Raw genomic sequence first — 72,089 nt, forward strand, 5'->3', positions numbered from 1 at the left:
ATACTCAGATCTTTAACCATGCTATTTTCAGTTTTGTCATGACACTTACAAAATGAAGATTTTCAAGAAGACTCATAAAAAGAACTTGTAAAACAAACATAAGTTTCTGATGGCCTTTAGATAATACCACTGTACTATGTAACAAATGACAGAAAACCTGATTACTTCATCCAAAACAACAGGAATCAATTACATGGGACTGAATGAACTGATGAATAAGATTTATAACTCTATGACTTTGGGAAATATACTAGCTTTAATCTTTGTTTTTCAGAAAAACCTTTTATCTTATGCTATGACCTACAAGTTGATAAAGTATGCACTTGTAAACAAAGATAAAGCATTTATCTTTTTCACTCTACCTGATCCTGCCAGAATGTGGCTTCTCCAGCTGGCTCTCCTATGGACTTGATGGTTTATTGCAACTGGATTACAACTAGTTATACTAATTATTTTAATTTGTTCTTTGTTTCCAAATTGTTTAAGATTGTGTCTCCCTGCTGCATTATGACTTTGTCAATATTACTAGCTACATTACTTACCCTATTTCATAAGATCATTGTCTCTTACAGTACTCAATGATAGTAACCAGGCTTAGCCTACTGAATTCTTAGGTCTCTATGATGAGAAAAGCAGTGCTGCAAAACTGCGTGGCCCTTGACATCCTTACAGCATCTCAGGGGGGTACCTGTGCCACAATTCAAACTGAATGTTGTGTTTTCACACCTGATGAATCCTCTAATATAACACGTTTAATTAACCATATGAAAAATCCTAATTCTGCCTTAAGTGATGCACTCCCAAGTCTGACAACCTCTTAGAAAACTGGTTTGGCCTGGGAAGCTCTTGGCTTAAATATTTACTTATAACTCTATTAACGTTATTAGCGATATTATTTGTATTTTGCCTGTCTTACAGATTATTGTTCTTTGTATTACTAAATGTGTGACTGAGCCTCCAACAAAAATAATGATGACCTGGCGACTTGCAGCAGTTGATCAAATATACACTTCTGTATGTGATCACTGATTGTAATAGTGCAACTCTAAATATGGGAAGATGCAACAGGGAAAACATTTCCTGTATCATAATAGACTAGTAAGACAGAGGATCCAGAGAATTTTTAATCTGATTATTAAACAAGGGCCTAATCTGAAAATTAACACCTGAAGTGGCGTATCAACAAGAAATTTCGCCTGATCTGGGATGAGCCTCCCAGTGCCGTGGGACAAAATTTGGTCATGAAATGTCCCCCTAACATTGGTCGAATTTCCGACCAAGAGGAGGGACTGATAAATGGAATATTTAGAAATGGAATGGAATATTTATAAATGGAGTATTTCCTGCCATATCAATAAACAAAGGATGTCACAGTCACCAGATTGCAGCCCTCCAGCATGAGCTGGTGAGCCCTGAGGAAACTCAGGATGTGAAAATACAGGGCCCAGATAGCTAAGGTGCATATCAGAAGAATGATTTCAGTGAGCCCAGACCCTTGCATCTTCCCATATATAGAAAAGTGCTAAATTCCTTAACTTGAGATATCTGGTTTTCTTTATTTAACAATAATCTTTGACGTTCCCAATTACCTGCTCTTTGTTGCAAAACTCCTATATATCCTGGCCCCTCCCCTCCCCTCCTCGGAGCAGTTTCTCAGAGTTATCTGAAACGCTGTCTTCCAGGCTGCTGTCCTCATTTTGCCCCAAATGAAACTTAACTCACAAAAAAATAAATAAATAAAATAATGATGTCCCAACATGGAAAGAACTAAAGAGAGATTATTAGATCGTTAATGGTACAGTTGTCCCTTGGTATCCATGGGGTGATTGGTTCCTTGACCCTCCATGGATACTAAAATCTGTAGATGCTGAAGTCGCATGCTGGGCCCTCCATATCCGTGGTTCCACATTCACAGATTCAGCCAACTATGGATTGTGTACTGTTGTTTGCATTTATTGAAAAACAATCCACCTATAAGTGGGCCCGCACAGTTCAAACTTGTGTAGTTCGAGTCAACTGTATATTCTGTTGTATACGTAAGTATCAATAGTTAGGTAGGTAGGTAGGTAAATAGACTGATAGATAAATATTGATAGAAGAAATGAAGGGAGAAAGAAAGAAAGAGCAAGAAAGACAAGTTGGGTTTACCATTTAATTCTTCCTACCACCAAGCTGAGTGGATTGAATTGTTGGGCCCTGTGCTAGAATCCTAGGTTTATCTGCCATTGTGTCCAACATATTAGGAAAATGTAGAAATAGATGTGTGATGCTTTGCTAGAAATAATCAGTCTTTTAAAAATTAGAAAGATTATATGATGTAAGGGATAAATTTAGATAGCAAGTTCAGTGGAAGTAGCACTGAAGTAGCTTGAAAACCAGAAAACATAAGTTTTAGTCATGTCTTTGATGCTTATTTACTCTAAGAACTTGGCAGATTACATGTTTTTTATTATTTAGTTTTGTTAATAATAAGCTGTATTTCTGAGACTATTACTTGAGCCACAGTTGCTTAATAGATGAAATAAGGATATTAATACCTGTTCCATCTTTTGATACTCCATAGTTTGATACCATGAAGATCAAATCAGATAAAGAAAACAAAATACCCCGACAACTGTAAAATACTATGGAAACTTATTTTCTCCACTCATTAGCTGTTTAATAGATAAATTTAAAAGTACTTATTTAATAAATTAACAAATAGTATTCCACAGAGCTTAGAAGTTTCAGATATATCTATGGCAATCTAGAAATTTGCTTTTTATAATGCTTTTCTGGGAATTTTATTATAAGGAAACTAATTGTCAAACATTTATTCCTTCTCAGCCTTCTCTCTAGGGGAGAGATGTGATAAAGGTGATGTTGAAGTATATTGAAATTTACCATTTAAAAAGTGGAATACTTTGAATCCACATGAAGTAAAAATCATTCAAAAACTTTTTTTTGTTAAACGTTTTATTGCTAGGTTCCTATCAAACAATACCTCTCTTCAGATTTAATGTTTTACTTTGAGAACAGATTACACTTATGCATTTGATTACATTTGTTTTATTCTGAATATCTTTGAAGAGTGTATATAAAAATAAAACTTGTAAATTCTCCTTCACTTGGAGAATGTAATACATGGTGAAGAGTGGTGAACTACATATCTTCCTAAATGTGTTCTAGCCCCTACTTGCTCTACTTTAATATGTATTTCTCTCTCATAGTCACTTAGATTATTGCATTCTGACCTACGTATATTTTATGGGAAATAATGGGTTAAATCACAGCTGTTAACCGAGTCCCCTTTTGAAATCCACAGACCTGAGATGTGTATCTCCTTGATTTATTACACACAAATTGAAAATAACAAGTGGTTTTTCAGTTTCTCACAGTTTTATGAACAATCCAAAGTGCGCTGGTATTTCCTGTAAGGTCCTAAGTAGCAGAACAGGAGTTATTATTCCCATTTCACAGATGGCTGTTCCTGGAGAGTTTAATACCCTTGTCTGACTGATTCTCACAACAGCTCAAGGAACCTTCAAAAGGAAATGAATTAGATTTCCCAAAGTCTTTTTGGTAAACAACATTGGTATTTACCGGCTGTGTGACCTTGAGTTACCCGCCAGTCCCTGTGGACATTAGCATTCACATCTTTAAAACTAGAGGATTAGAAGATGATTGCTAAGGTCTCATCCGACTTTAAAATTTTACCAACTTAATTTAAGTGTAAATCCGAATTTATATAGTGAATTGAATACGCTCGCATGGTTAAAAGTGTTTAACTGAAAATTTTGGGTAAAGAAACTCAATTTCACGGCAGTCAATATTTTTATAGCACTTTAAAATGCTTTCTTCATTCATGGCTCTCTTTTCTGCTTGCCATTTGAAAATTTATCTTCTCATACTACAGAGAATATATTGAGTGAAGAGAATTTCAAATTAGACGGTCATTTACTACAACCACCATTAAATTTTTTAATTTTTTTTTTTGCGGTACGCGGGCCTCTCACTGCTGTGGCCTCTCCCGTTGCGGAGCACAGGCTCCGGACGCGCAGGCTCAGCGGCCATGGCTCACGGGCCTAGCCGCTCAGCAGCATGTGGGATCTTCCCGGACCGAGGCACGAACCCGTGTCCCCTGCATCGGCAGGTGGACTCTCAACCACTGCGCCACCAGGGAAGCCCAACCACCATTAAATTTTAAAGTCACCTTTCGTATTTATTTGTTGGTTTTATTTTACATTTTATTATGAAAATTTTCAAAGATATAAGAAAGTTGACTTAAACACAACCTAGGTTCTAAAGTAAACATTTTGCCCTATTTGTTTTATCACATATCTATCCAACCATCCTTTTCTCTGTCCATCCATCAATCTATCTCATTTTTGATACATTTTAAAGTAAGTCACAGATATCTGTACTCTTCACCCGTGAACACTTAAGGATGAATATTTTTAATTAGAATCAATATTAGTTTGTAGATCTCTTTTTTTGTTTTTAAAGTTTAAATTGACATACAGTGAATTGCCCAAATCTTAAGTACACAATGTGATGAACTTTGGTAAATATAAATATCTATGTAACCCAAAGCTTTGTCAAGATAAAGATATTGCCATCTCTCCAGAAAGTTTTCTTGTGTTCCTTCCCATTCAATCGCTATATTTTCCCCCAGAGGCAACTACTGTTTTGATTTTTTTCATACCAGGGATTAATTTTACCTATTATGGAATTTCATATAAATAGAATCATACAGTATGTATATTTCTAGATAACATTTCTTATGGACAAAAATTTTCAGATTCATTTATGTTGTGTTTATCAGTGGTTCATTCCTTTTTTGTTGTTGAATAGTATTCCACTGTCTGAATACACCATATATATATATATTTTTTTTTTTTCATGGACTCTGAGCTGCTTCCAGTTTTCCAGTTTTCATCTAATATAAATAAACTGCAATGAACATTTGTTTTAGGTCTTTATGTGGACATATATTTTAACTTCTATTTGGTGACTACCTAGGAGCTGGATTGCAGGGTTATAGGGTAAGGTATATGTCTAGTTTTATGAGAATCTACCAGAACTTTTTCTAAGATGTTTGTAACATTTTACACTCCAACCAACAGGGCCTGACATTCCAGTTGCTTAATATACTCACAGACATTTTAGAATTTTAGAATCAGATAATCAGTTTCTACCAAAACATCCTAATGAGATTATGATTGGGATTTTATCAAATCTATAGATTAGTTTGAGGAAAATTGATATCTTAAAAATATTGTTTTCTGGTCTATGGACATAGTATATTTATTTCAGGATTTTTGAGGAAAGTGATTGGAAGCTACATCTATTTTTAGAAACTAATGAGTAATGCAAATGAAAGCATAGTAGAAAGTTGGGAAAAGAGGAAGCAAGAGGGAAGGTTGGAAAATGTGGGTGTGGCTTATATTCAGACCATATACTTATAATATGAGTACTTTGGATACACTATAAAGCCAAACCTGCAAAGCAGTAAACATCTCATTGTGCAAATGGCATAGCAACTTTATGCAGTTATTTTGTAAGAAAAAGTAATGAGGAGTAAAATACAATTTCTGGAAACTAATTTTAATCTTATCCTAAAAAAATTAAGAGACATATGCACCCCAATGTTCATTGCTGCACTATTTACAATAGTCAGGACATGGAAGCAACCTAAATGCCCATCGACAGACGAATGGATAAAGATGTGGTACATATATACAATGGAATATTAACCATAAAAAGGAACGAAATTGGGTCATTTGTAGAGACGTGGATGGACATAGAGACTGTCATGCAGAGTGAAGTATGTCAGAAGGAGAAAAACAAATATCATATATTAAAGCATATATGTGGGGCTTCCCTGGTGGCGCAGTGGTTGAGAGTCCGCCTGCTGATGCAGGGGACTCGGGTTCGTGCCCCGGTCCGGGAAGATCCCACATGCCGCGGAGCAGCTGGGCCCGTGAGCCATGGCTGCTGAGCCGGTGCGTCCGGAGCCTGTCCTCCGCAACGGGAGAGGCCACAACAGTGAGAGGCCCGCGTACCAAAAAAAAAAAAAAAGAAAAGAAAAGAAAAGAAAAAAGCATATATGTGGAATCTAGAAAAATGGTATAGATGAACCGGTTTGCAAGGCAGAAATAGCGACACAGATGTAGAGAACAAACGTATGGACACCAAGCGGGGGAAGCGTGACGGGGGTGGGGGTGGGATGAACTGGGAGATTGGGATTGGCATATATACACTAATATGTATCAAATAGATAACTAATAAGAACCTGCTGTATAAACAAAATAAATAAAAATTTAAAAAAACCCCAAATGATAAGATTATGCATATAATTAGGTTTCCATTTTGAAGTTAATATGATTATCTCATACTCACAGCGATTATGGCAAAACCAGATCTATTGCTGGCTTGACTAATGAGAAACAATGGATAGTCAGTTAAGGTTCTGAGCTGGATTCCCCTCCTGATGTTTCCGTTCCATAAACATACTAAGTCATGAAGATACATAGAGTTATTAATGTTATGTATCAGATGAAATTTTTATCAGCTCCAATAAGCTTGATAATAATAGTTTATTAAGGAAACTCTTTAAAGAAAATTAAAATTTTTGAAGTGGAAAAATGACTTCATAGTGGTTTCAAATTTTCTACAAGATAGTCTATGACTAATAAACTAAAATGAGGTAAAGAAGTAACAACTGACATATCAGTAATGGCTACTGTTCTCTGAGTTCCACCATGACGCACACAAATACACACACACACACACACATACACACACACACACACACACACACAAAATCTCTATTTTTTAACAAACGAATTTAACAGAATACTCGTTCAGCAAGTTAAGTAGCTTTCCAGACTTACAAAGCAAATGTAATTGGTATGAGGACTTTCTGGCTCTGATAAGGCATATTTCCATATGCCCCTCAGCTTCCTGAGTAACCTCAGAAGGTGGCTGAAAGGAGCTGTGTGAATGACGTATCAACCATCCTCTTCAGTATTGGTATATCAACTGGATTTACAAAATTTTACTACTACAGAGACCATCTCTCAGCCAGACCCAGAAAAACTCTATTAGATTTTATTGGCTTAAGATTTTTTTAACTGAGCATTCTAAAATTATAGCTGAGCAGTAGAATGCTAAAATATTAAAACTTTTTGTAAATTGCTTTGAAGCAGATTCCATAAATCAAATGGAACTTCCATCCTTCGCATGAATGCTTCATTTCAATTCTAAAGCATAAGTTCTTTCTGTTTCTATCAATGTTCCTTTTTAATCCATTTCGTCTCTATAATAGAAGCACAACACACTTTAAATTGTAGAGGTATCCCAAATGGTATCGGTCTTAATATGCTCTTTTGCTTCTATTTGGTGAATTTGTCTTTTATTGATCATTCCTCACATCCCATAATAGGTGAGCAGTGAGTTGTTCCCTTTACCATACTCCAAGAGTGAAAAACATAAGGTTTTATGTTTTCTTCTCTAGACTGCAGTTGGCGCTCCATATCTGCAGGTTCTCATCTGTGGATTCAACCAACAGCAGATGGTAAACGTAGTACATGATCCATAGTTGGTTGAATCCGTGGATGCAAAACCAGGGAGTACGGAGGGCCAACCCAGAGACTTGAACTTCCACGGATTTTGGTATGGGGGGATCCTGGCACCAATTCCCCGCTGATACCAAGGGACAACTGTATGAATGAAATGCTACATTTTTTATAAGTGTGAAACCTGTGGCTTCTTTTAAGTGTCATGTTTATAATATCTGTTCTTTTTTTTTCCTTTTATAATAGTAATGCTGAAAAAGAACTTAGATATCAACTGTTTGGCCTCCTCATTTCATACGTAGGAAACTGAGAACCAGAGATATGTAGTAATCCATATAGATAATAAATGCTGAGCTCAAATTAGAATTCACCTGGGTCTTCTGGCGTCTAAAGCAATGCTGTTTCCATGATAAGAGAGGGAACAACAATGCACTTGTCCATTTACTGTCAAAATGGGGTGAGCAACAATCAAGAAGATCCCAAGCATAGCATCTGGTCCCAGACATATTCCTCCCTGGCCCCACTGTATGACCACAGCCTTACCAGTATCAATTACCCAAGGCAAAATGGTAAATTTCTTCTGCCTGCTGGTCCAGCACATCAATCAAATTTAGCAAGAGTCGCCTAATTCCACAGTCCTCATAAGATACTATTTCCTGTATATTTCTCAAGAGCCTGATATATGACACCATCTAACGAATTCTCTTCCACCGCTATTTCATCCCAGTTCACCAGTGGAAGTTTTAACTATTACACCACCACCTTCTCCCAGGGACCATCTGTGTTTCACATACCACCAGCGATTGTGATCTCACTGCCAGCCAAGTAGCAAATTCCATCCCACTGTCTGCTTTCTCAGACCACTTGTGGTGTGAAATTCTACCGAGTTGGTTCCTCAGAAGCAGATACTAACACAGTAATTAACATATAGATATAAGGGAGTATTCTTGAGGTTAACAACTGTGGAAGGAAAAATAAAAAAGCGGGAGGGAGAAGCAGCAGAAATTGACCTGCAGTAGTCTCAATGAGGGCCTCAGACTAACTTTATGGGGAAATCTGAAGTCAGGATAAGTGAACTGTCATTTATACCCTGACATCAATTAGTCAGTAGGTGTGGCGACCCTGGCACGGCAGCATGTCCTTGAGTGATGTGTCTCTCTTCAGCTGAGTCTCTCCTGTAGGGGCTGCCGCCCGAAGTTTTTCTTTCAGCAGTGGGGGAATAGATCTTTCATTCCTAAAGGGGATACACATGGTACATCACAGTGTCCACCATACTTCCTTGGACGATTCACAATTTATTGTTTGCTTTTCTTCTCATATCATGGTAATCTATTTATTTATATCATCTTGCTTACTAGATGGAAGACACCTTGAAGATAGGATGGTGACTTTTTCAAGTTTGATCTGCCTGGTAATGTCAGCTACTCAACTTATATTTGCATTATTACGCTTCCTGAATGCATGCCCTTTTTTCTTTCATAAAATCACTATACTAAATTACTTTTGCTTAGCTAAAGTCAAACCTGCCCAATAATTGCTCCATGTGACCCTTTCTTTCTTCTTCTTTTGCTGGTACCTTTTACTCTGTCTTAAAGATACAATTATGTTGTATATTTCTTCTTCCATCTTTACTTAGCTCTGGCTTTATCCAGAATCCCTCCCTTGTCTTCTATTCTGCTTCCAATTTTTCCGTACCGAGTATCTTGCAAGAAGCTAGTCTTGCTGTTCATCACATTACTCAAAATATTATACATAGCATAGAGTCTTCCAGATAGAACATAGTTAATAAATCTATGTTGAATTTGAATGAATCCTATCAGAGGCAGTTTATAAATTCTTAAATATTTGACTTTTAATAGATGTCTATAGTTTCTGTTAATTTATTTTATTATGACATTGTGTGTGTGTGTGTGTGTGTGTGTGTGTGTGTTGCGATCATGGAAAAGATAAAATCCAAATGAACATGAGATCATTGGGAATTTATCGTTAATTACTTCTTCTCAGCATAAAGCTTGTTGCTATTGGATATTCAGAATTTCTCTCTATTGACTCCACATGTCAGAATGCCCAATGCTTTGGAGACTGTATTCAACACTGATGGATTAAGTACTCAGCTCACTAAGTGACGAGCTTCCTAGCAATGAGAAGTACAAACTAACCTCATATGTACCTATAGTTCCCTCAGGACAATCTGCTCAAAGTATGAGAACAATGGAAGGAAAGGGAAGCATTTGCAATGTCAAGCTTATATTTGTAAACAATTCTAGTTGAACCAGAACTAACTGAACATTTGTCTAAGACTTCAAGGAGAAGAAAGTTTGAAAGAAAACTCTACATATAGACATGCCATAAGGAGTTCTAGCACCTTTTCAGCTTTGGCAAAGTAGTAGACAGGTTCCCATAAGAATTCCCTTTCTGTTGAGGCAGAGATATTATCTGCTCTACACTGCTTCTTTAAAACGGTGTTCTTTTGGGGCTTCCCTGGTGGCGCACTGGTTGAGAGTCCGCCTGCCGATGCAGGAGACACGGGTTCGTGCCCCGGTCCAGGAAGATCCCACATGCCGCGGAGCGGCTGGTCCCGTGAGCCATGGCCGCTGACCCTGCGTGTCTGGAGCCTGTGCTCCGCAACGGGAGAGGCCACGAGAGTGAGAGGCCCGCGTACCGCAAAAAAAAAAAACAAAAACCCAAAAACCAAACAAAAAAACTGTTCTTTTGCATTTGTGTATTCTGCTAGGGGTTATCAGTCACAGCTTGGTAAGACCACAGGTCCTTAGCAACGTGCTTGCTCTCCCTCTAGAAGCCAGCTATTAGTTGATGGGATTACACTCTTGGTTAGCTGGAGGCTGACAATATTTCATTATGACATAATAGCAACATTTACAAAAATAAGGTTGAAATAAGTTCAGGAAGCAATTTTTCCCCTAGGGAAACTGAGAATAAGTATTCTTTTTCCTGTGTGGAATCAATAACCAAAAATATTTAATACTGTGCTATGACAGCATGTCTATATGCATGAGTTCCTAAGTTAATAAACAGCCAGATAATATTCTTCAAAATTCAAAGTTTATAAAGCTATGGAACTAAACAGGGGGATGTGAATCTAATCTGATTGTTGAAATGAATAAGGACATAGAAATGGTTGATGGCATCTGTTCTCTTTTTAGCTGTCTGCTTTCCTATGCAAACGGCCATTTCTATTATTTGGAAAACAGACTTGTTATTGCTTTAATGTTACATATTTAAAGAAGAAACTGCAGCAATACAGAACAATAAAGATTAGAAAATTCTCCACATTTTTCCACCTAGAACTAATCATGGTAGATATTAGGTGCACAATATTCCATGCATCTACATATTTATGGAGAGAGAGATAGAGATATGAAGAAAGCACTTCTATAAAAATAAAATTACATCTTACATGCTGTTTTTAATAAAATCATTAAACTTTATTTTTGTATTATACTTAATAGAGAGAAAAGGGAAATGAACTGAAAATGAAGGAATGGTGAAGCTCAGATTCATTTTTTTAATCTGAGAAGATAGTACTTATCCAAATTTCCCTAAAATAAGGGGAAAAATTGAAATTTTAGAAACACTATTTTTTCTTATTTCTTTTTTCTATTTGTATGTTAAGGTTTATAACATTTACATTATTATGTGACTATAGGACCCATGGTTATTTATTCTTAATTCTGTATTCAAATGCTCAACACTGATATTTTAGCAAAGAATATCTTATTAGTTAATTTATTTTTTATTTGTCTTTTCTGTCTACATGTGGTCATCAAGCAATTTTTAAAAGAAAGGATCCTGGGTGCTATATTTCCTCAATTCTTTCATGCTTGAGGAAATCTGTGATTTGAATAAGTCTGGGAATTAATAAAGAATAATGTGGCTAGGTATAAATTTCTTGTTATACTTTCTATTTCTCAGGGCTTTATAAATGTAGATGTTGCTCTACTGTTCTCTGGCATGGTACAATGGTAAAAAGATATCTAAGGCCACCGTGATATTCCTCCTTATAAGCAACTCAATTTTTTCATCTATACATCTAAGTAAACTATTATTTTCTCAGCTATGACTTAGCAGCAACATATATTTATCTCTTTTCCTATAACTATGCATGCCCTATGACCTACAGATCCATTTCAGTAAAAGTTTCAGCTATTATATCTTTGAATGGTTTTAAAAGACAACAATTATGCTTATGTTGGATGGTCTTTGTCTTCTATTTTTGTATTTTTCTGTTAATTACTTTCATCTCTTTCTATCTATTTCCTACTTCTTTACATTTATTGCAGTGATCTTTTTCCCCAAATCAGTAATAAAAATTAAGCTCTCCTAGTCCTTTAGATGCTATTTCTATTCAATTTATTGGTTTGAATAGATTTTAACTCTTTATTTTTTCTTCTATTTCTTTTAATGTTACTATGCTATTTTTAATAATCTTATCTATGAGTACTTTTTCCTCAAAATTCATGTCTTCAGAGAGACCTTCAAGATGGCAGAGGAGTAAGACATGGAGATCACCTTCCTCCCCACAAATACATCAGAAATACATCTATATGTGGAACAACTCCTACAGAACACCTACTGAATGCTGGCAGAAGACCTCAGACTTCCCAAAAGGCAAGAAACTCCCCACGTACCTGGGTACGGCAAAAGAAAAAAGAAAAAACAGAGACAAAAGAATAGGGACAGGACCTGCACCTCGGGTAGGGAGCTGTGAAGGAGGAAAAGTTTCCACACACTAGGAAGCACCTTCACTGGCGGAGACAGGGCGGGAGGGGCTTGGCACCAGGGAAGCATCAGAGACACAGATGGGAGCACAGCATTGGGGTGCAGAGGGCGAAGTGGAAAGATTCCCGCACAGAGAATTGGTGCCGACCAGCACTCACCAGCCTGAGAGGCTTCTGTGAGGGCTGGGAGCTGAGCCCAGCTCAGCTATATATATATTTATTTATTTCCTTTTTCTCACTTTGTGAGTGTGTATGTGTATGTGTATGCTTCTTTGTGTGATTTTGTCTGTATAGCTTTGCTTTTACCATTTGTCCTAGGGTTCTGTCTGTCCGTTTTTTTTTGGTGTGTTTTTTAGTATAGTTTATAGCGCTTGTTATCATTGGTGGATTTGTTCTTTAGTTTCGTTCCTCTCTTCTTTAATTCTTTTTTTTTCTTTTATTTAAATTACTTTATAATTTTTTAATTTTTATTTTAATAACCCTTCCTTTCTTTCTTTCTTCCTCCCTCTCTCTTTCCCTCCCTCCCTCCCCCCCTCCTCCCTCCCTCCCTCTCTCCCTCCCTCCCTCCCTCCCTCCCTTCCTTCCTTCCTTCCTTCCTTCCTTCCTTCCTTCCTTCCTTTCTTTCTTTCCCCATTTTCTTCTGAGCTGTGTGACTGACAGGGTCTTGGTGCACCAGCCAGGTGTCAGGCCTGTGCCTCTAAGGTGGAAGAGCCGAGTTCAGGACATTGGTCCAACAGAGACCTCCCGGCCCCATGCAATATCAAATAGCGAACACCCTCCCAGAGATCTCCATCTCAATGCTAAGACCCAGCTCCACTCAACAACCAGCAAGCTGGACACCCTATACCAAACAACTAGAAAGACAGGAACACAACCCCACTCATTAGCAGAGAGGCTGCCTAAAATCATTGTAACATCACAGGCACCCCAAAACACACCACCGAATGCAGTCCTGCCCACCAGAAAGCCAAGATCCAGCCTCATCCACCAGAACACAGGCACTAGTCCCCTCTACCAGGAAGCCTACACAACACACTGAAACAAACGTAGCCACTGGGGGCAGACACCAAAAAACAATGGGAACTTCGAATCTGCAGCCTGTGAAAAGAAGACCCCAAACACAGTAAGTTAAGCAAAATGAGAAGATAGAGAAACACACAGCAGATGAAGGAGCAAGGTAAAAACCCATCAGACCAAACAAATGAAGAGGAAATAGGCAGACTACCTGAGAAAGACTTCAGAGTAATGATAGTAAAGATGATCCAAAATCATGGAAATAGAATGGAGAAAATACAAGAAACGTTTAACAAGGACCTAGAAGAACTAAAGACCAGACAAACAATGATGAACAACACAATAAATGAAACTAAAAATTCTCTAAAAGGAATCAATAGCAGAATAACTGAGGCAGAAGAACAGATAAGTGACCTGGAAGATAAATCAGTGGAAATAACTACCACAGAGCAGAATGAAGAAAAAAGAATGAAAATAATTGAGGACTGTCTCAGAGACCTCTGGGACAACATTATACACACCAACATTCGAATTATAGAGATCCAAGAAGAAGAAGAGAAAAAGAAAGGGACTGAGAAAATATTTGACGAGATTATAGTTGAAAAAATCCCTCATATTGCAAGGAAATAGTCAACCAAGTCCAGGAAGCGCAGAGAGTCCCACACAGGATAAATCCAAGGAGAAACACGCCAAGACACATATTAATCAAACTAACAAAAATTAAATACAAAGAAAAAATATTAAAAGCAGCAAGGGAAAAACAACAAATAACATAAAAAGGAATCCCCATAAGGTTAACAGCTGATATTTCAGCAGAAACTTTGCAAGCCAGAAGGGTGTGGCAGGACATATTTAAAGTGATGAAAGGGAAAAATCTAAAACCAAGATTACTCTACCCAACAAGGATCTCATTCAGATTCAACAGAGAAATTAAAAGCTTTACAGACAAACAAAAATTAAGAGAATTCAGCACCACCAAACTAGCTTTACAAAATTGCTGAAGTAACTTCCCTAGGCAGGGAACACAAGAGAAGGAAAAGACCTATAATAACAAAACAAAAATGATTAAGAAAATGGTAATAGGAACATACATATTGATAATTACCTTAAATATAAAGGGATTAAATGCTCCAACCAAAAGACATAGACTGGCTGAATAGATACAAAAACAAGAACTGCATATATGCTGTCTACAAGAGACCCACTTCAGACCTAGGGACACATACAGACTGAAAGTGAGGGGATGGAAAAAGATATTCTGTGCATAGGGAAATCAAAAGAAAGCTGGAGTAGCAACTCTCATATCAGACAAAATAGACTTTAAAATAAAGACTATTACAAGAGACAAAGACGGACACTACATAATGATCAAGGGATCAATCCAAGGAGAAGATACAACAATGGTAAATATTTATTCACCCAGCATAGGAGTACCTCAATACATAAGGTAAAGGCTAACAGCCATAAAAAGGGAAATCGACAGTAACAAAATAAGAGTATTGTGGATTTATACTGTGTTAAACTCAGGATTTTAACACCCCACTTACACCAATAGACAGATCATCCGAAAATGAAAATCAACAAGGAAACACAAGCTTTAAATGATACATTAAAAAAGATGGACTTAATTGATATTTATAGGACATTCCATCCAAAAACAAAACAATACACTTTCCTCTCAAGTGCTCATGGAATTTTCTCAAGGATAGATCATATTTTGGTTCACAAATCAAGCCTTGGTAAATTTAAGAAAACTGAAGTTGTATCAAGTATTTTTTTGACCACAATGCTATGAGACTAGGTATCAATTACAGGAAAAAAATCTGTAAAAAATACAAACACATTGAGGCTAAACAGCAGCTACTAAATAACCAAGAGATCACTGAAGAAATCAAAGAAGAAACCAAAAATACCTAGAAACAAATGACAATGAAAACACAATGACCCAAAACCTATGGGACCAGCAAAAACAGTTCTAAGAGGGAAGTTTATAGCAATAAAATCCTACCTCAAGAAACAAGAAACATCTCAAATAAACAATCTAACCTTACACCTAAAGCAATTAGAGAAAGAAGAACCAAAAAACACCAAAGTTAGCATATGGAAAGAAATCATAAAGATCAGATCAGAAACAAATTAAAAAGAAATGAAGGAAACAATAGCAAAGATTAATAAAACTAAAAGCTGGTTATTTGAGAAGATAAACAAAATTGATAAACCATTAGCCAAACACATCAAGAAAAAAAGGAAGAAGACTCAAATCAATAGAATTAGAAATGAATAAGGAGAAGTAACAACAGACACTGTAGAAATACAAAGGATCCTGAGAGATAACTACAATGGACGACCTGGAAGAAATAGACAAATTCTTAGGAAAGCACAACCTTCTGAGACTGAACCAGGAAGGAACAGAAAATATAAACAGACCAATCACAAGCACTGAAATTGAAATGATTAAAAATGTTCCAACAAACCAAAGCCCAGGACCGAATGGCTTCAAGACAAATTCTATCAAACATTTAGAGAAGAGCTAGCACCTATCCTTCTCAAAGTCTTCCAAAATACAGCAGAGGGAGGAACACTCCCAAACTCAGTCCATGAGTCCACCATCGCCCTGATACCAAAACCAGACAAAGATGTCACAAAAATAGAAAACTACAGGCCAATATCACTGATGAGCATAGACACAAAAATCCTCAACAAAATACTAGCAAACAGAATCCAAAAGCACATGAAAACACTCATACACCATGATCAAGTGGGATTTATCCCAGGAATGCAAGGATTCTTCAATATATGCAAACCAATCAATGGGATACACCATATTAACAAAGTGAAGGAGAAAAACCATATGATCATCTCAATAGATGCAGAAAAAGCTTTTGACAAAATTCCACACCCATTTATGATAAAAACCCTCCAGAAAGTAGTCATAGAGGAAACTTAGCTCAACATAATAAAGGTCATATATGAAAAAACCACACGCAACATTGTTCTCAATGATGAAAAAGTGAAACCATTTCCATTAAGATCAGGAACAAGACAAGGTTGTCCATTCTCACCACTATTATTCAACATAGTTTTGGAAGTTTTAGCCACAGGAATCAGAGAAGAAAAAGAAATAAAAGGAATCCAATTCAGAAAAGAAGAAGTAAAGCTGTCACTGCCGATGATATGATACTGTACATAGAGAATCCTAACGATGCTACCAAAAAAACCAGAGCTAATCAATGAATTTGGTAAAGTTGCAGGATACAAAATTAATGCACAGAAATCTCTGGCATTCCTGTACACTAATGATGAAAAATCTGAAAGAGAAATTAAGGAAACACTCCCATTTACCATTGCAACAAAAAGAATAAAATACCTAGGAATAAAGCTACGTAAGGAAACAAAAGACCTGTAATGCAGAAAACTATAAGACACTGATGAGAGAAATTAAAGATGATACAAACAGATGGAGAGATATGCCATGTTCTTGGGTTGGAAGAATCAACATTGTGAAAATAACTATACTACTCAAAGCAATCTACAGATTCAATGCAATCCCTATCAAACTACCACTGGCATTTTTCACAGGACTAGAACCAAATATTTCACAATTAATATGGAAACACAAAAGATCCCGAATAGCCAAAGCAATCTTGAGAAAGAAACACGGAGCTGGAGGAATCAGTCTCCTGGATTTCAGACTATATTACAAATCTACAGTAGTCAACACAGTATGGTACTGGCACAAAAAAAGAAATATAGATCAATGTAACAGGATAGAAAGCCCAGAGATAAACCCATGCACCTATGGTCACCTTATTTTTGATAAATGAGGCAAGAATACAGAGTGGAGAAAAGACAGCCCCTTCAATAAGTGGTGCTAGGAAAACTGGACAGCTACATATAAAAGAATGACATTAGAACACTCCCTAACGCCATACACAAAAATAAACTCAAAATGGATTAAAGACCTAAATGTAAAGCCAGACCCTATAAAACTCTTAGAGGAAAACATAGGCAGAACACTCTGTTTCATAAATCACAGCAAGATCCTTTTTGACCCACCTCCTAGAGGAATGGAAATAAAAACAAAAGTAAACAAATGGGAACTAAGGAAACTTAAAAGCTTTTGCACAGCAAAGGAAAACCTAAACAAGATGAAAAGACAATCCTCAGAATGGGAGAAAATATTTGCAAATGAAGCAACTGACCAAGGATTAATCTCCAAAATTTACAAGCAGCTCATGCAGCTCATTATCAAAAAAAAAAAAACAATCCAATCCAAAAATGGGCAGAAGACCTAAATAGACATTTCTCCAAAGAAGATACACAGATTGCCAACAAACACATGAAACGATGCTCAACATCATTAATCATTAGAGAAATGCAAATCAAAACTACAGTGAGGTATCACCTCATACCAGTCAGAATGGGCATCTTCAAAAAAAATCTACAAACAATAAATGCTGGAGAGGGTGTGTAGAAAAGGGAACCCTCTTGCACTGTTGGTGGGAATGTAAATTGATACTGCCACTATGGAGAACAGTATGGAGGTTCTTTAAAAAACTAAAAATAGAACTATCATACTACTCAGCAATCCCACTACTAGGCATATACATTGAGAAAACCATAATTCAAAAAGAGTCATGTACCACAATGTTCATTGCAGCTCTATTTACAATAGCCAGGACATGGAAGCAACCTAAGTGTCCATTGACAGATGAATGGATAAAGAAGATATGGCACATATATACAATGGAATATTACTCAGTCATTAAAAGAAAGGAAATTGAGTTATTTTAGTAAGGTGGATGGACCTAGTAGAGTCTGTCATATAGAGTGAAGTAAGTCAGAAAGATAAAAGCAAATACCGTATGCTAACACATATATATGGAATCTAAAAAACAAACAAACAAAAATGGTTCTAAAGAACCTAGGGGCAGGACAGGAATAAAGATGCAGACGTAGAGAATGGATCTGAGGAAAAGGGGAGTGTGAAGTGTAAACTGGGACGAAGTGAGAGAGTGGCATGGACATATATACACTACCAAATGTAAAATAGATAGCTAGTGGGAAGCAGCCACATAGCACAGGGAGATCAGCTGGGTGCTTTGCGACCACCTAGAGGGGTGGGATAGGGAGGGTGGGAGGGAGATGCAAGAGGGAGTGGATAAGGGGATATATGTATATGTATAGCTGATTCACTTTGTTATAAAGCAGAAACTAACACACCATTGTAAAGCAATTATACTCCAATAAAGATGTCAAATAAATAAATAAATAAATCATGTCTTCACTTAATTCTCCTTTAATATGGAGCAGTCATGAAGGTTTTCTTTTGATGTTTAATTTGTTCATCTATCTTTTGCTTAATATATTACCTATTTTTGCTGTAGAACGTTTTCATGTTTTCAGTGACAATTTTTCACTCACCCAGACTTTTTATTTACTTTTATTTAACTTTGATGATCCCTTCTTGACTCTTTTAATCCCTTTTAAGTTCTTGAACATGGAATCTGTGGAATAAATCGTTGCCTTCTAAACACACCCCACTCAAGTGTGAAGGCACAGGATTGGGAGTAGATTATCTAGAACTTTGTGCAGTTGGAGGATTGAGCTTTACTGGTTCTTTTCAGATTTTGTTGAAATCTTTCAGTTACATTCAGTCTATATAATGTTATGAGTTGAATTGTGTCTTCCAAAAGATGTTGCAATCCTTACCCCCAGTACCTGTGAATGTGACCTTATTTAGAAAAAGAATATTTCCACATGATCAAGTTAAGATAAGGTTATAAGGATGGACCCTAACCCAATGTGATTGTATCTTTACAAAAAGGGAAATTTGGACATAGTGACAGACACATATAAAGGGAGAATGCAATGGAATGATGAAAGCCGAGAGTGGGGTGATATATCTACAAGTAAAGGAATACCAAAGATTGCCACAAAACTACAGGAAACTATGGGAGAATCATCGAACAGATTCTCCCTCACAGCTCTCGGAAAGAACCAAGTCTGCCGACACTTTGATCTCAGACTTCTACTCTCCAGAACTGTAATATAATACCTTTTTGTTGTTTAAGCCATCCAGTTTGTGGTACTTTGTTATGGCAGCCCTAGGAAACTAATATATCTACTTACGAGTGTTTCATTTTCTCCTGGGAAAAAAGAAAATTCAGCTTTGGCTCAGTTTTCCAATTTAACCTAGAGTTCTGAAAGTTTAGGAAAAAGTTATTTTTAATTTATTCTCAAAAGCTCGTTAGACTTAGAAATTTTTCTAAATGTAGATTTTTACCTAAATCCTTTATCTGGATTCATGGTTTGATTTAGAATGCTCTTGAAAGAAAAGTTGTCTATGTGGTGCTGAATGTATTGTAGTAAGTCTTATGCCAAGGATCCTCTGAGCCCTGAAGTGGATCCCTAGTATGGGCCCTATGCAGATGTACCTTCTTAATTTCTTTGGTCTCTAGGTTAGTATAATTAAAGGGTGAGTAGACAAAGCATCCAATAAATTGGAAAGGAGAGAAATTGGGAAGACACTGGAATACAATAAGAACTGGAGTCCCCAAGCTTCTCAATTAGTGTCCTGATTTAAATTTATAATGTTAACATCTTTTATGCTAACTGCCGGTAAAATTAAGGATAATTATTTTTCTTAGCATTCCCCCAAAATCAAAGAAGGACTACACTCAAGCTTAGGAGAACTGCATTGTAGCAAAAACAAACAAACAGAAGGCTTAATCATTAATGAATAAAATCTCTGTGCTGCTTCATTGTAATTAATACACAACTAATTAATGCCATTCGAATAAAGTAACATTCATTCAGTACAGAACACTTTGTTAGAAGGGTATGTCTATTCCACTGTTAGGCAGAGTTGTAGTTGTCTATAGCTTCCTTTTGCACGCTGTTCTGTGGAGAACAGTGATCCTCAGTGGCTTACACTGGTCCTGGAAGTATGTATTTTGAATATGAAGGTGTAGCAGTTTGGATATGCACACAGTAAATGAAACCCAATTGATAATGGGTTAGACAAATAGAACTTAATTTTTTCCTTAATTACAGAATCTTTAATGAAGGAAGATTTCATTATATTGTTGATAGGCTGAAGGACAGAGCAGTGGTGCCAATCAGGATGGTCCCCTTCATTAAGAAAGCAAAGGAGATGGAGAAACAAGTATTTGGCTAATTCTATAAAGAAAAGCAGGAAGACAGGATTTGGGAACGCTTATTGAATCAACCATCATCAGGAAATAATATGAAAATAACATGTTCTACATGCTCTTTGTTTTCCTTTTAGCATATTTCCCACATTTGTCAGCAAGCTTCAATTCAGTAATAAATATTCATTTGTTTGATTAAATTCTTCAGATTTAAGGTATTCAAAGATCTGAAATTTTCTATTTAGAAAATAGAAACTCAAATCAAAACTGACTCGCTGGTCAACTCATTTTAGATTCTTCTAACATTTCCATTTGCAAAGGACTTTTGTGAAATATTTGCTGACTGAAAGCTGGAGTTTTACTTGCTTTAGTTAAAATAGATTTAGCAATCAAATGAAAAATATGATGGTTATAAATACTCAAATTTCTATACTGATACATTTCACATACATATTTGTGAGATGAAAACAAAACAAAACAACAACAGTAAAACCAGGATCAGTAAGCCAAACAAATGGAGAGTTTAAGAAATAATTCCAGAACTCTGAACTGATTTTAAAATTGCACAGTGCTCCTGAGGATTTGCCTCAGGGAGCCAAGTTATTGGGCTCTGTGGGTTAAACTAACAATGGGAAGCCCTAGATGTAAGGGATTAAAGTTAATATTTATGTGAGCTTTGAACTGTTGGGGCCCCTTAGGTTAACTAGTTATGTAATATTAATGGGAAAATTTGGTTCTATCTCTGTTTCCCATAGAATAGGAGTATATTAAATTTGCTTATAAATATTTAACAAAAATATTTTAAAATATCAGATTTACCTAGGAAAATGTGCATTGTGGGAGGCACTCAAGGTGCTCAGAACATCAAGCTGTTTTCAAAAATAATAATAATAAAAAGAAAGAAACAATGTTTCAACAATATCCAAAAAGCAATTAATTACCTTGAGTGGCAGGAACGAGCCTCTGAAAATCTCAAGAGTCCAGTAGAGGGTTCTCTTAACATTAAATCATAATGGAATCTATGGCTTGTGGGTGGTTGGGATAAGAAAATAAACTAAGTGCTGACTTTTTAAGATGTTTTTGGAAGCCTTAGAGCTTGGGAGTAAAGCGTTTGCTAAAGATAACAGAACACAAACACTTTGGGTGATTATGTACATATGCGTGTAAAAATATAAAAACCTTTCATTGTCAGTAAGTAGGAGCAGGAAATAGAGGAAACAACAGACGTGTGAAGGAAACAAAAAGCAAAGCCTTTTATAAAAGAAGGAAAACAACAAATTCTCCCAGATAGGATATATTATTGTGATCTAGATCTGCCCTTGCTACCCACCCCAAGCTTACTCATTTTTCCCTTTGAGAAGGTACACAAATCAGAGAAAACGTACAGTCTGATTTGTAAGTCAGAAGACCTTGCTTCCTGCCCTAAATGTGGTCACCATCCTACCAGAGCCCCGTTTCTTTATGTACGAAGTTCCTCGGTGCAATCTTGATCTACGAGTCTGTGCAGGCTGAGTAGGGCGTGGCAGAGAGTTAAAGTACTCTGGTCAATCAGCCTAGGTTTACCCTTTTCTATAAGTAAAATGGGCAGTGTTTTACTAAAATGACCTCAATAATTCATGTCCTGTTGCCCTTAAAGAATGATTTTAACCACTTGTGAAATTATTGAGGTATGTTTAAATTGTAAAAAGGCCACATGCCTTTGACCAGTAGCAAGCTGGACAAAGAGAAGGGGCAGCAGAGTGCCAGCCCTTACAGTTCCACATCTTGTGCAACCCCCAGGCAACACTGAGTCACGTATAAAGATTGTGTTCAGGGCTTCCCTGGTGGCGCAGTGGTTGAGAGTCCGCCTGCCGATGCAGGGGACACGGGTTCGTGCCCCGGTCCGGGAAGACCCCACATGCCGCGGAGCGGCTGGGCCCGTGAGCCATGGCCGCTGAGCCTGTGCGTCTGGAGCCTGTGCTCCACAACGGGAGAGGCCATAACAGTGAGAGACCCGTGTACCAAAAAAAAAAAAAAAAAAAAAAAAGATTGTGTTCAGCATCAGATCATCTCTCTTCTCAGTGTTTCTCTTAGCACTCCACCCTGTAGGTCTCAGGATATCCCCTGATTAAAGAACTCCATCTTGCCTGTTCTTTCTTCGGGTTACTCAGCTCTTGTCTGACCAACCTAGCCCCAGTTTCTCATCCCAATAACCACCACAAAAGGTATTTATTTCTGCAACAAAGACTAGTATTTACAACGGTGATATGTTGAACTGTGAATTTCTTGCATCAGTGCTATTTTGGGTTACAGGCCTTTTTAAGAACTCTTGACATTTTGCCATTTGAGTAATTCTTGCTTTGTTTTAATGGATGTTTTAGCTTGGGGTGTGCCCCCCCTCCGAAAGAGCCTGGGACAAAGGCTTGTTTGTGGGTAATTCATCAGGGAAGGAAAGAGGTAAGACAGAAAGTAGAAGAAAGAAGGAAAAAAGCCAATAGAAGAATGTGTTACCTAATTACCCATGGTAGGTGGCTGGAGCTTGATCCAAAGTGACTTTAAGAAGAGTCATACGAAATATGCCTCAGAACTGTCCACCATGGGACAAAGGAGAAAACATTCATCTATCAGCTTCCAGTTCCATTGGTTAGGAGTGGGCTCCTGGGTGTTAACTCCCCAACCTCCCTGTGTGCCTGGATGAGCGCCCAGAACACCCTTGCAGCACAAGAGAAGCCCCACGGCAGAAGCAGAGCTCTGAGATGAGTCTGAGCAAGTTGTCAGGATGCACTTGAATGAAACTTAAGCAAAGGTTCACTGAACTGGTTTTTGTAGCAGTGGCTGGAGAAGAGGTGGGACAAACAGAATGTAAAGTAGTACATAAGAGGTGTCAGATCCACTGGAGAAGGCCAGTTCTGATAACCCTAGCTTCCAGGGTAGTCTCTTCTCAAGACGCACAGTGTGGGGCTGGATAAAATACTTTCCCTAAGGGCGGTTAACCAAATAACCAAGTCACACATCTTTTTGCTCCCATTTGGCTTCATTAACAAGAGAGCCCTGGGTGACAAATGGGCCTCCCTGGCCATGAGTTACTCTCAGATGTAGGCAAGTTCTGAAATGTCACCAACTGTTCAGTAAAATGAATAAGGGTAAAAGCATTACATGGTCTCTAATAAAATCTAAATCTCGAGAGGGATTACAGAGTAAAACATTCTGATTTCTTCATTTCTCATGTTTTCTTTTTCTTTTCCAAAGGAAGGCAAGCTCTAAGAAACACTAAGAAAAGCAAAGAACTGCTTTGAAATAAACCAAGGTATTTAAGTGGGTGAACAGAGGATTCAGAAATCTAATTCCATGGAGGATTGTGTCTAAAAGTCAGGAAGTTAGGATTTCTTAGTGCCCCCATGAAGCTATATAATTCCAGGTTTCCTGCCTCTGTAGCTTTGCATGGTTACTCATCATTTCTTCTTAACCCTTCCATGCTAACCCAGTTCCACATTTCTTTCAACTTACTTCAAGACCTTTCTTCTACATTAACCTGTCCCTGAATCTGTCAGCCTGTGCAAGCCTCTACTTTTCTTCAACTTTGTTAATATCCAGTGTTTCCAAACTGCTGCTTCACACACTGAGCAGATAGAATATTTAACAACATACCTCCATTTGGTTCATGTCTCCTTCACTGATGATAGAATTCATGGCCCAATTCTTCTCATCTCTACTTCATTACCTGATGTATATTTATATGAAGCATTATATAGTTTGGAAAACATCAGGCTACCTTTTAAAAAGTAATTGTGCATTTATTCAGGTATTCATTCAACAAAAATATATTAAGCACTTACTCCAAAGCAGGTGCTTGGGCTGTGAGACATATGGAGAAGACAAACAGTGTTCCTGCTTCAAAGAACTTAAGTGGGGCAAGGAATGGGGTACACACAAAGCATGCAACCTGGTTTTAAAAATTCAAAACTTGAAAGCTGAATAATGTTCTAAGAATGAAACAGGGCTGAGGTGGAGAATGACAGAGTGGACTTCAAACCAAGTGTTCAAGGAAGTGCTCTCTGGGAAGGTGACACTTAAGCTGATCTAGCTCCAAGGAGGGCTTGAGAGGAGAGTATATTAGGAGAGGGTATAGCATAGGAAAATCCCCTGAGTTGAGTGGGCATATGAAGGAGGACAGTGCCCAAGAGAAGCCTAGAGGGATGGGCAGGGCTGTCTCATGCTGGGCCTTGTGGCATGGTAAGGATTGTGGCTTTTTTCATATGTGTAATGGCAATCCTTTGAAGGATTTTATGAAGAAGAATGGCATAATTGGATTTGCTTCAAAATGATTACTTTACGGTGTGGAAATTTGTTTGCAGAGGGCAAAGACAGAAATGCAGGAATCGGTTGAAGAGGGTGGTTCAGGCAAAAGATGACTGGTGACCTTCACTAAGAAAGAAAATGAAAGAGTCAACATGTATTTTTGAAAATAAATTGTCAGGTATTGAAGAAGAGTAAGAAAAAATCGTTTCCTTATTGTGTACTGTCTTGGGTGTGATTAAATTTTTTGGTATGCTTATCTTCTCTCATCCACCAAATTAATGGCTCTTCAGAGTAGGGTCAATTTTTTATATGTATTGTATATTTTTCTTAAATTTCTGAGAACAAGACAGATGTTCAATAAATACTTTTTTCCTTGTCCATCTTATATTAACTAGGCTACAAGATACTTTGTTGAAATTATATTAGATGCCAGAATAAAATATCTTGAGTGCTTTCAAGTCCTTCCAATGTTGTTTTTATTACTCTGTTACTTTGTGAATGGATGCTAAAAACCAGAAGGTTGACTTTTTTGTGGGTGTTTCATAAAAATGGGAAATCTCTCTGTTGGTTTAGCATTGATACTATCAAACTATTAAGCGTGGTTTCCAAAAGAACACAAACTTGGCACCTAAAATAGGGCATGGTGTGTCCCTGAAGTTGGAAAAGATCAAAGGATACTTAATCCGTGTAGACTCTGGATAACTTTTATAAAACAAAGTCAAAATCTACTCAAGATAGTTGCAAGCTGAGCCTTCTTAGAGTAGGAACACTTTCTCCAGGCACATTCTAAAGGGAAAACTCATCTACACACTTCCCTGTCATAGACCTTCCCTCTTAGGGACATCCGTTTTCTTCCCAGGTACCAACATTCACTCGCAAGTAAAAGTCCAATAAATTTACTCACAATTCTTGAAGGGTTATATTTCCCAGGAATATTTGGTGCCAAAAGTACTTCCACAGGTTAATTTTCAGATGTGGAAGAGCTAAAGGGATAGTGCTCTTCCTAAGGAAATCCTAGGGCAAAGATGACTCTGTCTGCTGCTCTGACTTAAATGAAGTTTGGGAGTGTCTGAATCCAAAACTCCTAAGTAGACCTGGCTGAGGACAAGTTGGGAGGATCTTGGCAGCCCACATATCCAGGAACTTTCCTTCAAATTCAGAGGCCCCCTGTTTTCTCTACAGCATCCCTCTATCTATAGCTTTTAAAGAATTCCAGAAAAACTATACTGCCTTCAACCATAGAGGCTCTCAGCCTCTTCTGCTTAGAACTGGAAGATCTAGATGCAGAGGGAGGTTCTTCTCTCTTGTGTTGATAAGGTTTATCATTTATGCTGTCTAACATTTGAAGAGACTAGTCAAATATTTGGAAGTATCAGATAACAGCCAACATACTCAGACTTAAAAGCTCAGCTTGGGAATCAGAGTCATCATGTTTATTAATGGTCCCACAAGAGTAAGAGTGTCTACTGGACCCAAGTTGACCTGCATGATTCTCTCCTTACTGATTAGCACGCTGCTACTATGTCCAGTGGTTCCCTGATTCTAACACTGACTCTGAATTAGAAATTTTCATGTTATGCTCTTGACATCACCTCTATGGAACATCAGTACATGACTGTAGCTTCACACCTTTTGTCACCTCTTGCACACTGACAGGCTTTCATATGTGAACAGTGATCACCTATCATGAGCCTTTTCTACACCCTCTAATGTTTCAACCATTAGTAGTCCTCTATGCTTTGCTTGTTTAACTTTAATGACATGGTAATGACCTCTAAAAGCTCTCTGCAAAGCTCTAGGTCATATGAAATTTCTCTCTATGATGAGAAATGTTCCATCTCCATGCAGACCCATTCATACTAGTTTTAACCTCTGAGCCACATGAGGGAAATATCCCTTTCTTTTATGAGAGTCTTTCAAATATTTTGAGTCAGCCATATTTCAGCCAAATATTTTGGAGTCAGTCAGTGTTCAACTATATGTCTTCTTTACACTAATAGGCCCCAATGATTTCAACCATTCCTGTTAAGAAAGGTTTTAAGATGTTTTACTGTCCTGTGTGCTCCCCAATCACTATAGCTTTTCAAACATTTCTTTCACTGACTGAAGCATAGCACAGAATACCATAACGCAAATAAGGAACAGGGAAATGACAAAACTTCCTCCTCCTTCATACTAGGTCCTATTCAGATCAAGGTGACACTTTCCTATCACCGGATCACTTCTCAGATGTTGATATTTATTTGCCATAACTCCAACTAAAAACCCTAAACAGTCTTCAAGGTATTCCTGTCATGTTCTTCTCGTGCTCTTAAACTATTGTTATTTGTTTCATGAATGTATAACTTAATTTTATTTATCCTTGTTTGATAAATATTCCTTTTTTATATTGACTTGTTTCTTACAAAAAAAATTTTTGGAGTACCTGCTATATGATATTCACTATGCTACTCAATGGGAAGATAACTTTGAACTAGATATCATAGTCCCTACTTTTCAGAGTTTATAATCTAAGGGAAACAAAAGAAGTAACTATTTTATTACAAATGACTATAATGAGCACTTGAACTAAAGGAGTAACTAAGGGTGTTATTGGAGTATATAGGAGGCAGGTCAGGGAGGTATTTCTGGAATAAGTGGCACCTGACTTAAGAAGTTAGCAATATGAAGCAGGAAAGGAGGAACAGTTCAAGCAAAGGAACGTCTTAGCAAATGTCCAGATGTGAGACTGAAGGTGGTGTTTGTTGAGACTGATAGATCAGTAGGTAGAGCTGATACTGATATATAGGCTAAGCGGAGGACACTACTGGGAGATGACTCCAGGAATAGAAGTAGTTTCCAAATTCTGAAGAACTTTGGAGTATAACCTGAAAGAAATTGGTAGCCATTAAAGCCTTTGATAGAAGGAAGTGATAGGATCACTCTCATATTTTAGAAAAATTACTTTGGCTGTTGTGTTAAAAATAAACTCATGTCAGGGAAATAAGATAGGAAATTATGGCAGCTATATGGGCAAAAGATTATGGGGACCTAAACTAGGGAGTTGGTAGAGGGTAGGCTTTAAGGACATGAGAGATATAAGGACATAGGCTATCAGGGTGTATTTCTTATATTAGATGACATTTGGCTGATAGAATTAATAGGTTTAGGTGTTTGTGTATTGGTAGACTGCTGAGGATGAGACAAGTAAGGACTAATAGCTAGCTCTCTGGCTTGGAGAAGTGTATTGGTTGCATTATCCATTGAAAAAAGAATCAGGTTTGGAAATCAATAAGAATAAGAGAAATTTGGATATACTGGGTTAAAATAAATGTATTGTTAAATTAAAAAAAAATAAGAGTAAGGGATTAGTTTTGGACATGTTGTATCTGGGTTCCTACGGGTCATTCAAATGTAGATGTTCAAAAAGCACATATATATATGGGTTTGGAGCTTAGTTACCTAACCTGGGATATAAAAAATAATAATAAATCTGTGAGTCAGTATACATGCACTGATTGGAATGAGAGACTGAGTGAGTCAAGATGGAGAACTGTAGAATGAGAAAAAAATAAGCTCTGGACAGAATGCAGATAAATTTCACCACTGTGAAAAGATGAGGGAAAGAATGGAAAATCCAAAAGGAGGATGAAAGGTATGGTCACAGAGATAATGTTAAAAAACAAACAAACAGCAGAATGTGTTATTATGGAAGCCGAAGGAAGAGAGTGTTTCAATGGAAGCAGTAAAGAGTGTCATATGGTGCAGAGACTCACGACCATTAGATTTAAAAACAGGAATTTGTTAGAGACCATGATGAGAGTAGCTTCAGTGGAGTGGTGAGGAAAAAAGCATTGGGTTAAAGAGTAGAGGGGATGATGAAATAGAATAATAATATAATATAATAATATGAGAGTGATATTACAGACAACAGGCTACAAAGGGAAGATGAGATATAGGATAGTAGCAAAAATAGGACTTTTTGAAGGCAGAAAAGATGACAGCAAATTTAAATGATAATGGGGAAAAGCCTCTAGTAGAGAAAGGAGAATGAGAGGATGCAAAATAAAACAAGGTGCCTGTGAAAGCCAGGATGTTCTTTTCTGATGCTTCTGAAAATAGTAATGTAGATTTTGCTTAAATCACTCCAGTGACTACATTGTCATCATTTCCATTTTTTTAGACAGGTTTTGTTTCTTTTGGGTTTTTTGTTTGTTTTTAACTTAAAATCATTTTATTCTGGTATAAAGTTGCACATAGGTAGGACCAATAAGTCTAATGATCTAATGTACAGCATGATGACTACAGTCAAGACTGTACTGGAACCTGGAAATGTGCCAAAAGGGTAGGTCAGGTGCTCTCACCACACACACCCAAAGGTAACCATGTGAGAAGGTGAATATGTCAATCAGCTAGACTGTAGAAATCATTTCACTGAGTATATGTGCATCAAATCATCACCTTAAATATACATTTTTAAAAATAAAAGATGAAAATGACAAAATACTCCTTATGGGATCAAAATATTCCTAGTGAACAGTTTTGTTAAAAATAATTCCTTATATTTAGGAAATTCTGTGTTTCTCTATTCATTTATTCATTACACCAACATTCACAAAGGCTAACTAAATATTACAGACACTGGGCCAAGTGCAGGAAATTGAAGAATAAGGCATATCCAAGCCTTCAAAGAAACGAGCATATATAGAAAAGAGACATTAATAATCACTCTCTTTAGTGCTCATGTTGCCTTCTGATATCTCATTGAATGAAGTTAATTCACTTTCAAAAGCTCTTCACAGCAGCTCTTCAACACTTGAAGACATATATTACGCCTCCACTTGATTACTCTGGCAACCATGCAAAATTCTAAGATATTCAATGTGGAAAACAAATCTTTCATTATTTAGATAGTCTTTTGTGTAATGAATGAGCTGTTAAAATGTGACAAGGATGGAAAACAAGGCCAATCATAATTAAGTATGAACAGATTGTTAATCTAGACACAATTGATCCTGAATCATATTAAAATGGCATTAGCTTAGGACTTCCCTGATGGCGCAGTGGTTAAGAATCCACCTCCCAAAACCGGGAACACATGTTCAAGCCCTGGTCTGCGAAGATCCCACATGACGCGGAGCAACTAAGCCTGTGAGCCACAACTACTAAGCCCGCACTGTAGAGCCCACGAGCCACAACTACTGAAGCCCACGTGCCTAGAGCCCGTGCTCCACAACAAAGGAATCCACTGCAATGAGAAGCCTGTGCACCACAACGAAGAGGAGCCCCCTCTCACTGCAACTAGAGAAAGCCTGCACGCAGCAAAGCAGACCCAAAGAAGCCAAAAATAAAATAAATAAATTTATTTTAAAAAAATGGCATTAGTTTATTTTGGCAACTGAACCTTGATCTTGGCAAATAATGAGATTTTAGTCACCTGTTCTTGAATTTTATGCACAACATTTAAGCCAATACCCTCCTGTCTTGCTCATATTCAGTTGATATTGACAGTGAAAATATATGACTTCTCAACTTTTTTTTTTGTTTTGCGGTATGCGGGCGCCTCAGTGTTGTGGCCTCTCCCGTTGCGGAGCACAGGCTCCGGACGCACAGGCTCAGCGGCCATGGCTCACCGGCCCAGCCGCTCCGCGGCATGTGGGATCTTCCCAGACCGGGGCACGAAGCCGTGTCCCCTGCATCAGCAGGCGGACTCTCAACCACTGCGCCACCAGGGAAGCCCTCAACTATTTTTTAATACATTTCATTTCAGTTCATAACATTGTTACAAATTATGTTAACCTTTAAATTTTTCATTCTATTAAATGCACTGCTTTCTTTAGAAAATTTAACTTATCTTGGTATCGATTAAAATGATCTATTAAGACATCAAATAGCACAGGACTGAATATAAATTTGAGAACTATTTAGCCTGATGTCAGTAGATAATATTCTTTAGGGCTTTTGGTTTAATTATTCAGAAAGTGGTCCAACAGAACTCATCTAAATTGCATTTTTCACCACTTATACTAAAGACTATTATGAGAGACTTTTAAAGTTTCTGATAGAAATTCCAGAAATCTGAGTCTTAGAGGAAATATGTTAACCACAGGGGAAAAATCCACCATTTTTTAGTCAAAGGTTAATTTAATGGTAGAAGGTCAGTGGGTCATAGAACTTGCATTACTTTAACCAAAGAAACCAAAACCAAAACTAAAGCAAAAGAAACAAAAACACAAAAACCATCAACATAGCAAAACAAAATATAAACAATTTTCTCCAGGCATAGCAAGGCTTGTCCTACTCAAACAGTGATTTTCCTCCTGTCTTCACTTTGAGGTTTTAAATGTCAGCTAACAACCTTCTTGGCTTCTTTTTCTGGTACCAGCTATTTCTAAAACCTCATGGAGACTGCTTCCCCATATACATATAATCAGGAGTTTTATAGCTAAAAATATTGTTTCCGTTTAATATTCTGATTACATCTGTAAAGTTCTAAGCCATATCTACCTCTACATTTTAGTCTTATTTCTGCTATAATAGAGAAATATTGCTCATCTTGATGTGTAATTTTAAATAACTATGGTAAAATTCTTTAAAAATCACAAGTTCGTTCTTATTAACATTATATATTAATGTTAATATAATATTAATATATTATTATAGAAAATGTGAAAATAGAGAAAATATAAAGATGAAAATAATGTAATTGTTTTATTTAATAATGTAATTGTTAACATTTTTATTGTTAATAATTGTTAACATTCTGGTAAAATATCTAGTGACATTTTAAATACTAAATATGTTTACAAAATATGGATCATATATTACAAATTTACTTTTTTTCACTTAGAAATATATCTTGAATTTTCAGGGTTGCTTAAATTTTTTCCTACAGAATGATATGGAGGATAATAGAATTTAATCACATGGATGCACTATAATATATTTAATCCATGTGCTTATTTATAGATTTTATGTTTATTTTTCACTATCTTTAAATATTATGTAATAAATTGCTATATGTATCTCTGATTATTTTACAAGACATATTTCTAGAAGTAGAACACTGTACCTAGGTCAAAAAATCTGCATTTTTTAATGCTTTTAATACATATTTCCAAACACCTCTACAAAGTTACCATTATCATAAACTGTATGGCTTTTAGCAATATTATTGATATTTACTTGGCTTATTTTATCATGTATCTATTCATTCATGAATCCATCTTATTTTTTGAAGTATTTCAAAGTAAACTGAAGATATCAGTACACTTTCCCCTAAATACTTCAGCATACAGAATTAGTGTTCAATGTCTGTTTATAGGTTTTTCTTTTAATATAACAATGCTCAAATCATAGGCCATTTTCGGTGAGTTTTGCCTAATGCATATGCCTGTGTAGCCCAAACTACTATCAAGATGTACAACACTACAGTATAAGTTCTGCCCTCCTATACTTTGACTGATCCTTTTTTTTTTTGGCTGCCTGGTATGTGGGATCTTAGTTCCCCGACCAGGGATCGAACCCGTGCCCCCTTCAGGGGGGGGCGTGAAGCCTTAACCACTGGACCACCAGGGAAGTCCCCATGACTGATCCTTTTTAAAACTTCTCTTTTTCTCACCTCTCACATGTACTGATAACATGATAACAAGTCTGACCAAGACTATCTCAAATTGGCTTTCATTTTCTTCTGCTGCTCCTCTCATTATCCCCTTTGCTTTGCCAGACTTCTACAAAAGCGCTCCAAACAATTTCTTTACTTCTGATCAGGTTCCACTTCAGTCCATTTTTCATATGGCAGATTGAAAGATCTTTCACAAATATAAATTGAGTTTTGTCGCTCTCCTGATTTTAGTTCGTTCAGACTTCTTACTATGGTTTCCAACTCCTGCGTGACCTATTCACAGCTTCCTTTCCACCTGCGTTCCTCGTCTAGCTCCCACTTGGTCTTTACACTTTAGCCTTACTGGTCTGCTCCCAGTACTTTCTTTTCTCAGGACTTTTCACACCTGTTTATTCCCCCGTCACCCCCCTCCTGGAACGCTGTAGCTCCCTCTCATTAAACTAACTGTTGTCTCTATCCATCTCTTTCCAATGGAGTCCTCCCTGACAACTTACTCTATCCTCCCAACTCCTCCCCTCCATTGCTGATCTCTCAGATCACCCCTTGTGTTCTGTTCTTCAAGCACTTATTGTTGTGTACAATTAGAAAATGAACTTTCTTATTTCCCGTGTTTCTCAGCCACTAGACTGTACACTCTACAAAGGTAATGCAGGTTCGTGTACCACTTTCTCATGCTTTTCTCCTCACACCACAGTGGGTGCTTAACGTATTATCAGCAAATTGTGCAACAAATGAATGAACTGAAAAATCCTTAAGTTTTGCCTTCTTAGCCACAAGCTGCTAAGGAAATCTCTATCACATGTTTATTATATATATATGTGTGTATATATACATATTATTTTATATATATATATGTAATCCATGTATTCTAAACATGACTGAAAATATACAAATGCTTCATAAGATATATGATGAAGAAAAATAATAATCTAATTTGGGGCTGACAGACAGAAGGAAGGAGTGGTTAGTCCTGATCTACACTCAGTAACATATTTTTTCCCATTACACTGTGAAGAATCTTTCTGTATCAGCCCCTGTTTCTTTTTCTTTCATCTGAAATCTATAGCTCTAACATACCCTAGCACCAATATTAACACACAATATTACTTTATCAACACTTTGCAAGTGTACAAAGGCAACAGGATACACAATTATAAAGAATCTATCATGAAACAGAAACTGTTGATGGGGAAGGTGTTAATTTTTCTTCCTGCTTCACACCAGTAGCTCAAAAATCATACCACGGCTTTAGCAACTTGTTAATTTTTTATGACATGTGGATAAAAATATGACATGTGGACAAAAATTACGTATGAAGTAGCAACAGCATTTTCAAGTAGGGAAATTCTTTCTGACAAATTTTCTTGTAAACTGTGACCATATAATTGTCAAAGTGAATGTGTTGAGATTTCAAGCACGTCATTGTGAATTACCTCCCCATGCCTAATATTCTGGCCACTGGAAAAGAAGGTGCAAGAAATGCTAAACTGCAATGTGGCAAAGGTGAGTAAAGAAATATCCATTTGCCTGCTCTATTCTGCTACAAAGAAAGGAGTAGAGAATTGAGTTCTGATTCATTTCCTTACTTTTTAGTCTCTAATGTGAGCTCCAAACTATTCTTATTTTCTAGCAACACAGCATGGTGGCAGGGAAATGGATGCAAAGCCGACATCTAACAGCTTTGTCATGTCTCCATTTCTTGAGTTTCATTCAATTTGTGAAGAAATCCCATTCATTCATTGAAGGAACTAAAAATCTGCTTTAATGCCCTCACAGGATGATATAATTAAGAAGATCTGGGGACTAGAGAGACTCAAAATACTCTTCCAACTCTACTTCTAAGAACTTTATGACTAGGAAAATTATGACTTTGCTAAATCTCAACTTTATTAGCTTTAAAACAGGGTAAAATTAGTACTCAACTCTCAGAAGTGGGTTTTGAATATTAAAAGATATGATGTATGTACATTGCTTTCCAATTTACCCAAATGTTAATTACTATTGTTTTTGGTGATATTATTTTTATTCCCATTGCTTTGGACTCAATGAGTTATAGGAATGAACTTTACATTCTTGCCTAGGATCATACCAAAGTTATAAAATTCCTTTGAATCAAAGAAGAAAACAATAAAAAGAGAAAAGAGTAGTTTGTATATTTAAATTCAAATTAATGTTGCTCCTTGGTTAGACAGAATATTAAACAGCCATATAATATAGTTAGTCATGTCATCATAAGCTGGTCTATGGTGAACAGCACAAGATTAAAGAAAATAGAAGTATTGATAGGCTAAAGATATTGTGTTTTCTGAGTCTTGTTCAGCATTATGACGTTCAGTACTAATTTGACGGCCAAAGTGGAATTCATAAAAACAGAGTTTTCAAGGTTTCAGAAATCACCCAAGCCATTTGTCTTATTTTACAGATGAGAAAACTGGGGGTTAAGAGGTACAAACAACTATATATAAAATACATAAACTACAAGGATATATTGTACAGCACAGAGAGTATAGCCAATATTTTATAATAACTGTAAATGGAGTATAACCTTTTAAAATTGTGAATCACTATGTTATACAACTGAAACTTATTTAATACTGTAAGTCAACTATACCTCAATTAAAAAAAAGAAAACTGATTGTTCAGTTAACCAAATAAAGTTACTTGAGGAGGTCATACACTTGGTTAGTCAAAAAGACAAGACTTCAACTTGATAAACTTATCTCACATTTCGGCACTGGTAACATTCACACCAATTACTGCTCTAGTCTCCCAGTTTGGAAGTCATCTTTAAACTTTCTTTTTATGCTATTTCTTATATATAGCCTAGCACCAGCCCTGGTTGTTTATTTCTTTGAAATGTCTATCAGGTTGATCTTCTCCTCTCTGTTCATACCTGAATTGCAACAAAAGCTTCCTTGCTGGTTTCTTTTCCATTGTTTTTCTTCCTCCTCAAATGTATCCTAACTATAATTACCAGTCTCTCTATAATGTAACTTCCATCATGGCTCTCCAGTGTTCAAGAATTTCCAAAGGCTTTCTACCAATCATTTTAACAAGTGTAAAGTTCTCGACCCAAATTTCCATGTCTTTAGAACATGGCTCTTCCCAGCCAGTCTTATTTCTGACATTGCTCATGCAGGCACAAATCTTGCACCCAGTTGTGCTGGTTTCCTCACTATCCCCTAAATATGCCATTTTTCATTTCCATACCTGAGTCTTTATTCGCACTATTACCATAAACCATGCCTCTGCCCCCATCCCATTCAATTTATCTAAATCTTTCTCATTCTTCGAGGCTCAGATACCTTTTTTCCTTGATGACGTTTCTAACACACAGGTTTTGTAACTCTCTAAGCATTTATTGCCTGTGTATTGGCTGCATACCTCTAAGTTCTTTGTCTTTCTGCTATTTTATTATTGGTAGTGTGCCCCTTAATAGTGACAGGGAAGGTTTCTACAGCCCATTTTCAAACAGCTTTATGGTTAGATAGTAATATCTAATTCAGAAAAATGTTCAAGATCTTTGCCTCCCTCATAGGTCCCAATCCATAGAGAGAAATGGAGGCCTCTTCTAGTCAATATAGCTTCAGGTGTCAATGTTTCAAACTGGGATTTGGTGTCATCTTCACGACAATTACTCTGTGGTCATTAACAACTGTCTGCCTTTGAGAGTTTCTCTCTTTTCTCTTTTCCCTCCATGGTTTTTGAGTAACTAGGATCTCTCTGTTTGACCCAGAAGGTGCCACTTCACCTCCTTCAGCTGTGAATTAGTTACCTCCATCTTGCTTCACCTGAGATTGGAGGTAGGAAAGCACCTGGATTTTGTATGTAGAGAGTATAAGAAATACGAAACTTCATACTACTTCTCTTTATATGGCTCCTGGCTCTTATTCTAAAAGAGTATTTTTCCCTTCCTTTGTCCTAAATATCATCATCATCTCATGTTTGCTCCCAAGTGTAACCTTGATTCAGAGAAAGGGGATGAGCATGTGCCAGACTGAAGGAAGGAAAGGGAGAGAGGAGAAAAATAATCTGACTCACCACATGCTGTAGTGTTTTCTCTTTTTAACTTGACTGTAAGCTACTTGGATGCAAAAACTTGCCTCTGAATTCTTCTGCCTAACATACTGCTCTACATAGTAAAATTTCAACGAACACCTTCCTATCAAAAACTAATATTCGAGGACTGGTTCAAGATGGTGGAGTAGAAAGACGTGTGCTTACTCCCTCTTGTGAGAGCCCTGGAATCACAACTAACTGCTGAACAATCATTGACAGGAAGACACTGGAACTCATCAAAGAAGATACCCCACATCCAAAGACAAAGGAGAAGCCACAATGAGATGGTAGGAGTGCAATCACAATAAAATCAAATCCCATAACCATTGGGTGAGTGACTCACAAACTGGAGAACAATTATACCACAAAAGTCCACCCACTGGAGTGAAGGTTCTAGGCCTCATGTCAGGTTTCCAAACCTGGGGGTCTGGCAATGGGAGAAGGAATTTCCAGAGAATCAGACTTTGAAGGCTAGCGAGATTTGATTGCAGGACTTTGACAGGACTGGGGGAAACAGAGATTCCACACTTGGAGGGCACACACAAAGTAGTGTGTGCATCAGGACCCAGGGGGAAGGAGCAGTGACCCCACAGGAGACTACCAGACCTACCTGCTAGTGTTGGAGGGTATCCTGCAGAGCTGGGGAGTGGCTGTGGCTTACTGCGGGGACAAAGACACTGGCAGCAGAAGTTCTGGGAAGTACTCCTCCCAGAGCCCTCCCAGAGTCCACCATTAGCCCCACCAAAGAGGCTACAGCCTCCAGTGCTGGCTCACCTCAGGGCACCGCACCCATCAGCAGACAAGCAGATTAAAGTTTTACTGAGCTCTGCCCACCAGAGCAACATCCAGCTCTACCCACCACCAGTCCTTCCCATCAGGAAGCTTGCACAAGCCTCTTAGATAGCCTCATCCACCAGAGGACAGACAGCACAAGCAAGAAGAACTATGATCCTGTAGCCTCTGGAAGGAAAACCACATTCACAGGAAGATAGACAAAATGAAGAGCAGAGGACTATGTACCAGATGAAGGAACAAGATAAAACCACAGAAAAACAATTAAATGAAGGGGAGATAGGCAACCTTCCAGAAAAAGAATTCAGAATAATGATAGTGAAGATGATCAAGGACTTAGAAAAAAATGGGGGCAAAGACCAAGAAGACGCAAGAAATGTTTACCAAAGACCTAGAAGAATTAGAGAACAAACAAACAGAGATGAGCAATGCAATAACTGAAATGAAAAATACACTAGAAGGAATCAATAGCAGAATAACAGAGACAGAAGAACGGATAAGTGACCTGGAAGACAGAATGGTGGAATTCACTGCCACGGAACAGAAAAAAGAAAAAAAGAATGAAAAGAAATGCAGATAGCATAAGAGACCTCTGGGACAACGTTAAACACACCAACATTTGCATTATAGGGGTCCCAGAAGGAGAAGAGAGAGAGAAAGGACCCAAGAAAATATGTGAAGAGATTATAGTTCAAAACTTCCCTAATATGGGAAAGGAAATAGTTAATAAAGTCCAGGCAGCACAGAGAAATTCATACAGGATAAATCCAAGGAGAAACATGCCAAAACACATATTAATCAAACTATCAAAAATTAAATACGAAGAAAAATTATTAAAAGCAACAAGGGAAAAATGACAAATAACATACAAGGGAACTCCCATAAGATTAACAGCTGATTTCTCAGCAGAAACTCTACAAGCCAGAAGGGTGTGGCAGGACATATTTAAAGTGATGGAAGGGAAGAACCTACAACCAAGATTACTCTACCCAGCAACAATCTCATTCAGATTCGGTAGAGAAATCAATAGCTTTACAGACAACCAGAAGCTGAGAGAATTCAGCACTACCAAACCAGCTCTACAACAAATGCTAAAGGAACTTCTCTAAGTGGGAAACACAAGAGAAGAAAAGGACATACAAATACAAACCCAACACAATTAAGAAAATGGTATGAGGAACATACATATCGATAATTACCTTAAATGTGAATGGATTAAATGCTCCAACCAAAAGAAACAGGCTCACTGAATGGATAAAAAAACAAGAACCATATATATGCTGTCTACAAGATGCAGACTTCAGAACTAGGAACACATACAGACTGAAAGTGAGGGGATGGAAAAATATTCTCCATGGAAATGGAAATCAAAAGAAAGCTGGAATAGCAATACTCATACCAGATAAAATAACTTTAAAATAAAGAATTTTGCAAGAGACAAGGAAGAACACTACATAATGATCAAGCGGTCAATCCAAGAAGAAGATATAACAATTATAAATATATATGCATCCAACATAGGAGCACCTCAATACATAAGGCAAATGCTAACAGCTATAAAAGAGGAAATCAACAGTAACACAATAATAGTGGGGGACTTTAACACCTCAATTACACCAATGGATGGATCATCCAAAGAGAAAATTAATAAGGAAACACAAGCTTTAAATGACACAATAGACCAGATAGATTTAATTGATATTTATGGGACATTCCATCTGAAAACAGCAAATTACACATTCTTTTCAAGTGCACATGGAACATTCTCCAGGACAGATCACATCTTGAGTCACAAATCAGGCCTCAGTAAATTTAAGAAAACTGAAATCATATCAAGTATCTTTTCCGACCACAACGTTATGAGATTAGAAATCAATTACAGGGAAAAAAACGTAAAAAACACAAACATGTAGAGACTAAACAATACATTACTAAGTAACCAAGAGATCACTGAAGAAATCAAAGAGGAAATCAAAAAATACCTAGAGACAAATGACAATGAAAACACGATGATCCAAAACCTATGGGATGCAGCAAAAGCAGTTCTAAGAGGGAAGTTTCTAGCAATACAATCCTACCTCAAGAAACAAGAAAAATCTCAAATAAACAATCTAACCTTACACCTAAAGGAACTAGAGAAAGAAGAACAAACAAAACCCAAAGTTAGTAGAAGGAAAGAAATCATAACGATCAGAGCATAAATAAATGAAATAGAAACAAAGGAAACAATAGCAAAGATCAATAAAACTAAAAGCTGGTTCTGAGAAGATAAACAAAATTGATAAACCTTTAACCAGACTCATCAAGAAAAAGAGGGAGAGGAGTGAAATCAATAAAATTAGAAATGAAAGAGGAATAATTACAATAGACACCACAGAAATACAAAGCATCACAAGAGACTATTACAAGCAACTCTATGCCAATAAAATGGACAACCTGGAAGAAATGAACAAATTCTTAGTAAGGTATAAGGTATAAGCTTTCAAGACGAAACCAGGAAGAAATAGAAAATATGACAGACAAATCACAAGTAATGTAATTGAAACTGTGATTAAAAATCTTCCAACAAACAATAGTCCAGGACCAGATAGCTTCACAGGTGAATTCTATCAAACATTTAGAGAAGAGATAACACCCATCCTTCTCAAGCTCTTTAAAAAACTGCAGCGGAAGGAACACTTCCAAACTCATTCTAAGAGGCCATCATTACCCTGATACCAAAACCACACAAAGATACTACAAAAAAAGAAAATTACTCACCAATATCACTGATGAATATAGATGCAAAAATCCTCAACAAAATACTAGCAAACAAAATCCAACAACACATTAAAGGATGATATGCCATAATCAAGTGGGGTTTATCCCAGGGATGCAACGATTCTTCAATATATGCAAATCAATCAATGTAATACACCATAAAACAAATTGATGCACCATGTGATCAACTCAATAGATGCAGAAAAAGCTTTGGACAAAATTCAACACCGATTTATGATAAAAACTCTCCAGAAAGTGGGCATAGAGGGAAACTACTTCAACATAATAAAGGCCATATACAACAAACCCAAAGCAAACATCATTCTCAATGGCGAAAAACTGAAAGCATTTCCTCTAAGATTAGGAACAAGACAAGGATGTCCACTCTCATCACTGTTATTCAACATAGTTTTGGATGTCCTCGCCATGGCAATCAGAGAGAAAAAGAAATAAAAGGAATACAAATTGGAAAAGAAGAAGTAAAACTGTCACCATTTGCAGATGACATGATACTATACATAGAGAATCCTAAAGATGCCACCAGAAAACTACTAGAGCTAATCAATGAATTTGTTAAAGTTGCAGGATACAAAATTAATGCACAGAAATCTCTTGCATTCCTATAAACTAACAATGAAAGATCAGAAAGAGAAGTTAAGGAAACAATCCCATTCACCATTGCAACAAAAAGAATAAAATACCTAGGAATAAACCTACCAAAGGAGGTAAAAGACCTGTACTCAGAAAACTATAAGACACTGATGAAAGAAATCAAAGATGACACAAGCAGATATGCCATGTTCTTGGATTGGAAGAATCAATATTGTGAAAACGACTGTGCACCCAAAGCAATCTACATATTCAATGCAATCCCTATCAAATTACCAATGGCATTTTTTACAGAACTAGAACAAGAAATCTTAAAATTTGTATGGAGACACAAAAGACCCCAAATAGCCAAAGCAATCTTGAGGGGAAAAAAGCAGAGCTGGGGAAACAGACTCCCTGACTTCAGACTATACTACAAAGCTCCAGTAATCAAGACAACACGGTACTCACAAAAACAGAAATATAGATCAATGGAACAGGATAGAAAGCCCAGAGATAAACCCACACACCTATGGTCAACTGATCTATGATAAAGGAGGTAAGGGTATACAATGGAGAAAAGACAGTCTCTTCAATAAGTGGTGCTGGGAAAACTGGACAGCTACATGTAAAAGAATGAAATTAGAACACTCCCTAACACCATACACAAAAATAAACTCAAAATGGATTAACGGCCTAAATTTAAGACTGGACACTATAAAACTCTTAGAGGAAAGAATAGGAACAACATTCTTTGACATAAATCACAAGATCTTTTTGACACACCTTATAGAGTAATAGAAATAAAAACAAAAATAAATAAATGGGACCTAATGAAACTTAAAAGCTTGTGCACAGCAAAGGAAACTATAAATAAGACGAAAAGACAACCCTCCGAATGGGAGAGGATATTTGCAAACAGATCAATGGACAAAGGATTAATCTCCAAAATATATAAACAGCTTATGCAGCTCAATATTAAAAAAACAAACAACCCAATCAAAAAATGGTCAGAATACCTAAATAGACATTTCTCCAAAGAAGACATACAGATGGCCAAGAGGCACATGAAAAGCTGCTCAACATCACTAACTATTATAGATATGCAAGTCAAAACTGCCATGAGGTATCACCTCACACTGGTTAGAATAGGCATCATCAGAAAATCTACAAACAACAAATGCTGGAGACCGTGTGGAGAAAAGGGAACCCTCTTGCACTGTTGGTGGGAATGTAAATTGATAAAGCCACTATGGAGAACAGTATGGAGGTTCCTTAAAAAACTAAAAATAGAACTACCATATGACCCAGCAATCCCACTACTGGGCATATACCCTGAGAAAACCATAATTTAAAAAGAGTCATGTACCACAATGTTCATTGCAGCTCTATTTACAATAGCCAGGACATGGAAGCAACCTAAATCCCCATCGACAGACAAATGGATAAAGAAGAAGTGGTACATATATACAATGGAATATCACTCAGACATAAAAAGGAACGAAATTGGGTCATTTGTATAAACGTGGATGGACCTAGAGACTGTCACACAGAGGGAAGTAAGTCAGAAAGAAAATCTAATATCACATATTAACAATATATGTGGAATCTAGAAAAATGGTACAGATGAACCGGTTTGCAAGGCAGAAAGAGAGATAAAGATGTAGAGAAGAAACGTATAGACACCAAGGGGGGAAAGCGGAAGGGAGGGGGTGGAGGTGGTGGGATGAATTGGGAGATTGGGATTGACATGTATACACTAATATGTGTAAAGTAGATAATTAATAAGAAACTGCTGTATAAAAAGAATAAATTAAATTAAATTTAAAAAAAACTTATATTCATGACTCTTTCTTAAAAAGGGAACACTGATATATCATTATCCATGAGAATTTTTTGATTTTTTCATAGAAAATTGTTGATTAAACCCCCCCACACACACAGTTACCAAAAATAATAGATCATGCAAACCCTGGCCCACAGAATAGGAAGAAATGTTTTAAGATCTCTTTCAGTGTTTAAAATGCCTTAGCAATATTTCTTTGCTGTTTGTACTATCACTTCCTACATTTGTAGCTCTAATTTTATTGTGGTATAAAGATAATGGAAAAAATTTTGAGAATTTTATTAAATATCAAATCTTGGGGAGAAAAACATTTTCACATGCACCCAGAAACAGTTCAAAAATAGCATGTAATTGTCACTACAATGGCCATGTTTGCAGCCTGGCAAATATGGAACTAGTTAAAGCTGAGGTGGTGCCTGGAGTATGCTAAATTAACTTAGTCCCTCTCTTAATTGAAATGTTGTCTCTGTTTATGGGCTGCGTACCTAACCCCTTGCTTGCATTTATGATACAGATTGCCCAGTTGCTAAGATATTTTCTAAATTCTTCATTTATTCCTGAAATAGAGCATTTCACTGTGGATGCAAAGTACCCAGAGAACACCCCTCTTTGCCATTTCATTTAATTATATCTCTGGAACTAAGCAGCAAGAAATTGAGACATCTCCCACCTTAGAGCCAGTGCCAAGCTCAGTGGATCAGGGCAAAAATGCAGCTTTAGAAGCTAGTCTAAACCCAGTATTGACAACTGCTCATGGTCTGCCTGGTTCTTGAAAGTCTAAGATGGGCTGGAATGATGACTTGATAGTCAGCAGGAGTGATACTCTACTCTGAGTAGAAAATTCTTCTGATTATTACTAATATTTATTAAAAACAAACAAAGTCCCAGTAAGAGTTTAACATTCATTACAGTTAAACCTCATAATAATCTTTGAGGCAGGTGCTATTATTATGCCCACTTTATAGGTGAAGAAATGAGACTTTGCCCAAAGTCACACAGTCATTAAGCACTGATAATAGAACTTGATTCCTGATGTGTCTGGCTGTAGAGTTCCTGTTCCTCCCCCTTGTACTCCACTCCCTCCATCTGTATGGAAAGGAGGAGGCTCTGGCTCATTTCTCCTAGTGGCTCTGCTTTTCCCAAAGAGGGGGAGGAGAGACACCTTGGCATTGCCTGAGCTTTGCTGGGTTACCCTTCATTTAATGATGGTAAAGAAAAATTTTACACCAGTCACTTGTTAAAAATGTCAAGGAAAACATTGTTCAAGCCATTGGCAATAGGGTTCAAGACTACTGTAATAGAGAATAAAGATTGAATTAAATTCTATGGATGCCCAAGTCCCTTATATAAAATTATGTAGCATTTGCATGTAACCTACACATATCCTCCCATATACCTTAAATCATCTCTAGATTACTTATAATACCTAATATTATGTAAATGCCATGTAAATAGTTGGTGTGCAGCAAATTCAAATTCTGCTTTTTGGAACTTTCTGGAATTTGATCCATGGTTGGTTGAATCCATGGATGTAGTATGGAAGGTCGACTGTACTGACTTAAAAAGAGAAGAGACATCGTGATGAAATTTCATATAATACCAATCTGGACTTGAATACAAGATCTGAACCATATTCACTGTGATTAAACTGTCTGAGCTTTACTTTCCTTCAAAGGAAACACCCATGTAGAAGATAACACCTTCCTCTCTTCAATTCCTTTCTTAAACGTAGAAATAGAAATTCCCAGGGGGAAAGAATCCCAAAGGTTATCTATTCCAACCTTCTTGTTTCATAGATAATGAAACAAGGACCTGGAGAAGTGAATAATTTAAATTTAAAAAGCTAATAAAAAGGTGTTTTGACTCCCTCCGTTTTTTCCTAGATATTCCTTTGTCCCAGAGCCATTCACAGTGCATTATTTCTTCTCTAAAAGGAAATAATTGAAGACAGACGATTTTTCCCTTTGCCATGTTGTATCCTGAACATTATTTTTAAAACATTAATTACCTTTATAAGCACTTTCTTGGAAAATAATCAGAATCATTATTATTTTTATTGTTACTTTTTAATACCAGCACATTTCTGTTTCCCCAAACTTGAGTTTAATCCTGATTCTCACTATTAGTACTGCTAAGGGCTCCTTTTGCTGCCTTACACAATACAAATCTAAAATAATTTTGTGTCTCCAAGTCTTCAGTGTAACTCTATTTTGAAGCATCTGAATTTGAGAAAAACAAAAGGAAATAAACATCTTAAGAGTAATTTTAGTTTACCTTAACCTAATTTTCCAAGGTTTATCTAAGGTTTAATTAGATTTCATTAGTTTTTAGATTTTTCATTTTGTTACTAAATACGAAAGGAAAGCTGAAGATGTAATTAAATTTTATTATCTCAGTGCTATAATCCATAACTTGAGGGTTAATGCCCAATCTACAATAAAAAAAGGAAAACAAATCTCACCAGATACACAAATGAATACAATAACATTTTCGTCAATGCAAAAAGATGTATTAATTCAGAGGAAAACGTCTTATCTAAATTTCACTTTAGTTTTTTCCAATGTCCAAATCTGAGAAAACATTTGAATATTTGACTTTGGCCCTATTACTGCATACCCACAACCTCAACCTGTATGTCTTTGTCACTTTTTATTTCTGTATATTCTTTGTGACTCTCCTTTCCGAACCCTGGTAAACTGCTTATGATTAGCCAGAGAACAAGGAACAACCTTGAAGTGGTAGGTAAGTCTTTTATAAACAAATACTTGGCAAATAGATGTCTATATTCATATGGTTACCAGTTTCCATTAGGCTGAAATGGTAGCCTCCGCAGGACTGTGATGGATGGAGTGACTAGAAGAGGTGGGCTGGTTCTTTCTGGAAAATTTTAACTCACTTCTGTGCAGAGAATACACGTTTATCATTTCTGCACTTTTCCCCCATCCTATTTTATCCTGCTTCTCCTTTTCAACTTTCTGCCCTACCTCATACCTGGCTTCTTTGTTAAAACACCTGTGGAGAGGTTGAACCTTTCAGCTGTGAGCTTCCATAATTACAAATTGCACTAAAGAGGTCTCCAAGGACAGTTGAGACTTCAATAAAGCACCATTATGGAAAGTTAGTCTACCAGCTGCTTTGTTCATTGCCAACACTCAGGGCTGGGCTGGTTCCTTTGCTTAAAAGAGAGAAGAAAGCTCAGGTTCTGGCTCAGGGCTTGGGCATGGCTCCGAAACTCATGGTTAAAAATTGAGTCAAGTGTTAGAAAGAATTCAATTCCTTTCAAAGTTCTACTTCAGTTTGTATCTAAAACCACCACCGTTATAGTAAGATCTATGGTCTCAAATCTCTAGGCCAAAGTTTCTAAAGGTAGAAAAGTATGTTGTCTTATTGAACCTTTTTATTTTTTTTTCTGGAGCATCTTTCTTCATTGGTATGTCAACCGTGAATATTTCATGTAACTTTAAGACCTAACCCAGCTACATAACTATAGGGAATAAGACATGCAGCTTCTGCAAATATCAAAATGTAAGACAAATTTGATTTCAAAATCACGTTTTAGTATTGTTCTTTTTATTCTTTGTCATATTGCCCAAACCATCCATGAGGGAGGGATTAAGAAGTTCAATTTTTTTTATGGAATTTGATATTTTTCACTATACTCTTTTCTACAGTGTATCACATATTTTCTAATTCATCATTTTTAATTTTATACATATATTAACAGACTAGGAGATGGGTGACTTTTATTTAAGGCTATTATTTTCCTAGTTGCATTTCTTTAGTATGAGATTTATCAGGTGGTGATATATTGGTATGTCTTACCTGCACTTGCCACACCAAAGCATAGTGTAGTAGATCAACAAAATTATATAAATTATAATAAAAATTATTGTAAAAATTATATAAATTCTTTCCTCTAAGGCAGCAGTCCCCAACCTTTTCGGCACCAGCGACCCATTTCGTGGAAGACAATTTTTCCACAGAGAGTGCGGGGGGATGGTTCAGGCTGTAATGCGAGCGATGATTCAGGAGGTAGTGTGAGCGATGGGGAGCAATGGGGAGCGGCAGGTGAAGCTTTGCTCCCTCGCCCGCCGCTCACTTCCTGCTGTGCGGCCCGGTTCCTAACAGGCTGCAGACCACTAATGGTCCGCGGCCTGGGGGTTGGGGACCCTTGCTCTAAGGTAAGTATGCTTGTGGCCAGTTCTACAATAGAACAATTTAGTTGAAGAACAAGATATTCATCCAGAGGAGTTAAGTTAAAGAAATATCCTCTCTCAGGCTTGTCTACGTATTTATGGAAACGAAAGAAGTTCTTCACTAAAATTAAGTATTATGTTTATGAGTGTGTGTGTGTATGAAATCTTGCATATAATTTATATTTTCCAACTTAGATGGCTAATTACATACTTTTAAATATTTCCATTAAATATATATAGAAATTTAATATTGAAATCCATTTATAAATGCTAATATCAAATCTTTATAAATAATCATTTATCCAATCTATATGAGTGTCCACTTGGAGCCAGCACAATACCCTTAGCACTTGAAATTTATCTGTGAAGAAAACTATAAGACTGCTGCCCTATGGAACTTATATTTTGGTGGACAGAAAGTATCAATAAGAAATAAGCATAATAAATAGATTAAATAGTGTGTTAGAATTCAATGAATGCCATAAAGCTAGAGCAAGTTAAGTATGTTATGAATGCTAAGGGAAAAGGGTATGTTGTAATTTGAATAAGGTGGTCAAGGAAGGCCTTACTGAGAAAACGACTTTTGTAAAAGACTTGAAAAAGGTGAGAGAGTGAGCCATGTGGATATAGGCAGACCTTGGAAACATTGTGGGTTGGGTTTCAGACCACCACAATAAAGTGAATATCATGATAAAGTAAGTCACACACATTTTTTTGTTTCCCAGTGCACATAAAAGTCATGTTTACACTATACTGTAGTCTCTTAAGTATGCAATAGCATTATGTCTAAAAAAAAATGTACATACTCTAATTTTATAAAACGTTATTGCTAAAAAATGCTATCACCTGTGCTTTCAGCGACTCATAATCTTTTTGGAACAGTAACGTCGTAAATCACTGATATAGATCACCATAACAAATATAATAATAATGAAAAAGTTTGAAACATTATGAGGATAGCCAAAATGTGACACAGACACAAAGTGAGCAAATGCTGTTGGAAAAATGGTGCTGATAGACTTGGGGTAGGGTTTCCACAAACCTTCAATTTGTAAAACACAGTGACTGCAAAGTACAATAAAGCAAAGCATAATAAAACAAGGTATGCCCATATATGAAGGAAGATTGGTCTGGGCAGACAAAGGGAAAAGCAAATGCAAAATCCTAACATTATAGTGTTCCTAGTGTGTTCCAGTGACAAAAAGGAAGAAAGAGGGCTGGAAAGGAGTGAATGAAGTGGAAAGATAATAGGGTGACAGATAACAGGAGTTCAGTGAATATAATGGCTTGCAGGCTGTTAGAATGTTGTTGGCTTTACTCTAAGTAAGATGGGGAGCTACTGATAAGATTTGAGCAGGCGAGTTCCGTGATCTGACTTACGAACTGAAAGAATCACTTTGTAATGAGACTAGATAAGGGTGATACACAAGGGTAAAAGCAGGGAGATCAGCTAGGTTAGGCTGGAATCCTGATGACGATGATGGCTCAGACAAGGGTGGCAGCATTAAAGATGGTGAGAAGTAGCATTAGATAGGCTTATGGGTAGTTTATCAATGGGGAGGCTGAGCCTGTGGGTATGGATGGCAATTAGAGGGTAAATGTAGTTTATCTGATTGCTTCAAAATTCTCAAGTAAGAAGTAAGATCAGCTGAGAGTGAGAATTGGGGATGAGGTCTTGGGAGTGTCTAGAGAAATGAGAAAGAGTCATCAAAGAGAATAAGAGACGGAAAGGATTGGGGAATACAAAAATGATTTCCTGAGGATATTAAGGGCCCACTGTGAGTTTCATGCTCATAAATATGAAGTAAAATAAACTCATCATGGCTGTGTATTTCTCCACAAGATGAAACCATACAGGGGCTGGCAAAAGGGGGCAGACAGTTGGATTTAACCAGGGTTGAGGTTTTGCCAAGTGTGTAAGACAAAGGGAGTTATGAACAAGAGACTGATTATGATTGACTCTGGAACTTAAGCTTGCTAAGGAGAGCCACAGAATATCAAGTGGATGAAGAACATTGAAACAGTGATCATATCAGTGGATCAAGTGGAGGGGTTGAGAAGTTTGAGGGAGTGAGCTGAAAATTTAGGAGATGGTCATCAGAGTGTGAGATGCATAAAACTGGAATTATGATGTGTTGCCGTTATTGGTTATGACTAGGCATAGAATATGACCATGGAAGGGAATGGCTAAAATAGGTTGAAAGTCAAGATAATAGAATTGAGAGGAGTTCAATCTGATGACATGATATTCAAGTTGCATTTCTGGTCGGTGGGTTTCATGGTTTTTTATTTTCCATGGATATGGTGAGAAAGAAGGGAGACATGAGAAAATGGTTCTGAGGAACAAGGGGGATCCTGAGCACCCCTCTGTGTGCAGTGCGATACCCTGGGGAAGGCACGCTCTAAGTCCCTAGTGTGGTTCACTTTCAACCCCTGTTGGTTGAGAGATGAACTTAATTCAGTGAGTGGACACTCTTTTGACTTCTGTTGATAGAGCCAAGATTTATGGGGAAACAAGACCTGAATCTCTTCTGCCAAGCCCAGTGCTCTTTCCCCTACAAACTCCTATCAAACTGGTTTTAGTTTTCTATGGAAAATGATAATACATTGTTTCAAATAGTCCTTTGGATCTTTAAAAAAATTAAACCCCCCCAAAATTGTCAAACATTATTTTAAGAGCCTTAATTTATTACTAAATTAATGTTTTTCATCTGTTGCACTGGCACTATTACAGCCAAAAATATGCTTTTTGTTTAACTAATATTATTGGATGTCAATGTTGATAAAATATGTTTTTCTCAAGATTCTGGTTTAAACTCTCTCTCCTTACTTAAAATAAACTTTCTATGGTATAGTGCAGTGGTTACGGCTAAAGGGTAAATGAATAATTCATAGCAAGAGAGAGAGAGAGAGAGATAAGAAAAGAAAAAATAAGAAAAATGAGACACAGCAGCAAGTATAGTTTGCTCACAGATTTATAGGCACAGTGCTTCATCTTTTTATTATTAGAAATCAGGTGAGAATAAAAGTCACTAAAGAGAAAGACAAGATTGGAACTAGGGGAAAATAAATATAGCACAGTCTATTTTTCTTTTTTAATTCTAATTCTTTCACCATATTCTACTTCCCCACTAACACATGGGGCCATCAAATTCCCTCCTAATTAATCCGTTTCTTGGGAAAGTATATGTAAATTATTGAAGTAGCATTTCTCTTAGACATTTTTTTTTTTTGTGGTACACGGGCCTCCCACCGCTGTGGCCTCTCCCGTTGCGGAGCACAGGCTCTGGACGCACAGGCCCAGCGGCCACGGCCCACGGGCCCAGCCGCTCCGTGGCACGTGGGATCCTCCCGGACCGGGGCACGAACCCGTGTCCCCTGCATCGGCAGGCGGACTCTCAACCACTGCACCACCAGGGAAGCCCTCTCTTAGACTTTTTTAGGTCATTATTTCTAATAGTAAAGATATAGTCCCTCCAATATCGTACAATTCAATGCTATATTTTTTTGGTTTATTACCTAATTCACATAATGACTCTTTAAATAATTGAAACCAGTGTAAGAATATAACGCTTTTAAAAATAGGAAGTCCATTATTAGGCAGCTAATAATTTTAATAGATACTTCAGTGGCTCCACTAGACTTGAGCAGTTGGAAATTTGGATGAAGAGGGATCACAGTGATGGCCTATTATATCTGAGCCCTTGAACTCAAGAAGAAAAATATCTGATAAATTAATTTACTATAAGTTTATTTAAGTAATAATTATGCAGCGTTTACCATGTAGCAAGCATTGTTTTAGAAACAATTAAACTAATAAATTTAACCTTCATAAGGACCCTATAAGATAAGGTCTAGTATGTTTATCCTTATTTAAAAGAAGACAATCCTGAGGCACCTAAGGGTTAAGAAACTTACTCAAGATCACAAAGACTGTGTATTGGACATCTTTACTCCAGAAACCAGGGTCTTGAGTAGTGTGCTATGCTTTCTTGAGATAAGTTTAAAATAGGGTTTCATAGGCTTTGAAAAATCTTGAAATCCCCTTTATACAAAGAATTTGTACAGCTACACCTATAAATATTTGATGGGTATGAGGTTAAAGTTTTGTAGTGGTGAGCCATAACTTTGATCAGTTTTATAGAAAAATCTAGAACAATAAAATGTACAAACCCTAGCAAGAAAGATTTCACTTCAAGCAAGGAGAAAATATAATAACCAACCCAACTTTGTGTTCCACCTCAGAAAATGGAAGCCTAAACTATTTTGTAAGTGTTGTTTTCTCAATTTATTTATTTTAACTCAGAGAATGGGTCAGCTTTGAGACTGACCACCCACATGAATTTTAGCAATTACGTGCAACAAGTCATTGACCAAAAGAATTATCATGCAGGAAATAGTTGAGAAATCAGGCTTGACCACATAGAAGCCCAGGGAAATATTCCAAAATCTCTTGCCAGAGGCAATCATTGAACATTTATGTGTTTATTCAAATTGGCTGCTCTGCATGGGAAAGAAAGGTAAGGTCTTAATGAAATGCTTTTACTATAATACAACTTATCAGAGTGGATGAATTGATATTAGATACACAATATAAGGTAATATAAAAAAATAAGAGGCATGAGAGTTTGAAGACTCTGGAGAAGACTGAACCCCATGTCAAGGTGAGAAAACGATAGGAGAAAAGAAAAGAGGGAAGGAAGGGCAGCTCTGTTGGAGCTACAAGATAAGTATGAAAGTCTTCTTGCAACTGAGGAGTCCAGGCTTCTGAATTTAAAGAACACAAAAATCTAATATTCTATGAGACAGTACTGGGGAGAAAGATGAGAATTAAAACTACAGTCATATTCGAAGGATTAATCTCCAAAATTTACAGCTCATGCAGCTCAATATCAAAAAAACAAACAACCCAATCCAAAAATGGGCAGAAAACCTAAATAGACATTTCCCCAAAGAAGATATACAGACTGCCAACAAACACATGAAAGAATGCTCAACATCATTAATCATTAGAGAAATGCAAATCAAAACTACAATGAGGTATCACCTCACACTGGTCAGAATGGCCATCATCAAAAAATCTACAAACAATAAATGCTGGAGAGGGTGTGGAGAAAAGGGAACCCTCTTGCACTGTTGGTGGGAATGTAAATAGATACAGCCACTATGGAGACCAGTATGGAGGTTCCTTAGAAAACTAAAAATAGAATTACCATACGACACAGCAATCCCACTACTGGGCATATACCCTGAGAAAACCATAATTCACAAAGAGTCATGTACCACAATGTTCATTGCAGCTCTATTTACAATAGCCAGGACATGGAAGCAACCTAAGTGTCCATCAACAGATGAATGGATAAAGAAAATGTGGCACATATATACAATGGAATATCACTCAGCCATGAAAAGAAACTAAATTGATTTATTTGTAGTGAGGTGGATGGACCTAGAGTCTGTCATACAGAGTGAAGTAAGTCAGAAAGAGAAAAACAAAACCATACGCTAACACATATATACGGAATCTAAAAAACAAAAAGGAAAATGGTCATGAAGAACCTAGGAGTAAGATGGGAATAAAGACGCAGACCTACTAGAGAATGGATTTGAGGACACGGGGAGGGGGAAGGGTAAGCTGGGACAAAGTGAGAGAGTGGCATGGACATATATGCACTACCAAATGTAAAACAGATAGCTAGTGGGAAGCAGCTGCATAGCACAGGGAGTCAGCTTGGTGCTTTGTGACCACCTGGAGGGGTGGGATAGGGAGGGTGGGAGGGAGGGAGATGCAAGAGGGAAGAGATATGGGGATAGATGTATAGGTATAGCTGATTCACTTTGTTATAAAGCAGAAACTAACACACCATTGTAAAGCAATTATACTGCAATAAAGATGTTAAAAAAATAAAATAAAATGCAAATTTAAATTAATTAAATAATTAATTAAAACAAAGCTATAGTCATATTGTAATAGCATTAATGAATATGTCATAGAGGAGGATACATATAGTCCACATGTCCAAAACCATCCCATGTACATGAGCCTTTCTCTGTTCCTATGAGAAGAGTGCAGAATTTCCAGTGAAGTATCATGGAGGACTGAGGAAGATCCTGATGGTGGTGGAGGGTACGGAGGGCAAGGTATGGGGAAGAGCCAGCCAAGAAGCGTGCTGTGGTTGAGATGGATAGAGACCCACCCATGTTGATGCTCTCCCTTCTGCAGTGTAGAGCTGTCACTGGCAAGCAGCTGTCCACCCATGAACTGTGTTTCCAAGTCCTCTATCTGTGGCCATAAGACTAGTTCATACGAATAAACTCTGAGTGGAATTTATGCATGTCACTCCTAGGTAGTTCATAAAAACTTCCAGGCATTATATCCCCAGTTTCCCCTTCAAGGCCTTACAGACTGACAGAGCTCCAAGGAAGAAGGAATCTGAGTCCCTGAATTACCACATAGAGAAGTTACTTGCCAATCAGATATACAATCACATTGGACTATTTGCTAGTGAGATACAAAATTCTCACATAATATGTTGAGACACTAAAACTTTGAGGATTATTTATTACGGAAGCTAGTATTACCCTGACACAAACACACAGACACAAATCCACCGGGAATGAAAAAATAGAATGCGAGTGTAAGCAGATTGTCAGTTAACTAAAACTTCTGTCTGCTACTCTTTACTTCTTGTTCATAGATTCATGATTGACATCTACAAAAATAAGTGATTAAGACTATAAAGGTTATTAAGAGCTCCTGAACTCTTGAAAAAGAAACAGAACAGTGGCAAGGAATGATGAAAATATCATTTTTATTCTTCACTAAACATTAGTACTTTAACAAGAAAGGAGAATGAATGGCACGAGAAATACATGGGTGGCTAATGAAAGACTGAAGCCCAAGGTCTTTCTTAAAACTTCAATCTCTGGAAGCAAGTCATTTGCTCAAAGGAAGCTTTAAAGTAAATGCAAAGAGGAGAGAAGATGTCCAAACAAAATTGGGAAGCAAGTGACTATGGGGAAAGTGTCGTGACAGGAACAAAGGGCTACCGATAAAAGAGATGCCCAAAGTTTCCAACAAAAATGTCGTTAGGTAGAAACAAGTAAACAAACAAAGAAACAAATAAATTAATACCAGTATGGCAGGCAGAATAATTGCTTCCGAAAGATATCCATGTTCTAATTCCCAGAATCTGTGAATATGTTACTTACATGGAAAGAAAAAATTAAGGTTGCCAATGGAATTAAAATTGCTAATCAGCCGGCCTTAAGACAAAGAGATTATTCTGGAGTAGCCAGTGGGTCCAATGTAATCAGAGTCCTTTAAAAGTGGATAAAGGAGGCAGAAGAGCAGAGTCAAAGAGAGACGTGAAGATGCCATCATGCTGGCTGCAAAGATGGAGGAAGAGACCATAAATCAATGAATACAGGTGGCTGTAGAAGAAGCAGGAAAAGACAAGGAGATGGATTCTCCTCTAAAGACTGAAGAAAAGAATGCAGTCCTGACAAAACCTTGATTTTAGCCCAGTGAGACCCATTACAGACTTTTAACCTCCAGAACTAAAAGATTATAAGTTTGTGTTGTTTTAAGCCACTAAGTTTGTGGTGATTTATTACAACAGCAATAGGGAAATAATACAACTGATTTTTTGCATATCTCCATGCTAATTAACACAGCATAAATAATAAACAATGTGAATTTGAGATTAGAACACATTTTGGTAAATATAACTCCATGCATATGATGCAAACCTGGAGAGATGAGATTAAAAAATGGGAACAAGGTGATGGAAGAGAGTTCTGGACCAAAGAAACAGACATATCAAGAGACAGTTGTGCAATATTTCGTGAAGATATACACTTGTGTGGACCAAGACATTGAACATGAAGTGTTTTGAAGAGCACTGAGAAAAGTTTCAAAAAAATCAAAAAGGGTATACGTTATCATTACTGAAACTATACCTTCACAATGTCTTACTTTTGCTTAGATTTTAAGGAAGTGTGCCACCATGCCTTTTTCCCCCATGATACTGTGAAGTAGTCAGGAATACAAATTAGGAAATGAGCATTTTGAATATCATAGCCCAAGAGACAGAGATGGGGCTGACTGCCTTTTGCCCAGTTCACTTTCCACAAAATTGATTGCAGAGGAAAAAAAACCAATATGTTCACAAAACTATAAAAACAAGAAATAACAGTAATGAAGAATTTAAACCACCATAATATCTTCTAAAAGTCCTATACAAAAAATTAAGTGCAATCATCTCCTCTTCAAAGATTTTCATGACTCTTCTCCCATTCCATCAAGTAAATTTTACCCTTCCTTCCTCTTGCCCTCCCTATGCCATATATAAGCAACCAAAATAGTATTATAAAATGTACACATAGCTATTCACACATCTGTCTCTTGTTAAGACAACTTAGGACAGGAATTACGACATTTATCTATTTAACCATCAACCTTAAAATTTTTTCTAGACCTTATTAGGTACTCACAAATGCCTGTTGAATTACTAATGAAATAAAATGCCCCTAGGCAGAGTTCAAAACTAACTTAAAATTTAGATACAATACAAAGAACATTTATTAAGAGGAATTACTTTTAAATGTTATATTTAGAGGAAGAGGAACAAATATCTTTGGATATTAGGCTTGGGAATTTTATTTTCTATTTTTCTGCAACTTCTCGAGTGAAAGGAATGGTGTTTAACTAAATGGGTTGACATAAACACAAAACACAGCATAGTTTAAAGACCTGTGAAAACCACAGTGAGATACCACTTTGGAAAACGTCTGGAAGTTTATTGTAAAAGTAAACTTACATGTTCCTATGTTCCAGTAACTCTACTCCCAGATATTTACCCAAAAGAAATGAAAACATATGTCCACAAAAAGACTTGAACAAGAATATTTATAGCAGCTTTGTTAATAATAGTCAAAAATTAAAACAGTGCACGCCTATCAATAAAAGAATGGTTAAATAAATGGTATAATCATACAATGGAAGACATCAATAAAAAGGAACAGGCTACTAATGCAAAACAACATGGATGAATCTCAAACCATTCAAAGTGAAAAAAATACTTGGGATGACTGAATCAAAATTAAACAATTCTTAAGCAGCAATAATGAGCTAAATTCAACATTTTTTAAGCCCCTAATCAGTACCTGGCAATGGGGGTAAAAAGTCACTTTTTACCTAAATTCCTTTACATTTATCATATTAAAGACTTATATTTGGTTCCAAAAATTCAAATAAATATCCAAGAACAGACTGTGTAAATGTGATTTATAGGTACTAAGTATGTTAGTGCCTTAGTTAAGTGTAAGCTCAGGATGGGTCATGTGGAGCTAGAGCTACCAAAATTCTACAGTGAACTACAGATGCATTAACAGAATAGGAAATTTAGCAGAGGAAACGATAGACCTGTTGTCACTGCTTTGGCCAGACTACCTCTGGAATATTGTAATCAATTTTTAAAGTATTTCTTGCCTTCTTAAACAAAAAAACCTACACAAAAAGTTTCAATCAGATAACTCAAATCATGATGAGAAAAACTAATATTTCCTAAAAGTAATTTTCCTTTAAAAGATACCGTTATTTTTTCTCTCTTTAAAAAATTTAAAAGTCCTGTTGTGGGTCTAAAAATTATTTACAGATTAAGTTTGGAATAACTGCCTGATGAAAGGTTCTGATATTGTCAAGTAGTTCACAGCTAAATGTGTGTGTGTGTGTGTGTGTGTGTTGTGTGTGTGTGTGTGTGTGTGTGTGTGTGTGTGTGTGTGTGTGGCTGAGTAGGGAGGAAACCCAAAGGAATAAGTCTGCCTACTAATTCCAGACTAATTTTATTTCAATTAGAGTAACAGAAAATTAGTTCTTTATTTCTCTACTCAAAACAGTTACAGCAATTAAACTTACATAGAATGAGTGATATTAATCATATCAACACATATGCTTTATTTCAAAATCCTACTCCATTCTCTTTGTAAGCTAAGTTAGGGTTAAAACCAGAGGGAAGTCTTTACAAAGTACAATCACAATAGAAACTTAAAAAGAAAAGGATATTTATCTTCATGCCGGTTTTAAATATAGGTCAAAATGCACACATTTACACAGATGTCAGCTGCCTCTCTATTGTGTGCCCTGTTATGTGTCCATGGGAATTGACTTTGTAAGGCTTTCTAGCAGAAATAATGAACGTATGGCTTAGGAAATTTCTTTTACACAATTGCCCCACTGGTCACTGTTGTATATGAAAATCTTGAAGAATTTCTGCCCCAGATCTCTGCTGTTGCTGACCTTGTGAAGGTCATAGAATTAAAAGTACAGATTTTGCTCAGACATCTCAACCATGGAATGTGTCTTCGGCTCTGGTTCCCTTATTCATATGTGTGGTGCATTTGGAAAAGTCCTGATGACTTAGAAATAAAGAAACAAACCAATTAAAACTTCTTCAGGAAAACACCTACTATTGCACAACTAAAAGCCATCTTTTCAACTTAGAGCCCAGATATCTAGTTAGTGGTAATTTCACCTTCTCTTGGGAGACATGAAAATATTCAACAACTGTATTATTAGTCAATTATACTTTAGCATGAATTAAGACTTTAAAAGTGATTTTAGGAAGGGAGGTAGATACAAGGCATCCATGCTTCTTAGATTGTCCATCCTCCTCCCCCACTAACTCAGGCACCCATCATCTCTCACCTGTACTCCTTGAATAGCCTCCCAAGTTAGTCTAGTTTCCTCTCTACTTTCTTTTTATAATGTTATCTTCTTGTTATCTATTTTGCAGTGTCAAAGACCCCAAATATAAATATGTTCATATCGTTCCTTTTGCAAAGAGCTCCCATGTCCCCCCTCACCTACAGGATGAAAGTCAATCTTCTTCATATGGCTTTCAGGGCGGTCCATGTTCTGACCCCATTAAATTCTCCAGGCACTCCTTTTATCCCACTGTTTTCCCCATTTTTCTGTCTATTCATAATACCTATCTGCTTATAATTTTTACAGATGTTTCCTCTGTTCATATTATTCTTTCAATTGAAAATTTAGTTCTGTCCCCCACATTACCCATCACTCCCTCTAATTCTTTGCAGAAACTGTACCTTCTCCAGGAAGCTTTCTATGACTTTCTGGGTTGGAAGAGGTACATCTCCACTCACTCCCATAAACACTATTGCCTGCTATTGCACACTGTGTTTGTGAGATTCATTCATGCTGTTGTATTTGTACTTTTTTCATTCTCATTTCTGAATTCAGTTATAAGAATATACCACAGTTTATTCTATTGTTGTTGAATAATTTCTCCAGATTTTTGCTAATATGAGTACTCCCACTATTAGCATTCTTGTGCATGTATTTTGGTGAACATATGTATGCATTTCTGTTGGGTATATGTCTAGGACTGGAACTGCCCAGTCATAGGAGGAGGTAGGCAGAATACTAAAACTGTCCTCTACGATTCCATGCCCCAGTGAAAGGGAGATTATCCACATGGGCTTTAGGGTTAGGGAGATGCCCAGGTGGGCCTAATCTAATCACAACAGTTGCTTTAAAAGCAGAGAATTTTCTCCAGAAGCAGAAGAGGAAGTCAGGGAGATTTGAAGCCTATGGGATACTTGCTGCCTCACTGCTGGCTTAATGATTCAGGGGTCCTCCTATAAGGACTAGAGCCACACTGTGTTGGACTTCTGACCTACAGAACTGTGAGCTAATAGCAGGTGTACTTTCAGCCACTGTTTGTGGTAATTTGGTGCACGGCAAGAGAAAACTAATACCTAGAGCTTGCATGTATTTCATAGATGCTGCCAACAGTTTTTCAAAGTACCACTTTATATTCTCACCAGAAGTGTATGAGAGTTTCAGTTGCTCTATAAAATTTACATATGCTGCCTTTAGTGCAGTCACAGAATATGAAGCATCTAGTAGAAATTTGCCTGCTTAATGTGTAAGTTTTAATCATTAATGAAATAAAACTAAAATGTAGCATTCAATTACCCATGTAAAACAAAGAAAATTTTAATAAATTATAATATTCACATCTCAAATTTAGTCAAACACACACACACACATCAAATTTTAGCAGTTGATCATTCAAGGGAAATAGTAATGAGTATTTAGTATTATTTAATGTGACTGGTGGATATTAAAATTATATCATTGTCTTTTTCATAAATCAAATAGCTGTAATAATAGGAAAGTTTAAAAAAATCCTATAGCTATTTTATTCAACTTGTTTCACTGCTCTTTGGTGAACTTATCCCTAAAGAGATATTGGATAATGCCTTTTAAATATCAAGGATATATTACGTAAAACTTCCACAGGGACTCTGAAGAAAGACTATATTTTTTCTAAATTTAACATCATTTGGACATTGGTGTTTTCATCTTTTCTATCGATACTTTTCTTACTAACTGTTCTAAATGTTACTCTTGTCATTTTGAATATGTATACTTGTATAATTTTTTAGAGCTTACTCTAGGAATTAAAAAATTCATACTTATTACTTACAGTCTATTTAGAATCAATATTTGACCACCTAACTGGAATATAGAAACTATAACGTCTCTCCTTTTTGCTACAGCCATCTAACATAGTACCGCTACATACATGGAAACTTCCATCTGAGAATGTTATATTTTATACTTTCAACCATCAAACATATTCTGCAAAATTCAAGAGGAGAAAAATAATGTATTGTGTGTATATATATATATATAGTATGTCTTGTATATTGTGTATATATATATAGTATGTATTGTATATTGTATATATATATACCTAGACATTTTCCCTCTGTGTTTCTCTTTCTTTGTTCCTGATGTTCCATGTTTCCTTCTGGTATCATTTCCCTTCTGTCTGAAGAACTTCCTTTAGCAAGTCTTTTAAAGCAGGTTTGCTGCCAACAACTACTAAGTGTCCTTTCATCTGAGAATGTCTTTATTTCACCTTAAGTCCTGAGGGACATTTTCACTGATATAAAATTCTGAGTTGTCAGTACTCTTCTTTCAGCACTTTAAAGATGTCATGCCATGTCCTTCTGGTACAACACACAGTGGGGGTGAGCCCAGGAGTTCATAAACAACTTTGCAGAGTGACCATCCTGAGCTCTTCTTTCTTATTATTCCCCAGGCACGTCCCCATTCCACAGACTGCCCTTTCCAGACTTCCAACCAGAAACTGCCCCCTTCCACCCTGTTTAGGATTACGCATAGCAGGACAGAGAGAGAAGGAAAAAATCATCACAGTGGGTCTAGTGACAATTTCTTGGAGCCACACTTCAACTTCATATAGTCTATTAAGTATTATACTTGGTATTATATTCTAGAAAAATAAAAGGCATTCTCAGCCTTCAGAGTTTTCTTATCCTGTTAAAAATCCTAAAAATATGCCCCCTCTCAAATAATTGTGCCCCTATAGAACAATAAACTAATTAATGCAATAGATGACACAACTAAGTAATAATGTATTCCCACATCATAAGCATATTTCTCATATGTATTTTTCCATAAGCATAATTTTTTTTATTAAATTTCATCTGCCCACTGACTTTTATTATGTAAGTAGTACTGTGTTATTTTAAGAAAATAAACTTGGCTCCCAATTATGCTAATATAAAAGTTAGAAATTTAGACTATTCTCTCTTGAGAAAATATAACAGAAAAATAATTTTCTATTAAAATATAAATTATACCATTTTAATTATCACCAAATATAAATGTGTATTAGCTAATTTTTTTCTTTAGGCCTTTAACCTGTATTACCAAACAGAAAATAAATAAATAGGAATTTTAAGAAAATAGTCTGAGAACTAATAATTGATGAGTTTCTCATGTGAGAACAATTTTATAGCTATGATTAAGAGAAAAATACAAAGTAAAATCATTATAAGCATTCCCCCAAATTCATATTAAAACCTAAATGAAAAATTTCTGGGAGCTTAATAAAATCTTTAGTGTTTTTACAAAAGGTAACTTAACATTTTTCTCCTGTGTGTTCTTTTCATGAACCTTTTAGATTTCTTCCTAGAAATTAATGAATTTCTCAGACAGAGAAAAATAGAGCACTTTATTTATATCCTAACAAGTAGAAACAAATTAACTAAATTGAGTCAGTGACACAGATGTTAATTTTAAACTATAAGCTCCAGTAATAGCTATCAAAAGTACCAAAAAGTGCATAAATGCACTGTTCCTTTTCTAATCTCTCAATTTTCTTTTAAAACAGAGATGACGAGGTGTGGCAGAAGCATATTGCCTTAATGTCGTTCTCAGTATAACTTCTTTTAGAGGTATGTTGTAAAAAGAATGGTGTACTACTAAGTATAAAATAAATAAGCTACAAGGATATATTGTACGGCACAGGGAATATAGACAATATTTTATAATAAGTTTAAATAGAGAATAATCTATAAAAATATTGAATCATTATGTTGTATACCTGAAACTAATGTAATATGTAAGTCAACTATACTTCAATTAAAAAGAATAATGGTGTACCATCGATGCTGCTGAAATTAAGTTGAACAAATCCTCTGATAAACAACTGTTAATTGAGATAATTGAGACAGAATCATACAGCTACCCAGCTGCCAAGGCCCCAAGGTCCTCAGGGAGAAATAAATACCAGAAACTTCAGAGCCGGGATGATGGAAATGATTATTCACGAGCCTACCTTGGAAACAGCAGGTAGTAAGTGGTCTGGTCAAAGCACCATTATTGCTTACAAGTCTCTGGCTTTCTCTGCTTTAGGAGAATGAATTATCTTTGACATTGGGCAAAGGTACAGATTGTAGATATTCCTCTGCTCTCCCCTGAAATAATTATTCCCCAGGAAGAAAATGGGTAAGGTTAGAGATGCAACTCTGGCAGCAACTAAAGTTAAAAGATCATTGTTTTAAGCTTGTTCTGGCCTTCATAGTTCTAGCAGTTGATGCCTCTCTTACCCACCAAGGAGAATTATGGGAATATCTGAAGTTGTTCAATCTCATATCACACAGCTGGTCCTGAGAGGTTCACCTTAGACCTTCCTCTCTTTATTTTTTTTAATGGTATTTCTAGAAAAATTTAGCTGAAAGTGCTACTGAGCAACTTGGCAAAATTGTGCTTAGTTCTAAATGTACACCCCAGATACAGCATCTGCTAGAGATGGTTCTGGTTCTAACAAGAATACTATGCCGCATACTTGATCCTTAATTTGCACGGTGTCTTGTGACGATTCTTATATTTTTGTCTTAAATTAAATTTATGAAAGGGCCATTTTGGAGAATGCAGTCTCTGAGATTAATAAAGATTTAACTAAATAAATCTTAATAATGAAAATAATCTATTTTGAATTGAAAACCTTGCAAATAAATTCACACATAGAGGATGCATTAAATCTCTTACTGCTAACTGGGGATCATTGTTATACATTTCTGGACTATGCTCTAAAACACTGATTCGGCATGGCCTATGGGAGGCTGTGGGAGTGTTCTGGATGTGATTCCTGTGAGCATTTAAATCTTGCGTTATTCTGCTTATTGCCTGACTGTTAAGTAGTCTACTTTTATTCCTTAATATTCTTAAAGTTCTTGCACATAGATGGTCCTCCACTTTCTAACTTGTTACTTTGAATCAGCTGAGGGTTGGAATAAGATATGATCAAATTCATTAAGAGTGTATGTAAGCTAAGAACAACTAGGTTCTGAGTGAAAATCTGGGGAGGTATCCAGGAACAAAATATGTGTGTTTAAGTACTTAATAGTTGGCATCTAATTCAGCTGCTTTTTTTTTTTTTTCTTGTTTATTCTTAGCAACCCAGCAATTTTATATCTACCCAGATAAGAAAAGTTCCAGGAACTGTGATGCACCACTGAATTGGATTATTCTATTTGTATTTGACTTTTCATTCACATTTTTCTAATCCACCTATTATATTTCACTTCCTTAGAGCTAGAAATTTTCCTGGCATCTTTTTTTTTTTTTTTTTTCCCTGTACGCGGGCCTCTCACTGTTGTGACCTCTCCCGATGCGGAGCACAGGCTCCGGACGCGTAGGCTCAGCGGCCATGGCTCACGGGCCCAGCCGCTCCGCGGCATGTGGGATCTTCCCGGACCAGGGCACGAACCCGTGTCCCCTGCATCGGCAGGCGGACTCTCAACCACTGCGCCACCAGGGAAGCCCTTCCTGGCATCTTTGACAGTTTATTCCCAATAGTTCAACTCCTAATAAGCTCTGTAAGTTCAGTGACTATGTGAAAAGAAAAAAGAAAACTCTATGAGTTCCATCACTAGAAAATAAAGCTTTCTTTCAAACATTTACGATGCAGAATGACTATTTAAATGTCATCATAGTGATTAATTGGCACTGTGTTCAGATGCAAACTCATCCGCATTTCATCCTTGTCTCAGGCAAAAGTGAAAACGTCTTGCACAAATGGTGAGTCAGCCTGATGTATCCCTCTTCCCTCTATTAGCAGACAGGAGCTCACACATTCACATTGGAGCAGGTGCTGATTAACTCATTCTCTAAAGCTTCTAACTTCATAAATTTGAGTTTATAAATTGTAACTTAGTTTTATAAGTCCTTTGCTAGTTGCCTGCTTAAAATTCAACTTAAAACCATTTTTAAGAGTTTTGTCACTCTACTAAGACCAATTTCAAATGTGCTATTCTTGAAATAGTGAAGCTCTACGGCTCTAGAATTCAGTGTAAAATCTTCAGGTCTCTTCCTCTATACACCCAATTCATTTTTTCTTTTCCTTCTAAGACAAACCAGTTGTCTTAGGCTACCTCTTTTTCTTTAGGTTGTGCTTCCTTATACCCTAAATAGTCAGGAGAAGAGTGAGAAATTCAGTTCATCTTGTGAGTTAGTTGAGTGAAAGACAAAAATTTATACATGAGGAATCCAATCATAACTTACATTTTTTGCAAGCAGACATTATCTTTTGAACTGTTTCTGTGAGTTTTCAGAAAAACAAGATGGTTACTTAGAACTTGTCACTTTTTCTCTGACTTCTTGACCCATCACCCTTGATGACACAGGCCTAAATAACTGGCCCCAAATATTCCCTCATTTTTATCATCCAGGGAACTCTAGAGCTGGAAGTAAAACTCAAGATTGAAATCTTAGTGTGGAGAAACCCACAGAAGTTCAAGTGACTGATAACTGAATTACACATAGGACCCTATAATTGAAGTTATATAGGTGTATACAAGGACAATAAGTAGTAAGGTAATATGCTTCCCCAACTCTGCTCTAAGAATTCTGCAAGCTCTTTCGTGGGCTCTCTTCACGCTGACCTGTGTTTAGTACATGTAGACATGTTGTATTGGACAAGCTAGAGGAGATAAGCCAACTCAAAAGAGAAAGACATATGGCCTCCAGGGGAGAATGAAATATATTTGGGAGGTGGCAAAAGGACAGGTGGGGAAGATATGAAAAGGCCATTCAGCTGACATCTAGGGAAGGAAAGAGAGAAAAAGAGAGTAAGAGTGAGCAGATTGATAAGCCGCTTTTATTCTGTGTGACTTTGTTTTAGAGGAAGATGGTAAGCAAGAGAATAAGATGTTTTCGTTTTGTGTTATAAATATAAACCTTATTTGCCTTTTCAAGACTCTACTTCAATACACTCCACTCAAGGACTTTGCCCAAATTGGTCAAGAAGGACAGAAGAGTGTGATGTTTACAAGCACAGGATCTGAAGCCAGACTGCCTGGTATAAATCCTGGCTCTTCTATTCTGTTTAATCTTGAATAAGTTACTTAACCTCTCTTCCTAGTTATTTCATCTGTAAAACAGAAATAACATTTGTGTTGACCTCATAGTATTTGAGAAATAAATCAATTAATACAAGAAACATATTTAGAATAGTCCTTGGCATATATTAGGGGATCCAAAAAACTAGTAATTTGCATTTATATATCTTTTTGAAATCTGATACTATGTGACGTGAATAGTTAGGAAGAATCAAGTCTTACTTATGTTACAAATAATGACAAAATATATTCTTTGAAGTATTTAGAAGCTGCTGAAATAGCCATCTATTAAAATATATTTTTTTCTTTTTAAAAACAGTACCCTAGAAGTACTTTCTAAAACAACCTTATCAAAAAAAAAACAACAACAAAAAGATTATTTAAATTCCAGTTATTCACTTACCGATATTCATTTATCTGAAAGTCGCTATAACCACGGCCCAAACTGGTGAACGTGTACATCAGTGTTAGCAACTAAGTTCTATTGACACATCAAAAGGAAAGGCTCCGAGTACCACTGAGCTTCTTATGTTTTAGTGAGAAAATTGAGAACAAAGAGATTGAGAGACTTGTTCACGTTCAGACAGCTAAGTGTTGTCACATTGGAACAGCCTGTGGCGTCGATTTTGGAGATGGGCCAGGAACCTATTTTCGCAGAACAAAGATTAGGAAATGAGAGGGTACTTAGATAAGGTAAGCACTCAAAATTCAGAACTATTCAAGTATAAGAGAACGGGGGAAAACAATGGGTTGGAAAGAGGCAAGAAGTCCCAATAGGAAACACAGGACATGAGCAACAAGGAGAACTTGAAATTGGAGCAATGTTGCTTCAGCTCCGAGCTCTTAAGGTGGCTGGAGTGAGAGAGGTGGTGTCCACAGAAAGAGAAAATCCTGACAGAGGAAGGCACTAGGGGAAATGGGGATGGGCTCAAGGTAGGATGGGTGGCTGAATAACTGAGTGATAGCCTAAAACTAGGTAATTGTATGGAAAATTCTTGGTGATAAATCAATATTTGGAAATTTGGGGGAAATTGTTTTGCCTGAAGATTACTCCTCACAACTGAACCAGTTGCTTCTCTTATCCACCTATCACACGACAAATGTAACCCATGTGAATGCACCCAAGTTTATCAGGGACATGGCAATAATTTCCATCTAATATAGGTCAGTGTGAGAAGACAGGTGTCAACTCGAATATAACAGAAAATAGTTTGTTGAAATTTCTCTCTTTACATCATCTTTCCAGAAAGGATCAGAAATCATAAGACTTAAAAGACATAACCAGAATCTCTAACAGCTCTACTACATGCCCAAATAAGAGAATTAGACAGATTATTCTTCGTTGGGTTTTTAGAGACGATGAACTCTTGAACTCTCAGTAATTATTTTTGACGGGAATTTTTAACTGATGCTCAGATCACCCTAGAGTGCAATGGGAAAGAGAAAAACCACAAGAACTTTTCTCATAAGGCACATGTTGTACACTTCTGGCTACTGCAGGGCAGTGGGCTATCACTGACACTTAAGATTTGGATAAGAATTGCACTAACCCTAACCTCTCCAATTTTAGTGAACTTGAATGGCTTATTTGTACAATAATTTACAGCTGCAGATAATTCACAGCCCATACAATTCTACTTAAAGCCCATCCTTCAGTGCCTGAGAATTATGACTTTGTCATTTCACTGTAATCTGCTGGCAGGGAAGGAGGGTAAGTGACATTGGTGCACGTTCTTTGCAAGTGTAAGTCTTTTGTCCTGACAGATGTACAGAAAGAGAGCTCATCAGATCTCAGTTAAAACACGATTGGCCGAAAGCACTGTGCACATATTCTCTGAGTGTTAGATAGGTTGAATATTAGATTAAAATAGTTAATGCAATTACCCTTAATCTTTTGCTGTAGTTTTCTGAGAGTCTGTGATGAATTTGTCTAATTCCTTAAAATTATAACCATAATAGTAATAATCCCAGTTTTCCTATCCATGAGTAGAATGTTTATGCATACATCTGAACCTCTGTGACTACCTTTGCAGGATGGACAGTTTGAATATTCTCTACTCTTGCATGACTGGTACAGCATGATGCAAGGTCCCTACTCTTATATTCTTCACCTAGCACTTCCTAGGCCAAGACCTAGGAGCATTTAGATTTTCCTCAAAGGACTAGTCCTATAAATTGCCTATCCCTACAAAAAAGAGAATCTGTAGAAGATTGAAATGTGCCAGAATCTACAGCCACGGAAAGGAATGCAGAAACTGGTGCGGAAGACTTTCTTTCTTTCTGCACTTGGAGACAGTGTGTCCTCTGTACATAAAGAAGAGAGAAGTATGGGATGGTACCACGAAATACATTTTGTTTTAGCATTCTGGAATCATGGAAGCCAATCCATTAAACTGTTGCCAAATTGGAGGCTTACTGAGCCTTTTTTTGCAACTGTTTATAGTAGTAAGTATGCAGTTTTGATAAGACTAGCGTTATGAAAATTATGTCAAAATTGTCATACTATACATTACATGCAAAAGAGATCACATCTGTCTTTTTGACTTCTGTATCCCTAATCTTTAGCAGAGTATCTGGAACATAATCAGTACTCAATTTATATACCTACTTCCTTATTGAAGTTATAGCTGTCTTATTTATTTACAACATTCAAAATAGATGATTGGCACAGTAGTTTACATTTTACAAACTGCTTTTCACTTATTACATGCTCATTTTGTTTTACTTCATTGGAAAATGGTTATAGGGCATGCCTGTTCCCTGCAACTCAAGTGAGTCAATGACACAGTAAGAAATAGAACCTGGAAGCATGTAATTGTGGTTCAGCAAGAATTTTCTTATTGGAAATAGAGTGGAGACTTGACTACTGAAGTTCCACACCTCCATCATCCTCATCCATGTCCACCATCTTCAGTTTCAAAGATTGTACATAAGCTATGGTTGGGAATCCTCTGAACTGATAAGAGTTTCAGTCTCCCTGGTGAGCCCACCAGCCTCTGGACATGCTTCTGGGAAGAAGAAAGGGAGGTGACAGAGAGCCATGTCCACTCATTTGTATCTTGATCTGGTGTGTGTGTGTGTGTGTGTGTGTGTGTGTGTATATATATATATATATATATATATATATATATATATATATATATATATATAATTTTTTTTTTTTTTTTGCTGTAATCGGGCCTCTCACTGCTGTGGCCTCTCCCATTGTGGAGCACAGGCTCTGGACACGCAGGCTCAGTGGCCATGGCTCACGGGCCCAGCAGCTCCGCAGCATGTGGGATCCTCCCAGACCGGGGCACGAACCCGTGTCCCCTGCATCGGCAGGCGGACTCTCAACCACTGCGCCACCAGGGAAGCCCTGTTGTATATTTTTGATTGTATGTTTCTGGTTTGGCTGTAAAGCAAAGAGGAAATGACCTTGTATCTAAGTGATCATTCTATCTAGTCCTCAAACCTAAATTAACTTTTGTGGTCTGGCCTGGTTCAAATGCCCAGAGTATTCCAGTGTGGATGGTTTCTGTTTTGACTTAACATAGAATGCTATTTCTTTATGGGATCTTCAGGACAAGAAAGTTTTATTTCATATATGTGATGCAAAGAGTTCTTGAATTATCATGATCGAATATGTGTGGAGCATCTCATGAACAAGTCAATTTCTGCTAGGGATTGTGAAGAAGAGAAATGAGGAAAATAGTTGTTATGGTCTGAATTGAGTCCCTCACCTCCAGAATTATATATTGAAGTCCTAACTGAGCCCTAGTACCTCAGAATATGACTCTGGTTTGGAGATAGGGTCTTTGCAGAGGTAATTAAATTAAAATGAGATCACTAGAGTGGGCTCCAATGCAACATGGTGTCCTTATAAGATTTGGACACAGAGGGAAGACAATGTGAAGACACAGGGGGAAATTATCCATCTACAAGTCAAGAAGACAAGCCTAGAACAGATCCTTCCCTCATGACCCTCAGAAGAAACCAACCCTGCCAACATCTTGATCTTGAACTTCAAGCTTCCAGAACTGTGAGAAAATAAACTTCTGTTGTTTAAGTCACCCAGTCTGTGTGGGATACTTTGTTATGGCAGCCACAGCAAACTAACACCACTTCATTTATGATTCTCCTTCACTGAGATCTTACACTTATTTCTATATCCATGGAAATGGGATAAAAATGAATAAAATTTAGACTACTTAGCATTTAAATACACATATAATGAAATAACATATTTCCAATAGCAGTCTTATGGTAGCATAAGAGAATTGTTTTTTTCTGTTACCAATCAGAAGAGGATTTATAGAATGATTGCATTCTTATGTGCAAAAAGCACTTAACACAATTTCTAGAACATATAATTCAATAAGTGTTAGTCCCTTCTGCTCTGTTTCTCTACCACAGTATACTGGTAGAACCTGAAAAATAAAAATCAAGTATAGCTAATATAATTTATCTTAAAGCACTTGTTAACTTTTCCTTTCAGTTACCCTGCCCTTAATTTTGGTAAGCTCTTTCCAAATAACCAATATTCTTAGATTTAGTAACCAAGCCATAGATCTAACCACAGAGATGCTATCAGTTCCAAGTCATATTATTCTTGACCTTTCACTTCTCTACCAAAAGTTACATGTCCTAGTGCCCATTTATTCAGGGCTGTGCTCTGCTATCTTATATGATAAATGTTCCATCCTATATAAGGTATGTTTGCTCCTGCATGTTTGTTACTTCATTCCCTAGGTAATTATAACTTAATGCATATTGTAAATTTCACATCATGCCAAAAACAATGACTTACTCTAGTTCTATCTATAATGGTGAAAAAAGATATCTTGGAGTGAACTGATCTTTTGTTATTTATAAAATCACATTCATTTTCAGTTAACATTTTTCTAAATACCCATTATGTATTAGATATAGAATTTTAATAACCACTTCACATATGTATTACCATCTGTATGTTACAAGGAAAAAAAGCTTTAAAGAGATGTAGTAATCTGTTCTATACCACACAGTTGGTAAATAGTGAAATTGAAATTCAAACTTAAATTCTGACCTAGTTTTATTTTTTTAATTATTATTATTATGCTCTACTGTTTCCCATTTTTGTTGTCCCAATATGTTCATAAATATTAGTAGAAATCAGGGGAAAGAGAAGAGAAAATATTGAAACCAAGTATTTATTTTTCTATCTCCCATTCCCTGTTCTGTATTTGCATCCCCAGGGAGAAACACAAAAATTGTTTGGAAGCCTAAGAATGTGGTAAGAAATAGCAGGCATCGCAGTGGCTCTTGTTATAAACAAGAGGTCCTGGGTGCTCCCCTAGGATAAATGCTGTTTAAAATACACATCAATGAAATATCTGGAAAGCATTCTAAAAACAGAGACACCTATTTAAATTCCTTCAGTCAAACAAACTGCATAGATATTTCATCTCAACACTTTGCTTACTTGGAAGAATAAGCAAACTTGAAAAGGCTATGTGTTCTACAAAAATAAAACAAAACTTGTCCACAGAATTTTCCTTGGAGCAAAACATTATTGATTTATTGATTTTTCTAGAAGTCATCCTGAAGGAAGCAAAAATTATTTGAGCTCGAGAGCAAAAGCATACTTGACAGATGTAAGCTTCTGGTTTTAGGGTGGGGAAACTAACTATGTCTGAGCTGCATAAAAAACAAGTAAGCAAATGCTTAACCCTGCAGTTTTCTTTTTTTTTTAATTTCTAGAAAACCTCCTATAGGAAAAATAAAAAGACTATTCAGAAATTCTCTGAAAGGATTTTGATTTTATAACTTAAACTTTGAAGCACAATTCTAAAGAGAAGGATGTGTTCAAAAGGGGAAAAAAAGAGGACTTTGCAGTCAAAAATCAATTATATTTAAAAAAATCAATTATAAATATTTAGAAAAATAATAAACTTTTATAATAATAAACTTCTCAACCTTGATCTCTCCTTGCTATTTACTAGGTATGGAAATTACCTTTGCCTTCCTCAAATGTGCAGCCCAGCCAGCCTATTAACAAATAAACAAACTTCAGTTAAGATAGACTGCAGCGTACATCAGGCAAGACAAATATACTTAATTGTGAGTGCTAATTGTGTTACTAGTTACGAATTGATATCAGTGGATTAAGAATAATGAGAACACTGTGATTGATTTGCTGAATTCACCTAAGCATCTACAAGTTTGAGTTTCTGCATCTGTGCACACATTTGTGATCCCCACCATAGTCACCTGCATATATTATATCCAACTACTCTCACAGATAGAAAATGTGATGACAATAACATTGCAAAATTATAACGATATTTTTCTGTTCTGTTCCATTAGTAAAAGTGTAACTATGAAAACTCATGACCTTGGATGGTTAAGTTCAAATTGTTCTAGTTTTTCCTGGAAGTAGAAAATAGCTCTGCCTAAAGAAAACTCATTAATGTAAGAGAAGGGAGTCCAATTTAAGAAACCAAAGGGTGCAGCCAAAAGAGAGAGAGAAAAAAAAGGAGGGGTCTAGAGCATCAACTGAGTAATTCAGTCCCAGTCCCTGGATAATTCACTGATGACTGCACCTCTCACAGTAGGAGAGTATTTTCAATGATATCCCTCGAAAAAGATAGCAAATTATAGAAAGGGGACAAACTTTGGGATTAAATTCTCCTGGTGAGATATCAACTCAGGTATTTACTAGAAATGTACTCGATCAGTACCCAATTTCTCCATAATAAAATAGTGAGCATATCAATTATCTAGTTAGGTTGCTGAGAGTATTAACAATAATGCAAGAACAAAGCCTGCCATATGGTAGATGAATGGTAGTTAATATCATTGGCCTTTCTTTACACAGTCTTGGAAAATGTTAAGCAGAAATTTATTTCAGTTGAGAAATGGTAATTTAAAAATGAGCATGAAAGTATGCATCTTCACATGAAAAAAGGGTTATTATCTGTAAGGATGTAAACATATTCTATGTAATATTCATAGGCAACTTATTTCATTTCCTATGTTAGCATCTAATCCTGTGTCTCTCTCGATACCTGTCACTGATCTAAACCTCCCCATCCCCAGACATGAAAAGACCCTGGGAAAAAAGAGCGATCAGTAAACAAAACAGAGATTTTTGGGTTTTGTTTTTAATTAAGCCAAGCCTTGCAAATTGAACTGCTGAGAAACACAGACCTTATGCTCCACCCCATTTCTTACCCCATGCTTTAAAAAGTGGTATATTGTTTATTGGAAAATTTGTTTCTTGGCTTGAAGAGAATGATCTCTGCCCTCAATGTGCATAAACTTAGAATTGGGAACTAGATGTGAAATCTTTAATCTCCTGGTGAAATAATTCTTCGTGACACTTTGATAATTAAAAGGCTACCTCAGGTCACTGGGAGAGAAAAAAGACAACGCAATTCCTGTCCTCAGTTTTCAGTGCTATAGTTCCTTATTAGCCCCACCTTTAGACAGTTGATTTGAGTCCAACTTCTCAGATGTGTAATTTAGAGTCATTCCTGGAATCTCACATGGAGTGAAGGGAGGGTGATAAATGGACGTTTATGGACAAAAATAAAATTGAAACTGGGCTTTAACTGACTGTCCTGAACAGACCTGAGAAATGTAACATACACTGAGGCTTGCAGAATAATGCTTCTCCCCAAGGAAGTGCTTCTGCTCTCCTAGGAAGTTTCCCCATAGAATCCCCAGGGCTCACTTCACACATCATAAGACCCAAACAGAAGGAAGGCATAGTGAAGGCCTTCCTTCACTGAGGCCA

Source organism: Grampus griseus (genome assembly GCF_964374135.1).
Source record: "Grampus griseus genome assembly, chromosome: 3".
Classification (NCBI taxonomy): domain Eukaryota; kingdom Metazoa; phylum Chordata; class Mammalia; order Artiodactyla; family Delphinidae; genus Grampus; species Grampus griseus.